Source organism: Carassius carassius, chromosome 21, assembly GCF_963082965.1.
Source record: "Carassius carassius chromosome 21, fCarCar2.1, whole genome shotgun sequence".
In the NCBI taxonomy this organism is placed as follows: domain Eukaryota; kingdom Metazoa; phylum Chordata; class Actinopteri; order Cypriniformes; family Cyprinidae; genus Carassius; species Carassius carassius.
In genome coordinates this window covers 8,142,202-8,213,532 of record NC_081775.1, presented here as the reverse complement: position 1 = coordinate 8,213,532, position 71,331 = coordinate 8,142,202, and the positions used below count along the sequence as shown (strand labels likewise).

General features: G+C 37.6%; 1 protein-coding gene, 2 long non-coding RNA genes and 1 pseudogene across 3 annotated transcripts; 3 read left to right on the top strand and 1 right to left on the bottom strand.

Annotated features, from left to right (window-relative positions):
* Nucleotides 1-12,957: 12,957 nt before the first annotated feature.
* Nucleotides 12,958-27,778, top strand: npy8br (neuropeptide Y receptor Y8b). Its single transcript, XM_059503166.1, has 2 exons — nt 12,958-13,169; nt 25,944-27,778. The coding sequence occupies exon 2, from the start codon at nt 26,130-26,132 to the stop codon at nt 27,267-27,269; it is 1,140 nt and encodes a 379-aa protein (XP_059359149.1). The 5' UTR covers nt 12,958-13,169; nt 25,944-26,129; the 3' UTR covers nt 27,270-27,778.
* Nucleotides 27,779-42,885: 15,107 nt separating this feature from the next.
* Nucleotides 42,886-61,860, top strand: LOC132097092 (uncharacterized). The gene is made up of 2 exons (XR_009422659.1): nt 42,886-42,947; nt 61,375-61,860. It is a non-coding gene; the product is annotated as an uncharacterized LOC132097092 (long non-coding RNA).
* LOC132097091 (uncharacterized) lies at nt 48,567-51,257 on the top strand. Its single transcript, XR_009422658.1, has 3 exons — nt 48,567-48,679; nt 48,878-49,006; nt 51,146-51,257. It is a non-coding gene; the product is annotated as an uncharacterized LOC132097091 (long non-coding RNA).
* A 920-nt stretch (nt 61,861-62,780) lies between the features above and the next one.
* LOC132098246 (olfactory receptor 2A12-like) lies at nt 62,781-68,372 on the bottom strand (annotated as a pseudogene).
* Between the last annotated feature and the right edge of the window lie 2,959 nt (nt 68,373-71,331).

Sequence of the window (71,331 nt, the reverse complement as noted above, 5' to 3'; positions counted from 1 at the left end):
ATTCCACTTCTAACCAGGTACAAAACCAACAGTGATGGAAATTACCTGAACTCTCCGCTTGCCCAGTCAAAATGACAATAGTTTGAGAAGACATGACTTGACAGTGTGCCATTTAAAAGTCAGAAAACTCACTAGTCGTGTGGTAAGTAATTGCAGATGATTGAATGTTAGGAAATGACAATATTCTCCATTCCCCACTGGTGTAATGAGTTTTCTGCACCAGCATCCACCCAACATCTGCTGCCCCAGGCAGACGCCCAATCAGACTCAATTACATACTCACATTATATTAGTCTCTTTCACTCATCTGAACACAACTGCAGGAATCACTCAACCTCTAACACCTGCGTATGATGCATTCATAGATGACTTGCCTGATTATTCACGGATGCTGTAAATAGGAGATGGTTGGACAGATGGAATAATGACAACAACAAAAAATGGATCTAACTGGATAAAGATTTTTTTTTAAAGAAAGGTACTTGCATGTTCAAAACTTGCTGGCAGGATGCCAAGTCAGTTAGCAGAGTCATGCTATGAGGTTGTGAAGGTGTTCTGTGCAGTTTAGAGCATTTCTATGTAACTGATAGAAGGTTTTGAGTAAATGCTGCATGATAGTAGCATGGTAGTCACTGCACTGCACTGCAATAATAATAATAAAAACATGTAATTTATTTAAAGTGCATTAAAGTTGCTGCTTTCAATTTTTAAGAACAATCAACTTAGCTGTATTAGTCATTTTAACATAAGTTACATTCTGATTCAAATACATGAGTTGAATCTTGTATAAAGTATTTTAAAAAGTTGCTTGATGAGACTTATTTTGACAACATGTCTAAAGAAAAAACATTAAATATGACATATGTCTTTATAACAAAACAATAAATTTACTTTTCCTTGGGAAAATAAATATTTAAGGTTTGAAGCAAGCCATAAATATAATTTGAGAAAAACTTAAAAAAATAAAAAGATTTGTCAAAATTTTCATTAAAATCCCACCCTTAAATCTCTATATATCCTGGTCCCTCTATCACAGCAGGTCTTAAGGATAAATTCATATGTTTCAGTCAAACATAACTAAAAACAACATTTTACAAAGTCTGAAGTATTTGGGACAGAGGAAATCCCTTTTATGAGGGTCAGATGAGAATATAAGAACAATGAAGGAACGAGTAGGAGCGAAAACAAGTGGGAAAAGTTGAGTTCTTCCCAGTTGGGCTTGTTAGGAGAAATAAAACAAAAAAACATTCTGTGGAAACTGACATCGTACATTCACATTAGCGCCTAATTTACAGTTCCCCAGAGGACAGAGTGAATGATGGGCGTCCCGGGCCTTCATACTGAGGTCTGTGCAGGTTATCAGCAAGAGGTTCCCTTTGATTTACACAGCTGCAGACACAAACACAAGTCTCTGTGCTGCACAGAACAGAATGTTGTTTATGTATGAGGAGTCTCCTTTGCATATCTAACGATAACTGTGAACCAGCGTGAGATTCTCTGCAAAAGCCAGTGTGTTTTTATTATCTCAGCCTTCACATTAAATATTTAAGCAGGACTGTTCTCAGCACACAGATTTGGGATTATCTGTACTCACAGGAATGTCTGCTGCTCAACCGTATTATTATGAAAGGATGGCATCTCTGGAAATGTGTTGTTCAGATTCTTTTTTTAAGGATATTTATTTGAAAAACTTGGGCATTGAACATAAAAGCTGCTAACCTTTGACAGTATTCAAAGCCTGACTGCATTGCATATTGACTGTGGTGATGATGTGTATTTGTTCCTTGTAAAATTGTGCGTTACTAGCCGACTTACTATAACAGTTCTTTTTTGAAAACATTCCAAATTGATTGCCTTAGCAGCCAATGCAAACACTGAGATTTTCACTGTTTGGTATCACCCTGCTTCTCTGTCTTTACTCATTTTGACTCTTTTGGGAGGACACACTTGTACACTTGTAAGCAGGTTCTTCTTTTGATTAAGTAAATATTTTGCACCCGTAAAAAGCATGTTCTACATAGTATAAATTTGTGTAGATTGAATTTATTTCTGACATATCTGCCATGTCATTATTTTGTGATCTACCTGCATCAGTTGCATTGCTTCGCTTCCATTCACAAATCGTTTACAATAGCCTCATAGGATAGTAAAGTCTCCATGGACGTGTACTTCAGAATCTTGTAAGAAGTAGGTCATCTGAGTACATTTTCCATTCTACTCTTTTCACATACTTTTTTTGCCTACTATATAGTAGGGAAGTATGCAATTGTGAATGGAGCCAGTGATTTTATGAGCGAGTTATTGAATTATTCACTTAATTCCTTTAATAAAGTTGGGTGCACAGTGTTTGTGTATTTTATAATAGTCCTTAAAAATTGTTGCTTGTCAGACTGTATGAACACGATCTCAGCTATAAGCCAAGTCAGACTGTAGGACAGTTGAAACTTGTTTAAAACAGACAAATGCAAGAAGACCTGTCCAGAGTTTTACATTATTAATTTGTGACACGTTCGATGACAGTGACCTGCATTTACATGCAGAATTGAAATAGTAACTAGCAAACAAAACAATGGCAAACAGGAAAATTTGATCAAAATGATGATTAATTGGCAGTCCATGAATATGTTAACTACTGATCAAAGACTATAGATTTTGGCTTAGGATCAGAGCAATCATTGAGGATTTGCGAAATTTGACTTAGACGGCTAAATTGTGGGCAAAACCACATAGTGTGCACCTATTTTAAGACTGATTAATTCAAGAACAAATCACCAGTATTACATGATTCTTTAGACATGACAAAATGTCCAATAAGGCACGTAATATCGTTGTATCGCAGAAACATTGCCACAAGCATGTATTTCTAATGAGCCTGAGTTGGTAGATTTTGCTTTGACATTGTTTATAAATATTTTAATTGTCAGAAAATTGGACTTCCAATCACATAGAAAAACAAATTTTATATGCGATCTTCTGATCAAGCTTGCATGATTTGATAATATTCATAGCACAAATGGTGTAGGCTGAATTAGACAGTGAAATTAAATAGTAGGCTAATAGTGATCTTGCAGCAAACCACTTTTTTTAACATAATGGTTGCTAAGGCTTTTGGCTTTAACTATGTCACAGGTGCACAATAAAATCAATGCCAGCAATGATATTTAACGCTACACAAAAGCTAAACGGAGTGTCATTGAGCTATAGTTAAGAGTCATAGCTAGTAATTATCTCACTGGTTCATCTCTTTTGTAAGCGAGCGACACTGGAATACAGTTTCACATTGTAATTTTGCTTTTCAGGAGACTAATTAGGATACAATGATTCAGTTTAAAATGGAAAGTTTTCATACTGTTGACCTTCACTAATGATCCACATATGTACATATTTATAAGCACTACAGTAATTGGATAGCAGAATTTTTTTTTTTTTGATTTTATAGACAAGTGGAAGACAGAAAAGATAACTGGACATGTAAAAATGCTACATTTCAGAGTGACACATTGCTGCTTATGAAGCATGTAAATCTTTGAGAATGGATTTCAAATGTCCAGTGTTCACTACTGGCTTTTCTTTATACAGGCCTTTAAAATTAGCTATGTTACTACACCTAGTTAGCTGTCTACTTAGACAGCATTTTAAGACATCATAACTGTGATTTTAATGTGATTGTAAACAGATAAAACAGATCTAATTCTTGTTGGTTCACCCAAAAAAGTATCTAAGTTCTGTTTCAACAGTGTGAACATTGCCGGAATCCTTGTTTGACCTTCCACCACTGTTAAAAACCTGGTCATAATATTTAACTCCTCTCTCTCCTTCCTTCCTCTCATTTCTTCACTTACTAAATCTGCCTTATTTCACCTCCATAATATTGCTAGTTTACATGCCTTCTTAAATATAGATGATGCAGAGACACTGGTTCATGCCTTCATTACTTCTCCATTTGCCTACTGTATTTCTCTTTTCTATGGTTTGCCAAACACAACAATGAATAAGCTCCAATATATTCAGAACTCTGCAGCTAGGGTTATCACTTTTTCAAAGAAAACTTCTCACATTATTCCCATTCTACACAGACTTCATTGGCTACCTGTTCATTAGCATCCTTTGTTGTACAGGTGTTTTGTATCTCTGCCCCCAACACTCTGGAATACTATTCCCAAACACATTTGTGATCTTTCATTATTATATTATTTCAAAACCCACATTAAAGGGTCAACTGATGCTTTTTTAAAGATCATTATTTTGTGTATTTGGTGTAACAGAATATGTTGACATGCTTCAATGCTCAAAAAACACATTATTTCTCAAATACTGTACATTATTGTAGGTCCTTTATGCTCCGCCTCTCTCGAACACGTCGTTTTCTACAAAGTACCTCCTTCCAACAAGTGCAGTCTGCTCTGATTGGCCAGCTGACCCAGTGCATTATGATTGGCAGGGCACCGCAAGCACTCGTCCGAAACGTAACGCCCTTTTCCATAATTGTGAGCTTAATCTTTCAAAATAAATGTAATGACAGTTAATAATGTCCTTAGTTTTACCATCAGTTCAATCCTGAAAGGGGAACAGAGTGGTGTGACAGACACAGTGATAAAGCTCATATGTGTCTGCAGTCCACAAGCCACGGACGGTTAAGACAACTGACTCCACTGTGATGTGACTGTCTCCCTGTCCCCCCCTCTCTCTCTCTCTCTCTCTATTGCACACACATACACATGCAATGCACAAAACTCCGCATTTGAACAGTCAATAGCAAATACTTAAACTAATACAGCAGCTGATTCAGAAGCGCCAGTTTGTCGTAGCAAAGTCAGAATGACCGCCTCTCCTAGGTTCACAAAACCTTCGTCCTTAAAATGTTTTGCTGTTCTGTTGTAAGTAATCTTAAAGATTCCTAAATGCATCTACTTTCAACAGGCCAAATAAAGTGCTTTTGCTTTCGTATAGATATAAACAACATCGCCCTGACATGGCTGCTTCAACACTAACTGTGGTCACTGAAACCATGCCTTCTTTCTTTGCGTGAGCATTTGGGTGGCATTAGGCAAATATTTCCACATAGTGACATAGACATGTGGGGGCAGGTTAGAATGAGCCGTTTTAGGGGACCTTGAGTTTGCAGAAAGGTGCTATATAAAATAAACATTATTATTATTATTAATATAAGTAATTTATTTATTTAACTGTAAATAACATGTGGTTAAGGGTTAAGTGCTAAGCTTAGCAACATGCTCATGTCAAACTATTGTAATTAACTGTGAATCTTCATGTGGAACTTCATGTTCTGTTGATGTATAACCAGATGTATTTGAGTTAGCATGTTGCTTTAAATTCGATGGTAGCTATGTGGGCATTAACACAATAAAGCTCAATAGGATTTGGGCCAAAGCTACTGTGTTAATTTATGGCAGTCAGTGCCACTAATGTCAAGCTGGCATATCATTCTTGTAAAGTGTGATGTATGTCTCATTAATGTGCTTTGAATCATGGGTTGATAGCTAGCTGCTGCTCCTTTCATATTATTACCCCAAACCTCCTTCAGTGGGGCACAGTGACAAATCTTAATAAACCCTTCAGTTCTGTGTGACATCTTGAAATGTCATGACCTGAAGGCTTTAAAAACCAGCCAGCTTGCTCTTGTCAAAATTAATTTGCTGACAGGGAACAGGTTGTTAGTTCAACAGTCTGAATGCTGAGATCAGAGGTCTTTAAGGTATAATGTTTTAAACTAAGCTTATCGGGCTGCTACAAGTACAATATCAGTGTAATTTGTTGGTACACCTAGAATGACATTCCCATCATGTACTAAAAATGCTTCAGGTTGCAATTCTTCTATTTTTTGTTGTCTGTCTGGAATATCAGCTTTCTTCAAAATCTTTGCACTGGGGTGTGTGAATAAATGTGTCATTACATGTACGTATGTGTGTGTGGAAGGTGTGAAAGTGTGAAAATGGTTTCCTTAGCTTTTTATTTGGGCTCTGTTGATCCCAGGGTCAACGGATTAGGACTTCTGTCTTTTTCTGCAATCTTTCTCTCACATACCTCTTCCTCTTGTAGTTCATGACCCAATGTGACATTCTAATTCCCACCGCAATGAGTTGTACTTGCAGTGACGGGATTGATTCAGTAGAATCAAGATACAGAGAATTGAGTCACATATCGTGAAGCCCCTCTTCCAGTTTTTAATTATTCTGTTATATTGGCTATTTGCGCAGAGTTCCAGTTAATATCCCTTTTAAATGGCCTAATTCCAAAAAGAGGTTTCGAGAGATCGTTGTCTGGGTAAATGTGAGGCAACTGAAGCAAGTCTTTGTTAAAGTAGTTTGCCTTATCCACCTCATTTTTGATGTAAGAGCAGGTGGTTACTATAGTTAAACCACGGTAAGCACAAATCAACCATGGTTTTGCTAGACTAACCATAGTTTAACCATGGTATTTGTATTACAACTGTGTCTAAACAAATGGTAATCAATACACTAAAAAACCATAGTTGGTAATTTCACTTCAACACAGAGAATATGGTTTGTCTGTGATTGGCTACATTGATCAGTGCTACCAAAACACATAGTAAATAGGAACTTTTGATGCTTCCCAGAGAGCAAACCCAATAGGAGCCTTTACCAAACTTTTCACCAATATCCTATTACATCACTGATCAAAGCTGTAGAAGTTGTGATATTGTGAGATGTGCACAAATGGCTGTATAAATATTAAGGGTGCATTAGTCCACACAACTCTTGTTATGAGCCTTAAGGCGCTTAAATTCACATTTTCAAAACAATCGACCCCCCTTTGTGGGTGCATCTGGTAACATTTATAATTATAAAAAAAAATATACCACACAGTATTAATTGCCCAAAGGGGAGTATTATGGTTTTAAGATGCATGTGTCTGTGTTTGTTCACAGGGCTACAGTGCAGGAGAAATTCTCTTTTGTTTCTAAATATAAATTGAGATGTAGATGTGAATTAGTGCCTTTGAAAGCATGTATGTGCATGTATGTGTATCTGTGACTGCGTTTACATGCAGCCAATAACCCGTTCAAAACCGGGATATTAGCAATAACCCGGTCGCGCACGGCCATGTAAACACCGGCAAAAACCCGGATATGCTCATATCCCGGTTTTTAAAAACCGGGATATTATACCTGGGGTACCCCTTTTCTAACCCGAATATTTGGTCTTGTAAACGCGTTTCGGCATATCCCCATCAAAATGTGTGTTCTGCGCATGTTCTATTCGCAAGGAATCTTGGTCTTTTGAGTAGAGACGGCGCATAAAAAAACCCCGCGTGCAGTATAGAGGCACAGTAGTGTCAAGTGCTGCTGGTGGATCAGTACCAGCGCCAAAGCGCAAACAAAGACTATCGCTATCTGCCCCAAACTATTCATTTTCCGCCTGCTGCTGCTGCTGTTGTTGTTGTCTTTGGATACAGGAAGAAGAATCGGAAATGACGCATATTGCGTCTTGTTGTCCGTACGTCCAGACGCTAACCGTGCGTCGCCGTTTACATCGGGATTGGTAACTCTCTCTGCTCACGCATGTAAACGGGTTATCCCGAATGTTTCAGAAACCCAAATAGTGACCTTAACCCGACCATAACCCAAATTTTAACAGCATGTAAACGTAGTCTGTGATACTTGAAGCCACTGAGGATGGAAATCAAGTCATGACCAAGGTGGTGCTGAACAGAAATAAGTTAATCTCGCTGCAAGTCCATCAGCCTCTGTGTGTCATTTAGACTGTTACCATATTGACCAACAGCTGTAGAGTCTTTAATTGACTTTCACTGACGTGGTCATTTCTTGATAAAGGGCCTTTTAGATTATAGATGATTAAATATGGAATGTCTCTGTGCTGGAACACTTTCTGATTTATCCGAGCATGTTTGTTCATACAGTACAAATTAATATTCACTCTACTTTTTGCGGCCACTTTAAAAACTTTATAATAAATAAGGTGGATATGTGTCATGATCTAGTCTATGAACTTCCATTCACTCACCACCAGAGGTCACCTGCTCATTACATGTACTCTTGCACCACACTAACTGTTGCACCTCACCCCGGACTACAATTCCCATCCTCCATTGCACTAATTACACACATAAAGCTGAAGGCACTGATTATACACACACAGCTGAATGCACTGATTGCACACAGCTGTAACCCATCACACATTAACTATATAACACTCACTTAGATCGTTTTCAAACTGCCAAGTATTGTTCTGCGTATATCCCTTTCCAAGCGATAGCTGCGATACAAAAGCCTTTCCTTGTTAGTTCTCTTAGTCTTGCCTTAGTTTCTTGTTTTCATAGTCTTGTCTTTGTTTCTGGTTTTCATAGTTTAATCTTTTTCTTGCATTGCCCTGTTATTCGTGTTTTTACATTTTGCTCTGGATACTGGATTCCCTTCTTGCTTAGCTCTCTGGATATTGTTCGCTCATCAAAGACCCACGTTTGCCCTAGGAATATTCTTGTGTCTTGCCCTGTATATACCTGTCTGCCAGTGCTTGACCCATGCCTGTTACAATTACATCTCTGTGTAATAAAAGCTTGCACATGGATTCTTAAGTCTCATCGGCTCCGACGTTACAATATGTATATAAATTAGGTATTTTTGACACATTATACAATTAGATAATTAGGATTTTTTTCTCTTGAAAAACACTGTATGTCTCAAAATTGCAACTATATCTCATAATTATTACTATATCTCACATTTTTTATAATGTGACTTTATTTCTCACACTCTCTGATGATGCATGCCAGACTTCTCCAATTGTTTAGTCTGCTTAAACTGACTAATTTGACTTGACTTTTTATTGCAACTTTATTTATAGTAATTACGATGTTAAATCTTAAAACGGTGTCTTCATATTTCACAACTGTAATTTTATTTCTCATAATTATTGTAATTCTTAAAAATGGAATTTTGTCTTTTTGTAATTGGGAGATTATGTCTCACAATATGACTTTATATACCAGGATTGCAACTCATTTCTCGTAATCATGACATTTTTTATTTGTGATTTTATGTTTCACGGCTGTGAAAATGTTTAGTATGGATACACAATAGCAATGTAATTCCCATAATTGACTAAACATATTTTACTATTAGATTTTTTTTTCTACTTTCTTAAATTTATTTTATTTTATTTATTATTAAATTTATTTTATTTTGAGATATCTACAGAATCTAAATATATTACTTGGCTCTTCATTGAATTTGTTATGTGAATAATTTTAAACATTCAAAAATGTAAATGTTATAATGTTATTTTTATTATAGAAAAAGTGCCTTTTGCATGTATTAGCATTACATGAACTATGATTTATTTAGTTATCAATGCCACAGTACTGCAGACATGTTGATTGAAGATATTTTGACAAACCATGATGACTCTCAGCACACACACACATATTGGGTTTACATGTTATGGAGCCATTCAGGCGTAATAGATTTTACCCCATATAAAACTTTCTACAGTTTTAGATTTTCAAAAAACTTCACAAACACACTCACACACACACACACACACACACACACACACACACACACACACACACACACACACACACACACACACACACACACACACACAATGAAAATACATTTTACTTGCTCCTTTCTCTGATGTTCTGATGACATCTGATCCAGCCTCAGCTCACCCTCCACAAAACTGTCTATCATGCCTCTCACCTTCAGGAAACCTCGCAGCGTCACACACTTGCACTCGTTCACACATCCACAAACACACACTCACACTGTGAAACACATTCTCACACTCTCTTCTTCTCATGTCGCTCTGTCTGATTATGTGCAGAATGAGCAGATTGAACTGAAGCTTGCAATTATGGCTCTACAGTTAAATATCTCATCCAATAATCCTGTCAGTACATTTGACAGTATACTTTTTTGGATTTAAGTCCTACTTAAGTGGGTCAAAAGCACTCTTTAATTTTCATTTAATTGTAAATAACATGCAACTAAGTGTATGTAAACACTATATTCAGTTCACACTTTTAAAGTATGCCATTTCCAATATAAGGACTCTTTTTAAAAGCATTCTTAGGTGTACTTATTTTTCAGAAGGGATATAAACAACCAAAATATTACAACATATTTAGGATTCTGGTAGGAACAAACGAATCATCAGATAAAATAAATAAATAAAATAAAAAGGACCCAGTTTATATGACCTTATATGCATTTAAATTAATATTTGATACAACATACTTATTTTATACATACATTTTTTAACATTGCACTTACATTTTTAAAAATACATGTATTTAATTAAATCTGTAATTCATTTCTGTAATTACCTATACTGTAGTTACACTTCTACTATTACTTTTAGACATGGTGAAAAATTACTAAATGAATAATACTTAAAATTGTGCCCCCTAAAAGCACAAGTGGCCCTGCCTGATACCTGGCATATCCCTAACAATAAGTACACTGTACTTCATATTTAAGGCCACCTAATATAAATTATTATATTAAGTGGGACCAAAACCCTAATATCAGTCAGTCATAATTGTGAATACTGTGCGACGTGTTTTGGCCCCTGTATGCACTGCATCGTCTGAGAGGTAGATTCTAGCTGCTCTTTGGTCTGACTCACAGAGAGAATGTGAGTTAGGTGTTGCACTGCGTTAACTTCCCGTTTTCGTGGGATGAATGTGGAGACCACGTGAACACTCCCCCACAGTGCAACTCAGACAACTCTGGATAAGCCTCATTTCGTACACTGCGGCCAATTTAGGAAGCAACAAATGTAGGCCGAGGAAGAGAGGCTGTGGAAGTTATTTTGTAGTGTTTATGAATGCTTTAAAGGACCTATTTTTGACAAATGTGACATGTGTCAAGGTTAATGTACATAATGAAATTAGTTAGATAATTGCTCATTTTCTGAACGACAAGCTGTCAGGGGAAAAGAATGCCATGTCCTTGACTGAGCAGTCAAATTTCTAATATTGTGGCAGAAAGAATTCATTCCACACTGATGTGGTTATTCATTACTTTCTAAAGATTAACTATCAGTTTCTCTAGAACCAAGAGATGGTAAATATTGTAAAAAATAATCACAAAAAATTCATAAATGCCATAGATACTTGCCTACAACACATTTTCATAGTAATTTTTCAAAGAAGATAAATGAAATAAAAATAACAAATAGTTTGGTAGTTTCTTTTCTGAAGTGTTCATTATTATGATGATCATGGTAAAAACTTACTGCCTTAAGATACAGTCATATTTACCTATTGTTTTGGCAAATTTTCGTGGGGCAAAATACAAAATAATTTTAATCCACTGTAAAACCAGTTTTTTTTTTTCAAAACTATAAATAAAACAGATTACTACACACATTTACAAAAAAATACTGTTTTAATCTTTCTACTTGTACATTTTTACATTTAGTTAAGTCTTGCTTGCCATTTCTTTGCAATTATTTGGGAAAGTTTCTAGCAATTATGAGTGAAAATTGTTTCCAAGTAAATCCTACCCCAATTTTTGCTCAAAGTACACTGTAATAAAAGATTTTTCAAAGCAAAGGTTATTGGAGTATATTTTACAAAAATGAAAAAAAAAAAAAAACATTCCTGTCCTTTAATGATGACTATACCTGATATCAGAACTGTGAGCACCCTGGGCTTACCTTGATTTCACCAAGCAGAATCTACTTCATTTTTGTCCAAAAACAATGTTATTGTCATAAAACCAGGTCAGGATGGGGATGGAGGCTTGCACAACATTCTTATCAGCCATCATTCACTTTTATTTGGATAGAAAATTGCACTTAGGACTTTTTTCATCTTTGACTCACATAAGATGTTAATCTATGAACATCTTGGCAAAATAAATCTTTGTCCTGTGGCTTAGAGGAACATTACCACCATGTAACAAAGTCAAGGTATGAATTCACACAGCAGCCTCACACAGATTCAAACCAACGTCACAGTCTCTCACATTTGTAGGCCTGAAATAAGAAGTATAAAGATTTGAAGAGAGCATTCTGAGTAGTGGTCTTTGAATGGAAAAACAACATCAGTTGGAAATGTCAATTACTAGATCACCAGGAAGCCCCAGGTAGGTCCAGATAAAACCTGCAGAACATTTGGACAAGAAGGCTCTGTAAGAGTAGCTAATATGGATTGTTTCAGAAAACACAGTGTGTGTTTAATGACACCGCTCTAATGGGAGTGTGCCACCGGCTATATAAGCGTTACATTTCCTTGATGTCTTAAGATTAATTGTGTCTTAATGTGGTTGTTTATGGGACATACTAGAATGGTGTCTGTTATACATTATATGCTTATTGTGAGATTGTATGTTTTTAATTTGTAAAACATCAAGCCTGAGTTGTGAAAAATGCATTACTTTGCCAATTACAGAGCCATCCATTATTCTTAGTATAAATGACTTGCTGCCATAAAATCATCTATTAAAGCCAACCATTAAAAGAAATACAAATAATTATGTTTGCACATAATGTGTGCAGTTCATTGAACCCATTATTGATATCTGTTACATAACTGTTAGTTTGATTATTCGTTTTAAACAACATGTATAATTTTCAAAGCATTTCAATCAAATCATTATTAACCACATCCCAAAGCACAGAGTTGGTTTTAAAGTGTTTCCTGAAACATTTGGAGAACAAGATGCAGTCTTTCAAGCAACATTAATTTGAGCTGTAAGGAGTTTTTATCATCTCTTATAATAGCTGAAAATGCATAATTAACATGAAAGCATGGATGCCACTTCATAACAAAAATTTTATATATATATTATATTATTATAATTTTTTTTCAAAATTCGTCCTAAAACAAGCAGTTTCAGTGTGGTTTCAGTTTCAGGTTTCAATTATGAAAAGACGATTTTAATGGAAATATAATTGGGTCAATTTTTCAATGATTATTATTATGTATAGTAGGTTATATCGGTCTCTGGAAGTGAAGTCGATGTCAACAGACAGACCGCGTCCATGTGCGAACGAGCCTCTCGAGCGCGGGAGATCTGGAGACACCTCCTTCTTGCGCCTCGTGTTTGGTTGATAAACCTCAGCTTCTCGAACCACCAGTTACTCCTGCACCGAGGAGAACAGTGCATCTGAGAGCCACGGTCACGGAGACGGGATTTGCGCCTGTCACACACGGTAAGGTGCGCCTGAGCAGAGTTTCACAAATGCGTGTTAATGGAGGGAACTTACCGAAACATTTAGCGTCTTCGTTTCATGGTAAAATGGTCTTTATTCTGGCATTATGAATTCTGCCTCGCTCATTCCTGGATGCAGAGGCTGAAAGGTGTTGCATACTTTTTTTCTAAGTCGTATATGACGTTAGAGACTCGGATGATGTTCCGATCGGATCATTTGTTCACCGTTCACTCCTGTCAGTGATCTGATGGTTAAAATATTCGCTGCCGTATTCTATTCTATTCTATTCTATTCTATTCTATTCTATTCTATTCTATTATTCTTTATTGGTTCATTCTGTTCTATTCTTTATTGATTAATTAAGTTATGTTATAAGGCTGTCCTGCTATTTTGATGACCTATTCTATTCTATTCTATTCTATTCTATTCTATTCTATTCTAATCTATTCTATTCTATTCTATTCTATTCTACTGTGTTGGTTTATTTTGTTATTTTATATATTGTTAAATTCTAGTATGTTATGCTGTTGTCCTGTTCTTTTGTTGTTCTCTTTTATTCTATTCTCCTAAATTTCCGTTCTAACTCTTATAGAGTGTGTATATGTGTTTTCCGAAACAGATGAAGGTACATTTAATAAACATTTATTTGTGCATGCTTGTTCTTCGTAGTTCAGATATGCGTATTAGTCATATAAACAAAGTATGCTGAATAAATGAATTTGATTTGCTTAATTACTGTATCACCTTATTCTCATTCAAAGCAGCAAAGAAAACCTGAATCTCTGTTGGCCAGGATTTGCTACAGTCTCATAGCCGTTATTCATGCTTTCACGTTTATTACGATGGAAAGATGTAAATATCATTTCATCTCAAGCTAATGGCTCTATCTTAACACAAGTGCGCTATTCTGAAAAAATAAAAAAAATAAAAACACCTCAACGAGTGAATACTCAGAGTCATTTCCACCATGTGAATATTATGAGTGCTAGATATTCATAACCGGTTGACTGTCCTCATTATAATTGGGCTGTATTTCCCTTTAGAGCTGTTTCTAACTTCATAAATCCCTAACAACCCAAGGTATCAAAGACAGACACAAACACTGATGCATCAGAAGCTTTGATTCTCATGCACTGTCTTCACACTCGCTGGAGAAATGGGCAAGTGCTGCTTTTTCACACTCAACTCGACTCATTATCACCCGCCGAAGACATGAAAAATAAAGATACCTGTTAGATAAGAGGCATGCAGTTATAAATAGTGCAAAAAAAAAAAGAACAAATGTAAGCTATATATGTCCTGTGATGTTTTGAATGCAGATTAGATCAACTTCGGCATGGTTTGACATTCAACATTTTCTATAATTTGCTCATTTCTACAGATTCTTAGTTTTTTTTTATTACTGCTTTTATTAACAATTCATCAGACTTGACGTGATAGATTTCAATTTGACTTGATGGTTGATTTTCAGTGCTTGAAGATTGGCAAGATAAGGATTGGTTGTGTGAAGAGGCAGTCGCATATGGTTTTGGCATCAAAATAAGGTCTATTAGCCTTCTTCCTACTACTCTCTGTTAAAACGTGTAGAAGTCTGAAAGTGAGATGGAGTGCAGGTGCAGCAGGAGCCACCTTTCATCTTTGACACATTCAGTTGATGGCTGCCTCTCTGATCTAAAACTAGTTTGTTTCTCGTGTTTTAGCGGTGAAGTAAGATCTGAGAAGAGGGAATACAGCATGAACTTTTCGGAAGAAGTTCCTTTGGGAGATCAAGTGCCTTTAAGAAAAAGAACTGAAGTAAGATTTTGAGATGTGTCTCTTATATAACCTTTATTGTCTTCTAATTTGATGCAGTGTATCAAATTAGAATTAGGTTTTAATGTATCAAACATGGAAATGAAATGAACTGCGACACAATAGGATGTTCTGAAAGTGCTGTAATTGTTTGTGTGATCACTCTGCTTACAGAAGGTTGTGACAGACCCAAATCATCACTATTGCATTGTTGCATTTTCCAAGTTGCCAAATATCGTAATGTAGTGATTACTTTCATTTCTAGCGCTATGGCATTTCTGCGCTGTGTCAGAGATGTTAGCACGTCTCTAATGAGATCAGTCACAAACATGATCCCTGCACGATCTAATCTATAGCGTCTTATTAACTCACTGTCATCCATTGTCTGCAACACATTTCTTCTGCCTCTTCGTCTTTCTGCCATTTTCTCCTCTGCTAAAGAAATTCTTAAGCCTCTTAAAAGTCCTCATCAGTGCTCCTAACAAGTTTGACCTTAAGACCTCTTTTAAGGGTTAAGATGCTTTCTGAATTACTGTTTTCTTTACTAGGATTTTTTCTTTAATTTTAAGAGTAAACGCCCACATTTCTACGAATTTTCGTAGAATTTTGTCACTAGGAGCTACATTTTGCATTAAGATTCTTTATGAATACGGGCCCAGATGTTTAAAGCAGTGTCAGATTTTTGAACCCCACCGTTTAGTCGAGCTCATGCTGTTCTTCTTCTCAATAAATTCTCAGCAGGCACAGATGTTTAAAACGTGCTGTATTTGAATGCAAATAATGATTTTTCCCCTTTAGATTATGAAACCGCTAATGAATGTCTGTCCACACATCACACCATGACACTGTTCATTAACTTTAATAAAACATGCATGTTTATGGGATGCTTTCTTTTGACTGTAGCACTGTTGGATGTGCCACATCTGACAGCTATCAAAGCAAAAGCTCATCTTGAAACCCCCCCACCATCACAGGGTGTGTTCGCCCGTGGCGAGCTCTGTTATAAATATAGGCATTCTTTGCGTTTTGCATGCTAATACAGAGGTTTCTGAAGCTCAAGTGTCACAGAGCGATTGCAAACCTGCATGCTGTGGCATGTTTTCCAATGCTGAAATAATACGCAATGTCACTTTTCTCTCCAAACACAGACTAGGTACTACAGTATACTATCACATTACAGGAAAAAAAAGCCATTGCTTGTTGTAAATTACAAGTACATTGAGTATCAGCATTACTTCATTTTGCTTTCATAGCCATGAACTCACAAAGCACCTTTTAAAAATTCATACCTGCACTTCTGGCAAAACAGAAGTCTGTGGTCAACAGGGACCTGCAGTTTCAGCTGGTCTCAGCTACTGCTCCAGCAAAGTCCAAATGAGCTCAGAGCCCTGTTGGAAATTCATCTTAAGGAAGCTTTTTGGAGCATTGCAGCTAGTTTCTAACAATCAGCTCTATAATACCTGGAGAGATCCACTGGCATTCCCATTTATTTCAGTGGCACGGTATGAGCGAAGATATCTGCCAACTTTTTCAGAAATGTTGAAGCTCATCAAGGCTTCATGCATTTGATCAAAAATACAGTAAAACATTAATATTGTAATAAACGGTTGCAATTTAAATGAACTCTTTTCTATTTCAATATATGTTATTATGTAATTTATTTGTGTGTTGGAAAGCTGAATTTTCAGTGTCACATGATCCTTCAGAAATCATTCTAATATGTTGCTTTGCTGCTCAAGAAACATTTATTATTATCATCAATATTTTCAACAGTTGTGTTGCTTAATATTTTTTTAGAAACTGTAATTGACTTGCACTGAGCTTCATGGTGCACTTCTGTTTTTAAACAGAACAGCTTGCTTTTTTCCAGTTATGTATACAAAAAAGTTGATTTATTTCACTAATTCCATTCAAAAAGTGAAACTTGTATATTATATTCATTCATTACACACAGACTGATATATTTCAAATATTTATTTCTTTTAATTTTGATGTTTATAACTGACAACTAAGGAAAATCCCAAACTCAGTATCTCAGAAAATTTGAATATTGGACTTGGCACCTGCACACAGTGCCAAAGCTACCAGTACCTGGTTTAAGGACTATGGTATCCCTGTTCTTAACTGGCCAGCAAACTGGGGTATTGTGACGAGGAAGATGCGATATGTCAGACCCAACAATGCAGAAGAGCTGAAGGCCACTATCAGAGCAACCTGGGCTCTCATCACACCTGAGCAGTGCCACAGACTGATCGACTGAATTGAGAGCTCTGTGGGGAAGATGTTGTTGAGATTTTAACCTTTGTGTGTAACCAGTGTGCTCTTTGTCTCAGATATTGAACGGAGCATCTCAGCTTAATTGCAACACACTCTCACCCAGGAGGAGATTCATTGGCAGAGTATAGTGTCCTAATTGAAAACAATCAGTGTCCTTTAGAGAGGACTGGTTAGAGATGCGGGACTGAGGGGGCAATAATGAACTTTATTACCGCTTATCTGCCGTATGTGAGGTACATCTGGGCTGAGACTCTGTGATTGATTTACTGTCACTTGTATGTTAACTTCAATAACCCTCTGGGATCTATATTAATTAAACTGCAGCTAGTTATTTCTATTTAGATGAATGTCTCCATAAAGAGGATGATGGTGTTTTTCTTAAAAGAAATCATGAAATTCGCATCATTTATTCACCCTTGTGTTTTTCCAAACCTATGTTACGTTATTTTCGTGTAGAACCCAAAAGATGAATTTTTGAAGAAACGTCACGGTGCTCATCTGACCGTTGCAATGCTAAAACATGGCTGAGGTCCATTATATTTACTAATTAACAATGATGGATGAAAGACCGTTCATCCTCCGCTGTCTTGTTTTTAAGTACAAAGATACCATTTTCACTTTTGAATAACTATCAGAATTTGTGTTATGTTGCTTCGTGTTTTTCTGGGGAAAAAGTTTCTCAATGCCAAGGAAATGTAGTGCATTGTTCTACCTAGTCAATAAAGTTTTTAATAAACAAGCTATCCTAAGATATTAGACTAAGCTGTTAGCTTGTTAAACCTCATTGAAAAAAAGAAAAGAGGTTTCATTGTATGGAATGTAGTCTACAACTGGAGTCACTTGAAACCTTAAAAGTATGCAAAGACAGACACTTTCATGACTATGTTTCTTAAAACACTTAAGTATAATTTTTAAAAGTTTGCTTTGTAATAATATCTAATTAAATGTGTTAAAGTGCATTGAAATCATATGAAATCATATTTGACATACTGAGGTGACTAACATACTAAAGCACATGTGAAATTCTTGATTATAATTCGAACTGAAGAGTGTTACTCAATTTTACGCATTTAAAGATTATACATTTTAAATGTACTGAATTAAAACTTGATCATTTCAAATGGGTAATTACAGTTATGTTTAAAAACATGACGTCGCAAAAGAAATGACATATATGTATGTATATATATATATATATATATATATATATATATATATATATATACATACTTACATACACACACGCACACAAACACACACACTTGTGTTTTAGTTGATCATAAATGCTTGTCCGTACATACAGCAATACATTTGACCCAAAGTAAAATTTGATTTTAATTAGGGAGAAAAAAAATCTGTCTAAAGTTCAGCTAATTGAATTTTACAAAAAAAGTAAACTACAATACACTTTAATTGTAAATAACATGTAATCAAGTATCTGAACAAATACATGCAGTTTGCACTAAAGCATCTTATTTTAAAGTATATTATTTCCATTATAAGAACTCTTTTTAAATGCTGAAGTGTACTTATGTTTTGTTACAAGGGATCCGAAGGCTGAAAACACAAAGAAAGGGAATTTTTTTTTTTTTTTTTTTTTTATACCTTTATTTAACCAGGAGGTCCCATTGAGATTCAGAATCTCTTTTACAAGAGAGACCTGGCCAAGGTAGCAGCCAAAGCACACAAAATGCATACATAAACACCAAATTACATTTTCACGTACAAAGAAGAAGTACAAAATGTTAAAAATAAAAATATAAAAACACAATGAGACTCTCAAGAAAAACAAGAACATGTCTCCATCACAACACTCTTTACAGTAGTTTTAAATTCATTTATGGACATAAGGGTTTCTAACTTTAGCTCTTTTTGTAGATTATTCCACCCCCAAGGTGCTAAATAAGAAAAAGCAGTTTTTCCCAATTCGGTTTTAACTCGTGGCACCTTAAAAAGCAACCACTTTGAGGAGCGTAGCTGATAGGTACCAGAGCAAACAGAGAGGAGGTTACAGAGGTACAGTGGAAATTTGCCAAGTATAGCTTTATAAATAAAGATATACCAGTGCTGTTGTCTACGAATTTTAAGTGATGTCCAACCAACTAAATCATAAAGAATGCAGTGATGGGTAAGGGACTTTGTATTTGTTATAAATCGAAGTGATGCATGGTAAACTGAATCAACATGACGCAGGATGGAAAATGCAGCATGCATGTACAATATATCTCCATAATCAATTACAGGCAGAAAAGTAGCTTCCACAAGTTTCTTCTTAGCACTAAAAGTAAAGCAAGATTTATTTCTGTAATAGAAGCCGAGCTTAACTTTAAGTTTCTTAACTAAAGCAGTAATATGTTCATTGAAGGAAAGCTTATCATCTATCCATATCCCCAAGTACTTGTATGAAGACACTCTCTCAATTGAGTTCCCATCTAATGAAAAAAGGCTACAATTGTCGAGTAGCTGTGCTCTAGCTTTAGAGAAGACCATAAACTTTGTTTTCTGTGTATTTAAAACCAGTTTTAAACTCAATAATGTGTATTGCAGTGTCTGAAATGCAGTCTGAAGTTCCTGCACTGCTACTGAAATGGTGGAAGCCTGGGTGTAAACCACTGTATCATCAGCATATAAATGTAATTTGGCTTGAATATCTCTATCCAAATCATTTATAAAAATTGAAAACAAAATGGGTCCTAAGATTGATCCTTGAGGGACACCTTTAGTTATTTCAAGAAAATCAGATTTACATCCTTCAGCATAAACACATTGAGTACGATCTACCAAATAATTCTGGAACCATGCAACAGCCTTCTCACTTAAACCAACTGAACGTAGTTTGGTCAATAACAATCCATGATCAACTGAATCAAATGCCTTAGACAGATCAACAAATAATGCAGCAGAATGTTGCTTCTTATCTAAGGCCCCGATAATATCATTTATCACTAATGTAGCAGCAGTGATAGTGCTATGGCCACTTCTGAACCCTGACTGAAAATTATTTAAAATATTTTTGTCAGTAAAATACTGTTTTAACTGTACATTAACAAATGATTCCAAGATCTTTGACAAAACAGAAAGTTTTGATATTGGACGGTAATTATTCAATTCTGATGGGTCTCCACCTTTATGTAAAGGGAGAACATAGGCTGCTTTCCAGCTTTTAGGAATGGAGTTAGAAAGAAGACTCAAATTAAAAATATGCGCTATGGGCTCAGCAATAATATCAGCTGCCACTTTTAACAGAAAGGGATCCAGATTATCTGTACCTGCTGACTTTTTGTGATCAATATCTCTGAGGGCTTTTTGAACTTCTGAAACTGAAATCGGTTTAAAATTAAACAATTCCCGATTTTCATTTTCAGATGCTGACACGGCAGGACATGGGACAGATTTATTTGCGGTTTGATTAAATATGAATCCAGCCTGAATAAAGTGTTTATTAAACTGATTGAGTATGACTGCTTTGTCTTTTACTTCATCTGACCCAATAAGAATCTGTTCTGGAAGGTTTGAGGTCACACGTGCACCCGACAAAGATTTAATTGATTTCCAAAACTTTAAAGGATTGTTTAAGTTTTCTGTGGTTGACTGCAAATAAAACTCAGATTTGGACTTTCTAATCATCAAAGTACACTTGTTTCTTACAGTTCTAAATGCAGTCCAATCAGCAGAAGAGTCGGAAAATCTGGCTTGTGCCCACATTTTATTTCTTAAACATATTAGCTCTGATAGGCTGTCTGAAAACCAATGATTGTCCTTACCACTGATCCTAAACTTTTTGATTGGTACATATTTATTTACAATGGAAATAAAATTTGAATGAAAAAAAATCCCATGCCATTTCAGCATCCGAAAACAAAGACACCCTGTTGAGTTCACTATGATACAGATCATGCAGAAAAGCCTGTTGTTCAAAACTTTTCAAATGTCTTTTTAGGAGTATGCGTGGTTTTACCTTTGGGATTTTTGTATTTCTTACACAAGCGACTGCACAATGGTCACTGACGTCATTGCAAAATACGGCAGTAGAGGTGTATTTATGAACTGAGTTTGTTACGATTAGATCTAGGAGAGTAGATTTTATTTCTGCTTTGGGATTTATTCTTGTCGGTTCATTAATAAGTTGCACTAAATTTAAGTCATTACATAAGTCTTTAAAACAATCAGAGTTCCCAGACAGCCAGTCCCAATTCATATCACCCATAAGAATAAATTCAGAGTCATTAATTTCATGTAATATTTCAGATATAGATTGGAAAGCATCCTTTGAAGCAGATGGAGGTCTATAGCACCCAACTACTATAATATCAGCGTCTTTTGAAATATTCACTTTCACAGTCAGAATTTCAAATTGTTTAGCTTTAGTTAATGACAGGGTTACCGAGCTTATAAACTTGGATTTCACATATATGGCAACCCCACCTCCTTTGCCAACCCGATCAGTTCTATAAACTTTTTAAACCTTCAATAGAAATAAGTTCATCAGATACAGATTTTTTAAGCCAGGTTTCAGAGATAACAATGATATCAGCATTGGTTGTATTAGCCCATATCTTAATCATATCCATTTTAGGGACTAGACTTCTAACGTTTAAATGTATAAAACCAAGGCCATGTCTGCTTTTGAAATCAGAAGGAGTGGCTAAGCATTGCAAAGTATTAAGAAGACCAAGAACAGGACCAGGATTGGGCTGAACATTACCAGATAACATCAATAAAAGCATAATCAAACAACGTAGTTTTTGTTTAGCTGGGTAATATTTATCATTACCACTGACCTCTATGAACTGAGAAAAAGAGAAATCTGAGACAGTAAAATGATCATTTAACAACATTAAGTTCTGGAGATACAGGGTGTTATTAATTTGTGAACAATTTGTTTTGTTACACAGTTTGATTTTCTGGCGGTACATCTCATAATGGCTTGTAGATGAAATTGAGAAATGACCATAATTTAACTGTATCAGTATACTACTTCTCATTTTGGGCATATTAAATTCATCTAGTATAGGGCTGGACTGTAAAAGTATGAATAGTATAAACAAATGCATGATGTCAAGTTACCAGGTTTAGTTGAATACAGCCTTAACAGGGGTGAACAGTAGCTTGGAGTCAAAAAGTCAGGGCTATGGAATGGAGGCTAACAGGGAGGCTTCCAGGTAGCAGCAGGGTATCCAGAAGGTGGCTAGCAAGTGAAGCTAGCAGCAGTGCATCCAGGTGGTAGCTAGCAATGGCAGCTAGCAGCAAGGCATCCAGGTAGAAGATAGCAAGGGCAGCTAGCAGCAGGGCATCCAGGTAGTAGCTAGCAAGCAACAGGCTAGCAACATAACATCCAGGTGATGGCAAGCAGGCAAAACCACCAGCAGCAGGCTATGAAGCAAGGCTACCAGCAGCAGGCTATGAAGCAAGGCTACCAACAGCAGGCCAGTAGCAGGGTAGCAACAGGGCCTCCAACAGGCGGCTAGCAAGCAGGACTACTGACAGCAGGCTAGCAGCAGTAATTCCAGCAGCAAGCTAGCAATATATCATGCAGGTAGTGACTAGCTGCAGGGCTAGCTGCAGCAGGTTAAAAAGCAGGACTACCTGTAGCTGGCTGCTAGCAGGGCATCCAGGTGGTAGCTAGCAAGCAGGGCTATCAGGTGGTCAATGTCCAGGTTTTAAGTTCAAAATTCAGCCTTATCCACCATTAAAATGATCCCAGTATGGAAGAGAATGTCCTGTTTCTCGAGAGTATACTCATTTGAGTTTAAAAGACATAAAACATCATAGAAAAAAAGTAAAATCTTGAGATCTCAAACACGGAGATCCACACATAGGTGTGGCTCGGCTGCCATCTTGGATTTTTGTTTCACTTTACCATTTTTAGGTTCTGTTTTATTTCGTTACATATAATGTAAAACAAAATAATTAGATAGTTAATATTGTGATTAAGAATAAGCACACTGTAAAATGACTTTGTAGCCTGACAGCAGGCTAGCAGCAGTAATTCCAGCAGCAAGCTAGCAATATATCATGCAGGTAGTGACTAGCTGCAGGGCTAGCTGCAGCAGGTTAAAAAGCAGGACTACCTGTAGCTGGCTGCTAGCAGGGCATCCAGGTGGTAGCTAGCAAGCAGGGCTATCAGGTGGTCAATGTCCAGGTTTTAAGTTCAAAATTCAGCCTTATCCACCATTAAAATGATCCCAGTATGGAAGAGAATGTCCTGTTTCTCGAGAGTATACTCATTTGAGTTTAAAAGACATAAAACATCATAGAAAAAAAGTAAAATCTTGAGATCTCAAACACGGAGATCCACACATAGGTGTGGCTCGGCTGCCATCTTGGATTGAAATGTTTCACTTTACCATTTTTAGGTTCTGTTTTATTTCGTTACATATAATGTAAAACAAAATAATTAGATAGTTAATATTGTGATTAAGAATAAGCACACTGTAAAATGACTTTGTATCATTTCTATTCAGAAAGAGGAATATTGCACTCTTACTCGTGGATAAAAAAAAGACACTGCACATAATCTAAGGAATTATTCATTAATAGCAATCACAGCCATTATTGTCATTGTGATTATGTAATCTCTCAGGCTTTATGCAATAATTTGATTTGGCGTCTACTGTTAAATGTCATTTGGCTGTTTGAATGCCTTTTTCCTCTCCTGTCTAAGTCTTGGGAGGCTCATTCGCTTCAATCAGGCATGTTTTTAACACACTTTCTCCAGTAAGGTGTCTGATTTGTAATTTCAAGTTGTAAAGACTGTTAACAAGTGCGACCCTTTTTTAAGCAGCCCATGCAGTGTATAGTAGATTCGGAGGAGGATTGGGAGACATTTGCGATAATTATATAACTATATTACTATAATTTGCTCATTATTGTCTTAGCCAAAAGAGAGACGGGTGGAGGCCAAAGCGAAAGGATTTATTCTTATATGTAGCTAAATGTATTTGAGCTGTAATCTCACATGGGTTTGAGGAAATTAAATGGGTTTAAAGCAGCAGGATTCTGCTCATAATTAGATTCTCTCCCATTGTTAAACCTTACTGGGCTATTCATCACCTGCCAGTGTGCTTACATGCAGGCTCAGTAGCTATTACTGCAAAGCCAGAGTGCTTTAAGAAATCAGGAAGTGTCAGTGGATGCAGAAAATCACAGACAGATGGAGAGAAGGAGGGCGAGTAAGTGCTGCTTTAATTATCAGGTTCTCTGCTCAAATTGTTTTACAGACAACTATAAGCTTCCCAGTGTTGGATATATATATATATATATATATATATATATATATATATATATATATATATATATATATATATATATATATATATATATATATATATGCCTTTTATATGTGTCTGTGCCTTTGGTGCTCTGGGGCTCAAACCAGAAACCTTCAAGGTACCAGCAGCCCTGAGTTTTAGCCACTTAGACTGCAGTTCCATAACAGTTTCATAACAGCATTGTATAACATCATGTTAGTCTGTTCCAGTTCTGTGTCAATTACTGGGTTAAGATATTTTGTACAATACCAGTTATTATTATCATCATTTAATTATTTCTATGTTCTGTATACATATTATCCATCTTCTTTGGGAAATTAATATTTTTGACTAAAATGAACATTTTAAACAAAACACGAGAAAAACAAATACATACATACAAATAAGAATTTATATTTTTAAAATTGGCCCAAAGTATGTATTTTTTCAGTGGATAGATGGACGAATGGATCAATGATTTACTAAGATTTACTGAGATATTAATGATATATAATGACTATAGGTCTTCTAGATTGACTATATTTATGGATGCTATGCTCATTTTTGTGCTGTTGCCTTAATAGTGGGGTGGAAAAATTAAAATTAAAAGACATCATGCCATCTTATTTCATGCTGTAACATGTCGACAGTTAACACAATTACACTTCCACTTTAACATTTCCCTTGAGAGCTGTAGCTTTTGTCTTATCATAAATTATTTCTAAAAACACATAACACCAACCAAACTCTAAAGCAACAGCGGCAGCTATAAGTGGGCAGGTTACGTCATTTGTCAAGTCAAGCATTAGCACAAGCACTTTCGTTCGAGTATGATCATGTTGTTATTTGCACTGTGTTGTCTGAATGGAATTCCTCTGTTAGAGATACACTGTCTGCTATTACAATGTTGATGTTTTTCTTATAAATATACACTCATCAGGCTACATCACTGCTGGGGCATTAAACATTCATGACGCAAGCTGCAATTAGAGTTAAAATGTATGGTGCATTTGTTGCCTGTGATGTATTTGCCTTTTTTGGGGGTGTTAGAAAGTCCAAAAAAGAGGTTTACCAGAGAATGTTTCATAATTCACTGCTTTGGTGTTGGATGTGGTGAATATAAACAGGTAAATGAAAAGAAGGTGTTCAAGTAATGAAATAACGAAAGTCAAAAGAGCAGACCAAAAGAAATATCAAAGAACAGAACAAAGCGCTTCAGTCTGTCACTGTCCTGTTTTTCTAATAAGGGTATTTTTGTGAACAAAGAGATAAGCTTTGCTTTACTTTTAATGTAGATCACTTGAAGAGGTCTATATTTTGTTCTGGTTTCTAACAAAAAGCTTCCTATTTTTTATATGACTGTATAAGTGTCAGGAAGATAATATTGTTGTAAGTTTTTGCAGCTTTGTTTTTTTCCTCTAATCTTGAGTGCTATTTTTTATTGTTTTGTCCTCAGGTCTCTCAGATCAAAAGTTCTGCGCTATGCAAAAAAATAAGATGAGACAACTTGTGCACTAAAAGAAAACTGGTGTTGGGAAGGAGCAGCCTTGCGCTGGACAATTCCTCTTCATTTCCTCGCCTCCCAAGAGACTAAGCCAGACAGAGCGATCATCGTTCATTTCAAGAGATACTACAGCAACTGATGGCAATGGAGCGGTCTCATCTGAACAACAGCTCTGGCTCTTGGTTATTGGAGGATCCTGCCTGTCCAACCTCCCTCAGCAGCACCACTTTCCTCATCGTAGCATACAGCACGATGTTAGCAGTGGGCCTGGTGGGCAACACTTGCCTGGTTTTGGTCATTACACGACAAAAGGAGATGCGCAATGTGACCAACATCTTCATTGTCAATCTCTCATGCTCTGATATCCTTGTTTGCTTGGTGTGTTTACCGGTCACCATTATCTACACGCTTATGGATCGATGGATTTTGGGTGAGGCTTTGTGTAAGGTGACGCCGTTCGTTCAGTGTATGTCTGTAACAGTTTCAATTTTCTCCATGGTTCTCATTGCCTTGGAAAGGCACCAGCTCATCATCCATCCCACCGGTTGGAAACCAGTCGTCAGACACTCCTACCTGGCTGTCGCAGTTATCTGGATCATAGCATGTTTTATCTCCCTTCCATTCCTTTCGTTCAACATCCTCACAAACTCACCCTTCCACAACCTCAGCCTTCCCTTCAACCCCTTTAGTGAACACTTCATATGCATTGAACAATGGCCATCTGAGGGGAATCGACTCACTTATACCACAACGCTGCTGCTGTGCCAATACTGCTTACCATTGGCGCTCATTCTCCTCTGTTATTTTCGCATATTTTTGCGTCTGAGTCGCCGTAAAGACATGGTCGAAAGGGCTCGAGGTGGGCGGCAGAAGAAGACCAAAGGCTCAAAGCGAGTCAACGCCATGCTAGCCTCGATTGTAGCCGCGTTCGCCCTCTGTTGGCTGCCCCTGAATGTTTTCAACACGATTTTTGACTGGAACCACGAAGCAATTCCCGTCTGTCAGCATGACGCCATTTTCTCGGCTTGTCACCTCACCGCCATGGCATCGACCTGTGTGAACCCAGTGATCTATGGGTTCCTAAACAATAACTTCCAGAAGGAGCTGAAATCGTTGCTTTCCAGGTGCCGCTGCTGGGGGCCACCCGAGAGTTATGAGAGTTTTCCTTTGTCCACTGTCAGTACAGGCATTACGAAGGGGTCTATCCTGAGCAATGGCTCTGCTAGCACCTATCAACCACACAAGAAACACAGTTTGGAACAGAAAGAGACCATTTAAATGTGCCGGATGTACTATAAGGCTATGTATCTACAGTACCTACACTTCAAGCGTCCAGATGTGGCTTGAGAGCACGGCCAGACAGTCTGTGCAAGATTAGTGACTGAATTTAAGGTTTGAACAGAGAAAATCTGTGACATTCCAAGTTCTCATTGCTAAAAGATGTCCACTTGTCTTCTTTAAACACAAAAATGGACTGAAATATAATAAGGAAAGGCTTACTATAGCTGGGCTCTGCAGAGGAGAACCATGTCATGATAAATATCATTGCAAATTGCGTTAGGTTTTATCCACTGCTAAAATGACTTTGGCCAATTAAACATGCTGGTTTTGTGGCCATTATATGGTGAGTTCTCAATGGCACAGAAAGCCATTTTTGCCAATTAGAGCAAAGTTCTCTCTGAGAGACTTTATAATGAAATACTGAGTGAAGGAGGCCTTTTCTTGTCATAGTCTTTTTCCATATATGTGACTTGGTAAAAAAAAAAGGGAAAAAAAAGAAAGAAAAAAGAAAAAAAAAAGAGGAAAATGATTTGACTTCTTTGGTTTTTTTCTCTATTAAATGAATCGTTTGCCTAAAAATAAACATTCTGTCATCATCACTCATGTTGTTCCAATCCTGTGACTTTCTTTCTGCTGTGAAACACAAAAGCACCAAAAATTATCATAAAACTAGTACATATGACTATGCCTTGACATGGAATGAGCTGCAGTGAGCTTTTAATTACTTGGTATGAATCAGTAAAATGATACAGATCAGTTTGATTTGCAAATGGATCAATCATACAGCTATTTTGATCTGATTCACTGTAACTCATTCATTGTAAACATCTGGCTCAAAGTAATGATTCAATCTCTAATGAACATAGTATGGATTCAAAAAACATGAAATGTAGCACATGACTCATATGGAATACTTTTATGTTATTTTGTCATTCTTTTTGAAGTTTGAAAGCTTTGGTTGCTATTTGTTGTAATTAAAGACCAATCTTTTGTGTTTTACAAAGGAAAGAGAGTTATACCAATTTGGAACATTGTGAACATGAGTATATTATTGTTAACTATTTCTTTAAAGGAAGGTACAGAACTAGCAATATGTGTATAACGTGTACATTTAAAATCAGATGTAATGATTATATGTAATAGTTATTATACGGCATCATGACTATATAAGCACATTCTGTCATTGATTATTAGTAGAATGTATCCTATTTCAAACTGATATGTACAATAATTTACACATTTCGTTGCTCTGTGTGAGAGGTGTAATTTGTTTTACTGATCTAAATGTTAGTCAATATAAACACACTGTGTCCTTCACAGAATGGCTTTATTTGCCAGAGATAAGTGAATTATAGATTCAGTTCTTCATTTGCACTTTCACTGGACTGTGGATCTATACTAAACTATGTACATGTTGTAAGAAGCATTTGTAAATATTTTTTCAACCAGTAATTAGAATAATAACACTTTGACACACTCTGTCAAATGTCAAGTAACATGTATGAAATGATCAATCAACTTTATTTGAAATTTCTAGTATTCTCACGTCACTGATTTAGTAGAGCTATTTAATCAAGATTATGTTGCCACTTAGTTTAGTATACCCTTATGAAAAAGAAGTGTACTTAATTTAATTGATTGTGAGCTTGGAGTGTTCTTAAAATATTCAAAGTATACAAAAAACTGTTCTTGCAGATAATATATTACTGAGGAAGTATAAAGTCACTTAAGTGTATTTAAAAAAAGGAGTTCACTTTCATGACTATATTTCTTAACACACTTAAGTACACTTTATTAAAAATTTATTTTAAACAAAATTTTATTTCTTTTGCTATGCTTTAAATAAGAACATTTATTTTAAAGCACAAAAAGTACTTGTCCATAATTTAAAATGTATTAGTTTTTATATTAAGTTTGTATATTGTTTGTATATTGTATAAGTTTGTATATTGTAAATGTTCTACTGTAAATTGCAAGTTCATCATTACAAGTATTTAAATATAAATATATTACATACAAGTTTCAGTAGGGATGACATTAAAGTATGTTTTAGTTTAACATAAATGACGCAATTATGAAATAACATATAAGGATATATTTTTTAAGTACTTTCATCAATAATTGCATTTAATATAAATGTATTATAAAAAGTATAAGTATTTTAATACTTATAAAAAGTATTTTATAATAAAAAGTAATAAAAAGTATTTTATTTACATTTTCATTTAATTGCAAAGACCATTCAATTAACTTCAGTACACATTCAGGTCACACTTAAGTATAATGTTTTAAAATATTATTCCAATGCTCTCATAAGTGTATGCTAAAGAGTACTTCTTTTTAACAAGGGTATACTCATTATACACATACATATCTTTCCATCCTTACATATTTTTCTTGTGGCAGGATTGTTAAAACAATGTACAGGTTTATGTGTCACTGTACAGCCAACCATCACATGCTGCTATTGCCCTGTCCCAACTGACAACCTCTGCATGCAAGACAACAAATGCATGACAAACATAACATCCTCTGGCACAAACTTATAAAAGGAAGGCTATGAAGTCACAGATCCACGTAAGTGCATAATTTAAGACAGGGCCTGAGTTCTCACTGATGATATATAGCTTGATATTAATTAATTATTATCGCTTGATACATACCGCTTAGTTATTTTACAGTTAAAGTTCACCCAAAAATGAAAATTAGGCCATAAATTACTGACATTGAAGTCATCCTAGGTGTATATGACTTTCTTCTTTCATACCAATGCAGTCTGAGTAATATTAAGAATTGTCATTGATCTTTCAAGCTTTTGATGCAACTCAGCATGTGTTGTACTGCATCAGTCCAAGAGAATTTTAATAAAAAGCTAATCAATTAAAAAAAAAGTTTCTCACATGGCTCCGGAGGGTGAACAAATGCCTTCTGTAGCAAATTGATGTGTTTTTGTAAGAAAAATATCCATATTAAAAATGTAATAATCACTAAAATCTAGCTTGTGCTCACAGTTGTAAAACAGAATCAGCTCCAGGGGAATGACGTATGAGGTCAGCATTGTGCATGCGCCGGTGAGTCTCATGAAAACCAACGTTTGTTACCATCAGTAAAAGAAAGCAAAGTTTCCTTACTTTAGCAAAGAAAAAACAGTCTCTTCTTGGCTTATATCGAAATCCTCCAACATTCTTCTTTACAAATCCATGTTTTGTACTTCTAATTAGTGACCGTTGTTGTGCTCTGATCGCTCCGCTGCATTTTGCATGCATCATTTCTGAATGGTGCATGCACAAAGAGCTGACCACATGCGTAATTGCTTTATTTACAACAGTGAGAGCATGCTATATTAAAGTGATTATTACATTTTAAATATGGATATTTTTCTTACAAAAACACATCGATTTACTACAGAAGGCCTTTATTCCCATGGACCCATGTGAGACCCTTTTTTTTTTGTAATGGATTGGCTTTTTATTAAACTTCTCAAAGACTGATACAGTATAACACCGGCCGAGTGGCATCAAACAGCTTGAAAGATCAAAGACAATTTTTCAAATAACTCCAACTTGGTTCATATGAAAGAAGAAAGCCATATACACCTAAACTGACTTCAGGGTGAGTAATTTATTGGGTAAACTAACCCTTTAAGTCCTCAGAGACACACTGCTCTTCTGATGTATCAAGCAAAGCACTCATCAAACTATAGCACTGATAGCACACTGACTATATAATGTCTGTTCACTTCTGACACATACTGTATAGCTGCAAGTTTATTCTTATTGATTGAATTGATTTTGTTTTGCTGAAATGGTCCATGGTGGTTTTAGGTCCTGACTGAGGGGGAAATTTATGTTTTAACTATACTAGCTTGAGTTTCCCAAAAGTAGGGTTGATTCAAGAGTGAAAGGCATTAATGTGTGGCCATAAAAACATTATAGTCATTCACCTGGAAAAGTTAAACAGTCAGACACCATTTACAAAGATATTTATGGTGTGATACGGTGTCTTTCAGAAGCATCAGTAGTTTTCCTCTCTCTATTTTTCACATATTGGAGAGTCAGTTATTGACCGGACAGCCTGCAATGAGGAAAAGCTATATTCCAGCAATACACCTTTAGAAAATTGCTTTGAGGTTTTTATGTGGATCAATACTTTTTTCTCATTTTCTTTTTATTTTGCTGGCCACAATGAGTGGAGTGTGCCTGAGGTCAGTCAGCTGTTTAACATAAAGCTGATATCTGGACTGCTCGCAATAAAGCATTTACAACAGACCTGCCATAAATACAAAGTCACATATGGCAAATTTCCATTCATGAGGCTGAAATATACAGTATAAAATCACTAAAGTATCTGAAAATCTCCTGGACACATTGCAGCTCCAACCACTGTATGAACTATACACAATTGTACTGTTGATTTTATGTTATTCAGTATGTAAAACTTTATAATTTGCTGTTCGGGACAATTCAATGTGCCATACAGAAATTGGTGTCATGATTTATTTATATATTTCAGAACTATTTAACATATTCAACTTGCTTTATTGTCTTATAGTTTCTACATTAACCAGAATCAACAAAAGACTAAATTATTTAACTCATTTGACTCATTTCATAAGAAGTAACACAAATTATAAATCGCCTATATCCATTTTCTAGTCAATTAAATTAAATTAAAATGCTGCTTTAAATGCTTTGTTTTGTGAAGAATTAAGATGACCATCTAGTAAAGGATCAGCAGAAATACCCTCAACAGTGTAGTCATTTGTACATTATTCATCATGTCATTGGATATTTGGTAATGATGTACATATAAAGTGGACCAAAGTTTGTAATGAACTTATGTTGATGTTTTTCCTCAAACCATGAATGTACTTTCATGTATATTAAAATTTTAAACCTCCATCCTGTTTCATCTTTTGTGTTTCTTAGTGCTTAGTTACTAATTTTGAGACTTTGCTGAGAGTTTTAAGATATAGATGATGCCTAAGATAATTACACTGTAAAAAAAAAAATCCAATTAACAAAATGTTGGAAGGGCAAAAATATTTCATTTGAGCTCATTTTATTGCTGCGTAGTTGAGAAGACATATTATATTAAGTCTACACAAATATATTTAAAAAACATGGAATAAATGGTTATTTTCAAATCCTGTCAACATTTAGAATATTATGGAGCCCGGGGAGTCACCTCTAGGAGGATAAATTAAATAAATAAATCTGTGGTAAGCATAACCATACACAAATTCATAGACTGTTCCCTCAGTTTAACAAATCGTGCCCACGGATTAATAAACTATACCCACAAATTTCTAATCCATGTGCTCAAATTTGGTAAATCGTACCTTTTTGAATCCGTCAACAAATTCATAATCCGTGCGCACGCTTTCGCAATCTGTTCCCGCTTACGGATTCATTTTAGAAGAACAGCAAGCTCCCAGGTAGCCTACGTGTTAACGAATCATAGTGTATATTGCTTTATTGTATGTTATAAAATTATATGGAATAGCCCTATGTCAGATTGTCTTAAAGGATAACTCCACCCCAAAATGAAAATTGTGTCATTAATCACTTAGCTCCATGTCATTCCAAACCCGTAAAAGCGTCATTCGTCTTCGAAACACAATTTAATATATTTTGGACGAAACCGGGAGGCTTTTGACTGTCCCATTGATTGCCAAGTAAAATAGGCTACACTGCCAAGGTCCAGAAGAGTATGAAAGACATCGTCAGAATAGTCCATCTTCCATCAGTGGTTCAACCATAATGTTATGAAGTGATGAGAATAGTTTTTGTATGCGAAGAAAACACAAACAACAACTTTATTCAATAATTTGTCTCCTCTGTGTCTCTCCACATCACTGTAGAAAAGTGTAGAAAAACGCTAACTGTGTACGCTATTCTGAGTCTGCCGCACGACAAGGATGTGTTTTCAATGTGAATTTACACTTTAATTTGAACAACAACAGTTCATCCGGGCAGCAAGGCTTACACAGAAGAGCACACGCTGCTTCTGTCAGCGGATATTCTCCAAAATACAAACTACACTATTAGCGATGTAGAAGAGGAAAGGAGGCATTTGGACCAAAGCACTGCAAGGTAAGGGAGGAGGAGACTCAAAATGTTTCTAAACATAAAATGTATTTTTGCCCTGTTTGCGTTGTTTTACTACTTTCAAAGTTAAAGTATAAAACATTGTTATTTACAATACACAGCATAGTTTTTAATCGGGGGATTTCCGCCTATATAAAAGGTCTGCTGTAAAATCAGCATGCAGCACTCAAACAAACATTTTTGCCCATGTGAATTAATAAGGATTTTACATGGATATTAGAGCACGAGTGAATTATAAAGCCATGTTTAGGCTACATAATGAATAGTTTAGCAACCAAATGTTACAAATATGGCAAAAATGGAAACGTTTCAGTTTTGCTTGAATGCTGTGTACAGTAAATGCCAGTATAGCCTAATTTGTGTTTTATTTAATAGTTTAATATATGATTTTATAATTACTTATTTTTCATTCTTGTTCTGTCCTGAATACCATTAAATTCAAAATATTTTTTGTTAAATAAGGGCAATTAAATAGGCTATTATGTTTATATTTACCAGTATATAGGGGACATTCTACCAGAAACGTACATTTTCTATCCCAAAAGAAACAAACAAAAAGTAGTATTAACCTTCAACTTTAACACTGATTTTAACAAAGGAGATAGTGAATAATTGTAAATTATTGAAATCCCACCTCTGCACATAATAATTTTTGAATAATAAGCATTTTAATATGCAGTTACTCTTTAAAATGTCAGGCTCCGTCACAGACATGGCTGATATTGTAAGTGTGTTAAAGAATATGCTCTCTTCTGTACAAATATCATCATTTTAATGAGGATCTGTCCCTTATTGAAGGAAACATATAATTCATTAAAAAAAACACAGCTATCAGGCTGATTTTGCTTGTTTTGTGGGCTCTTAGATAAAGAATGACCATCAGGTTCACATAATGTTGTTGAATAAGGGGCTTTTTGGGTAAAGTTTGTTACCAACGCATTATTGTAAATATATAATCCAGTCTTTACTATCACTATATACCCATTTCAATAATTGTTATAATCAAAATAGCCATTTTTGGACTAAAATATACTTTGTGACAGGACTGACCATGGTGTGACAGGGTTGACAATGTTGTGACAGGACTGACATTTTTTCCATCAAGCATTACGATTTACATTAAAATGACCAGATTTTCTCTGTAAAACTAAAAAAACTAAATGTTTATAATTTGTAGTAATATACTAAAAATCTGTATTTAAATAGTGGATAAGTCTTTATTAATAAAAATTAACCAAACACAATTAACAATGGGAAAAGATAGTCTCGATTTTAAAAAGTGAACAGTGTTTTAATTCTCTAATAGGCCTATTATCAGCCTCTTTAAACCTGTGTATGCTACAAGTAAAATTCATTAATATATCCTATATGTTATCATATATCTTTACCCAGATTCCTTATTGAATCAGTAACTTAAGAGCTGTATAATAGAAGAATCTCTCTGGATTATCCGACAAGTACTTCATATGCAGGTTCCTGAGTGTATCTAAGAGAAATCTCTTTTGCATTCTTATCTTCACTTTTGTGACGGTCTGCTTTTTACCAGTGGTCATGCGGCTGACATCATCTCTCAAGTAGAATGTTTTTACATTGTTTTTTAAATCCTCCGACATGCGGACACACTTCTTTCTTGAGAAGGCATATGGATCCCCCCCGATCGTTTTCCAGCGACGCCGAGTAAAACCTAAAGTTTCTTGGGCATATTTTTTCAGTTTGTATTTTTTTAGAATTGACCCTGACAAAAGGCTTGTGATAACCCTCATGTTTGCAGTTCCTTGTGCCTCTTCAACGCGTTTTTGTAGGTCTTCAACCAATGCTTCTTGGAAACGTTCATGTTGATCTTGTTTGGTTCCATTCCTAGTGTATTGTCTCTTTGTATTCGGGGACCCTGATCTTTTGAGCAATCTCTCGAACCTTTTTTTATATTTTTCCTTTTTTCTTCTCTCATCACAAAGCAACTTTTTCAGTACTTTTAGTTCAACATGAAGCTTTCTCCTCGTCTTCTTGGAATGTTTTTGTCCAGCTAACTTTTGCCTGCCAAAAACATAGATTACATTAGAAAACAATTCAATATAAATTAATAATTAGTGTGTATGAGAGGGACAGAGTTTTCAGTGAGAGAGTGTGAATGTGTGACTGAAGGGGAAGAACCGAAGGATGAACCGACGTTCTGAATTGACCACCTTCTTACTAACTTAAATGTACGTTTAATGGGTATAATGCTGTATTACTTCAATAGTGAGTTATTCATAATGTTATGTGTGAGTCATCAGAAAGTTGGTCCTTGCTAACCATGATGGCCCTGAGTTTGGCTCTGTCCCTGGTTCTGGCTCTCCTTGTGGCTGCAAATCAGTGGCCTTTTGGTTCAGCCTGCATCGTCTCTGTTGTTCCCGCCATGACTTGCGCTTATGCCTTTGTTCTCTCTCACTCATTTCCTTAATACTTTTCTTCCTGCTATTTTTCAGTTTCCATCTGTCCCTCTCTTTCTGAAGATGCCTCTCCTTCCTATCTGGATCAGCATTTCGACGGGCCCGACACTGTCTTTGCCTCTCCGCTGCACTAACTGGTGCCATTGAAATCTGTTTGAATTTCATTGATTACTCATTATTATGCAAATATACAGTTATAAACATTTGTTCGTTTTTTTATAAACAAAACAACTTAAAATGCAGCTCATCTTTGTCGCAGACAAAAGAGAGATTTGTATGTATCATTTATGAGCGTTTGCAGCATCAAAATTAAATTGAATTTGAATTGAAATTAGGCGTTTATTCAAAATAAATAAATAAATAAATAAATAAACAAATGTTAGCAGTAGTCAACATATTCATCTGCAATGAAACAAGAAGATTACCTGTGGTATTCACTACAAACAAGCAATGTATCAGGCCCCGTCACAGAATGTCAGGCCCTGTCACAGTGAAATGTGACAGGGCCTGACGTGACAGGGCCTGACCGTCAGCCATTTTAATAGCTATGACTCAGCAATTTAGCATGTTAGCATAAAAACTGACAACATTTCAGAGAGTATTTACACAAAAGATTTAATTTGTTCCAAATCTAAACCTATTGACATACATTTTCTGGGACATTATTGCGTGACAGGAACTGACGTAGTAGCTCGACCTCAGGTAAAAACATGCAGAAAGGCTTAAAATTACAAAATTCAAGGACAGAACTTACCTCTGGTTGGTGTCAGTGTGTGATGAGAGGCAAATGAGGTCACTTCCTGTGATTTGGGACCTTAAAGAGATATCACACACTTTTCTTGGAATCTTTTATGCAAGTGTGACAGGGCATGACAGAAACCCGGGGACACTTTTAAAAAATCGATTTATTTATTATTAATTCATTTTACTGAAGATTTTAATCGAATAATACAAATTATAACATCTTAAATGTGCTATGGTATTGTTTTTTCTATGAATTTCAAATGTATAATTATTATTTATATGATGTATAGAATTGAGATTTGACCTGGGACAGTACATTTTAGGGGTTCTTAATTTTAAAAAGGGTTTTTTAAACAAAAATAAAAAACAATTTAATCAAATACATAACATAATCTGTTGTAAAACTCTCTAAATTAATTCACTGTATGACAGTTTTGGGAAATATGTGGATTACACCAGTTTTATAAAACAATAGTAGTGCCAGGACAGCAAATGTACGTTTCTGGTAGAATGTCCCATAGATATAAATTAATGTAGCCTAACATGTTTTTTTGGAGTAAGATCAGTTTCTCCTAGAAGATTATTTCCTATTTTTGTCTGGGTTTCGTTTCTCCGTGTCGTAAACTCTAGGTGCAAGCAACCAGGGTGTTTTTAGGGGCGTTATATTCAAATGATGATTATTTTCAGCTGCCACATTAATCAACATACAAGCATTCGTACGATGAGATTTGCAGCGTACGAATGTTTCATGAATCACATGTGAATTCTGTCATAAGTTGATTTGTGCAAACAGATCTGTGCTCTTTTCTATGTTAGATTGATTAATGATGCCTAGTGTCTGGTTCCACTCTTTGCCCAATTCTTCTGAGTGTGTCCACTGTATAAATTAAATATAGATTAATCTTTGTTTGCTCTCATCTCTTTTGTGCTGGAATTTTTTAAAATCGATTGTGAACAACTTACAAATGCTAAATGTTCACGTTCACTCTATTATTGTTAAATTTTGCAGTTAAACCACGGATCGCATGCCTGCTGAACCGCGGGGCCATTAGTCCATACAGATCATGGATCAACTACGATCCACTCAACCCCTATGCTAAAATGTCAGTTCCTACACATGATAGCAAATAATATAGATAAACAATGAACACATGGCAAAACGTCTCCGGTTACTTTCGTAACCTCGGTTCCCTGTGAGGCAGGAACGAGACATTACGTAAGCTAAGACGTATATGGGAACTCCTCCCTTCTCCACTTTCGCTGAAATCTTATTGGCTAACGCCAGCTGGGGACAGCTGGCCAATTGACGCGAAGCATGCAAATACTGACAGGTTCGCGGGCAGTATAAATTAATGGCCGCGAAAATGACGTCAGAAGCACGACTGAATGCTAGCACAGCTGATCAAACAGCGACCACGGCGGCTAACGTAATGTCTCGTTCCCGCCTCTCAGGGAACCGAGGTTACGATAGTAACCTGAGACGTTCCCTTCTCGAGGCGGTAACTCAACATTACGTCAGCTAAGACGTATATGGGAACTGTATAAAATCCCACCGTGAGAGCAGTAAAGATAAGCCCTGAACGGAGTCAATCACCCCCACACATAAGCAAGACAGTTCTAGCCAATGGCTGTGTAGCTAAGAGTGCTTCGCATCTGTTAGTTGGAGTTAATGTGCTTAGAAGAAATCTCTAGCATTAATTCTGATCATGGCTTGTCTTGAAAAACGAAGACAGTTTGATGTTCATAGTAGGAGAAGTCACACTGCAGGACTGTGCGCCTAATCTTCTGACACTGGCAGAAAAATTAGATCTCAACAACCATTAATCGACTGTTGGTGAACATGTCAAACCAGCGATCAAAGACTACAGATTTTAGCCTAGGATTAGGAATTTTTTAGGATTTTAAAATTTTGTCTCAGATGACCAAACTTTGTCAAAAATCGCACATTGTGAAACAGGCTTTAAGCAGCAAACTTTGCAAAACACAACATTTATGTCACTGCCAAACATTTTGGCCATGACTGTAAAATAAATTTTTTGTATGTTGTATGATATTTTTGTGTTTCTGTGAAGTGAAAAGATGACATGAAGAGATTGCGCAGTCTTTCTATTTTATAAGCCGTTGATGCTTAATACAGCAAAACATGTAATGTAAGTCACAGTAGGCTAATGCGCGTATTTGATATTAACATGGGCGTGTTGCGTGTGCAAACATTTGCAAAAGACAACAGAAGTTTTTTTTTAAATTTAACCTTTATTTAACCCCCATTGAGAATCCCATTGAGATTAAAAACCTCTTTTGCAAGGGTGACCTGGCCAAGACCGGCAGCAGCATATCCCTTACGAAAATTAACCATGGTTTTACTACAAATAAAACCAAAAAACCATGGTTCCTATAGTTAAACCATGGTAACCACAAATTAACCATGGTTTTGCTATATTAACCATGGTTTAACCATGGTATGTGTAGTAAATCTGTGGTTATACAAATGGTAGTCAATACGCCAAAAAACCATGGTTTACTACAGTTTTACTATAATAAAACCATGGTTATTTTTCGTAAGGGATAAAACGTAATACAAAAACATAGGTACAAACAAATAACAAAGAAAACTAAAACTAACACTTCAAATAATTTGTAATCATTTTACAATCTAAAAAACATTAACATATTAAGGCATCTGCCTCTACGTCTTTCATTTTAGATTTAAATGCGTTTAGCGAGACTAAATCAGTTAGTTTCAAGTCCTTTTGCAACGTATTCCATGCCGAGGGTGCAGAATACAGAAATGACTTCTTTCCCAATTCTTTGTCACTTCTTTCCTGAGTCTTTGGCACAGAGAGCATAAAAAAGCCCTGAGAACGCAAAAAGTGTTGCCAAATTAGATGTGTGTCGCCATCATTAAATGTGACTAACAACCAGCCACGGTTAAATCTCAATTTATTTATCAAATGGGTCGGGTTCCAGTTGGTGGTTTTAACCTCATGAATGGAACTTCAGAAGGGAAGTTTATTGTTTTGAACCAAAATGAACAACTAAATCCTTTCACAAGGCCATTATCAAAGCAGGGTACATCTCAGTCAGTTCCTTAGTGAATAACTCATGCACACAAGTCCCTGCAATGGTAAAGAAACCATGGCTTAGTAAACATGGGACAATATGAGCATACTCGCACCCTAAAGAGAGCAGCCCGAAAAATGGAGAACAGCTGGAGGAAAACAAAACTAGAGGTATTTCGTATTGCTTGGCGGGAAAGTTACCTATCCTACAGAAAAGCATTAAAAACTGCTAGATCCGATTACTTTTCTTCTCTTTTAGAAGAAAACAAAGATAACCCCAGGTTTTTATTCAATACAGTGGCTAAATTAACGAAAAATAAAGCCTCAACAAGTGTTGACATTTCCCAACACCACAGCATGAATGACTTTATGAACTACTTTACTTCTAAAATCGATACTATTAGAGATAAAATTGCAACCATTCAGCCGTCAGCTACAGTATTGCATCAGACAGTGCACTATAGACCCCCTGAGGAACAGTTCCACTCATTCTCTACTATAGGAGAGGAAGAATTGTATAAACTTGTTAAATCAGCTAAACCAACAACATGTATGTTAGACCCTATACCATCTAAGCTACTAAAAGAGGTGCTTCCTGAAGTCATAGATCCTCTTCTGACTATTATTAATTCCTCATTGTCATTAGGATATGTCCCCAAAACCTTCAAACTGGCTGTTATTAAGCCTCTCATCAAAAAAACACAACTTGACCCCAAAGAACTAGTTAATTATAGACCAATCTCGAATCTCCCTTTTCTGTCCAAGATACTAAAAAAGGTGGTATCCTCACAATTATATTCCTTCTTAGAGAAAAATGGTATATGTGAGGATTTCCAGTCAGGATTTAGACCGTTTCATAGTACTGAGACTGCTCTCCTTAGAGTTACAAATGATCTGCTCTTATCATCTGATCGTGGGTGTATTTCTCTATTAGTTTTATTGGATCTTAGTGCTGCGTTTGACACAATTGACCACAACATTCTTTTGCATAGACTTGAACACTTTGTTGGCATTAATGGAAGTTCATTAGCATGGTTTAAATCGTACTTATATGACCGCCATCAGTTCATAGCAGTGAATGAAGCTGTATCATATCGATCACAAGTGCAGTATGGAGTACCTCAAGGGCTTAGTACTAGGGCCGCTACTCTTCACGCTTTATATGTTACCCTTGGGAGATATCATCAGGAAACATGGTGATAGCTTTCACTGTTATGCTGATGATACTCAGATCTATATTTCTTCACGGCCCGGTGAAACACACCAATTTGAAAAATTAATGGAATGCATAGTCGATATAAAAAACTGGATGACGAGTAATTTCTTACTGCTAAATTCTGAAAAATGCTCTCAATGTCAAATGCAGAAATGTTAATCCATGCATTTATGACCTCAAGGTTACATAATTGTAACGCTTTATTGGGTGGTCGTTCTGCATGCTTAGTAAACAAACTATAGCTAGTCCAAAATGCAACAGCAAGAGTTCTTACTAGAACCAGGAAGTATGACCATATTAGCCCGGTCCTGTCAACACTGCACTGGCTCCCTATCAAACATCGTATAGATTTTAAAATATTGCTTATTACTTATAAAGCCCTGAATGATTTAGCACCTCAGTATTTGAATGAGCTCCTTTTACATTATAATCCTCTACGTCCGCTACGTTCTCAAAACTCAGGCAATTTGATAATACCTAGAATATCAAAATCAACTGTGGGCGGCAGATCCTTTTCCTATTTGGCGCCTAAACTCTGGAATAACCTACCTAACATTGTTCGGGAGGCAGACACACTCTTGCAGTTTAAATCTAGATTAAAGACCCATCTCTTTAACCTGGCTTACACATAACATACTAATATGCTTTTAATATCCAAATCCGTTAAAGGATTTTTAGGCTGCATTAATTAGGTAAACCGGAACCGGGAACACTTCACATAACACCCTATGTACTTGCTACATCATTAGAAGAATGGCATCTACGCTAATATTTGTCTGTTTCTCTCTTATTCCGAGGTCACCATAGCCACCAGATCCAGTCTGTATCCAGATCAGAGGGTCACTGCAGTCACCCGGATCCAGTACGTATCCAGACCAGATGGTGGATCAGCACCTAGAAAGGACCTCTACTGCCCTGAAAGACAGCGGCGACCAGGACAACTAGAGCCCCAGATACAGATCCCCTGTAAAGACCTTGTCTCAGAGGACCACCAGGACAAGACCACAGGAAACAGATGATTCTTCTGCACAATCTGACTTTGCTGCAGCCTGGAATTGAACTACTGGTTTCGTCTGGTCTGAGGAGAACTGGCCCCCCAACTGAGCCTGGTTTCTCCCAAGGTTTTTTTCTCCATTCTGTCACCGATGGAGTTTCGGTTCCCTGCCGCTGTCGCCTCTGGCTTGCTGAGTTGGGGTCACTTCATCTACAGCGATATCATTGACTTGATTGCAAATAAATGCACAGACACTTTTTAACTGAACAGAGATGACATCACTGAATTCAATGATGAACTGCCTTTAACTATCATTTTGCATTATTGACACACTGTTTTCCTAATGAATGTTGTTCAGTTGCTTTGACGCAATGTATTTTGTTTAAAGCGCTATATAAATAAAGGTGACTTGACTTGACTTGACAATTGATCAATCAATTTGTAAAATGTTACTACTAGTATTTATCAACAACAGGCAGGACCGTTATATTTTGTGTGTGGCAAAAAAAATTGTTTCAACACAAAATTATTAAACTGAAATTACATTTTAAATGATTTAAAAGGATTTTAAAAACGTTACAGTTCTTTCTTTATCAGGGTGTGGCCAAAGGTTTCATTGGTGCTTTCTCCTCATTACAAGTTTTCAGATGCTGGACAGTCAGTTCTTCCAAGGCACCAAGCACTGGCACGTGAACAGTCTGCTCCATTGCAACTCACAATGTGTGTACTTTCAACACTAAGACCTAAGGTAATATGTGTTAATGTTTACAGTTTTTTTACTACAATTAAAATGTTCTTTATTGTTCTCAGTGGCGGGCAATGGAATCCCCTTGGTTAAAAAAAAATGACAAAAAGAATCCCCTTGGTTAAACCACCAAGCCCCCTTACCATCCCCTTTATAATAATATGTGTATTATGCAACACACTTGAAGAAGGCAACAAGCGTGATTGATTTTTGGGTTCTTTTGTTTATTCAGCCAGCAGTTTTACAGATTTTGCCACAGTGCCATGCAACACAACATCGCGTGAACTACCACTAACTCTACTCTTTTTTTCTATTTCAGGTCTGCTCTAGGGATTTCCATCTGGTTACCACCACCCACTGGACACCATTCTCCTAGCTGTGAGTATGCAAAATTTATATCCATTTACTGGTACTGAATAATTTAACATAAATAAAACAATTAGTAACTATTGAACAGACATTACAAAGAAAAATTATAATTTATACAAAAATTAATCAATCAATATACATATTATAGATTTCGCCACAATTATGTAAAACTTACCATGCAAATTAAATGTTACAATTCTCTAAATTACTTATAATAATTCAAAAACTAAATAGTGGCGATTGGCCACTCAGAACTTGGTACTGTAACAAGTTGCTCACAAGCGTAATTAAGTTTTCATAATGTTCCGCGCAAAATGGTTCAAGTGCAACTTTTGAAGTTCTTTAAAATGAAGACAACAGAAAATGTAAGCTTTTTTCCCTGATTGTAATTTAAAGGCATTCCCGACATTATGTTATTGTGCTGTATGTGTGACAGATTGGTAGACGATATGTCAAGACTGACATATAGAGCAGTTTTGAACGAATCGTTTGATTTGAATGATTCAATAAATCATTTATTAAAAATGGATTTGCTGCCACCTAAAATGTTAAATACCTCTTGCAGACACATAATAGGTCTAATCAGGATGTAACATGTCGTGCCACAGCAGTCTAACTTCACTTCTAATAAGTGTGAATGGAACCTTGGGTATTTCCTGCTATGATTCAGACAAATAATCTGACAGCTTCATGGAAAAATGAAAGAAAGTGACTTGACAGGACAGACAGAAGAATGAGCTGTATTAATGAGCCTCTGTCACTTTAATTTTCTTTCTCCATCCACCAGTCCATTCCTACAATAAGATCTCTTTTCCCTCCCACTGTTTTTCTTTCCTTCTACCACCGTTCTTATGTTCCAATCTCCCTTTTTGCCTTTGGATTCAGTTCTTACCTGTCTTAAATGAGCAAACCTGCACTGCGAACTTCATGACTTATTTATAGGATGTCAAACGACACTCAAAAGTTTTGCACCCATTTACGGTGTATTGGCATTATTATACAGCACCAGAACAGACACTCTGGGGTTACCACAGGATAAAGAACACAGATGAGCACATTGTGTATGTAGTACTCCTGTAAGTAACAAGACAATGAAGAGAAGAACGCATTTGTGATGGCTTCTCGTCTTTGCATTTACTACGAATGAGCATCACTGGCGTGCGGGCTACTAATGAGATGCGTGCGATGACGTCATCACGCTGGTAGGCTATGCCAAGCGAAAATAATCAATTTATAAATGCATAAAACACTCTTTCTTTTTAAACATAAAGTACAATAAAACATTTAAACCATATTTAAAACAATTTGAAAATTAGCATCACACTAAAGAAATGTACAAACAAAAACTGCCTGTACTCACTATTACACTCTCCCCTACAGGATAAGATGTTGTCCCGACATCTACCAATGCCCTTCTTAATCGAGCTCAATCAATAATGCTTTCTGTTAAACAAATTTCTTTCATTTCTCTTTTCCCTTTTTTTTTTATTTTACACACTCATACCACGGTGATATTTCACATCATTTTTTTTCACATTCTTCAATGGAATCATAACAATTACAATGGCACCAAGACTGAAAGTCCTCTTTTTTTTGTCCATATAAATCAATTGGTGAATGTCATATATTGACAAGAATCTCAAAGTTCAGCAACAATAGTCCATTTGGTGGGATTGTTGTTAGGAACGGACAACAAAAAAAGAATATCTCACTTACGCTAAACAAAAACAGTTATGGGATCACCAATCTAAAGCTTAGAAAAGCTTAACGTGGCTGTGTTCAGAGCCCTAAAACAGTCCATGTTCCCTAAATTTCAGAGCAGTATCTGTTTTGCCGTTCACTTGAGTTCACTATTGATTGTCCATTGTTCATATTATGTTTCCCAGCTCTTCAGTGTGCATATTAGAGAGGCAGTTCATAGCTTATCAAATGTTCCAGTATGTGTGACCACATATCAACAGTCCATATCATTTGCACCCCAAAGGTAATTGGTAGTATAAACAAAACAGTAGGTCACTTAAAGATATGGTAGATCAAAGTTAGTAGCAAAAAGGTGGGGCTTGGTGATAATAAAAGGGTATTGTTGACCAATTGTTTGGGACTCTGAAATCCTGATAATAGTCACCACTCATGCCCTGCACATTGCGACATACTGGTGTCCCAAAGGTGTCGTAAGTGAACTTTTTTGGGGGCCGTCGCATTCTCGTTGTTAACTTGGAACTGTTTTGCTCCCCTGAGTCCATGTTTCTCTGTTCTTTTATTGCAGGTGCTCCTCTCTCGACTAACTCTATTTCTTCAGACTCAATAGTTGATCTGATCTCTTGAGCCTCCTGTCTGTCTCTCGTGTCGCTGACTTGTCTCTCTTCTCTAGGCTCAGTTTCCAATTCATTTTGGGTTAACTGTGGATGTTGTTAACGAGCTAGTTCATGGTTACCTACTGATGATTCACGAAAGTCTGACTCCCTTGATAACACATCTCTATTTGTCCCATGTTGTCCATCAGTCCTTTTGTCTTTTTTTTTTTTTTTGGCATTCCACTCTTAAGCTGTACTCATCTTCCTCGCTTTCACTCTGGCACATACTCTCTGTTCCTTCCAAGCTGACCCCTCTTTTTCCTCTGTTGGTTAGGTGTGGCTTGCTTTTCCTCTGCAATGGCTGGCGGTAAATAATCACATGGTAGAAGTAGATTTCTGTCTAAGAATCTTGACCTTCCTTTCCCCTGCTCAGGTTTGACCTCGTAAACAGGGACATCCTCCATGGCTTGACAGATTACAACGTGAACTTCGTCCTCCCAGTAGTTCCTTAGCTTTCCAGGACCCCCCCCCGTGGAGTGAGATTTTTCACCAGGACTCAGCTTCCAGGATACAGGTCAGCACATCTTACTTTGTGGTCGTAGTTCCGCTTGTTCCTTTCAGCAGACTTTTCTGCATGGTCCCGTGCGATCTCATAAGCCTCTTGCATTCCCTTTGTCCAGCGTTCTACATACTCTTGCTGATTAGTGGTGCCGCGGTCCTGGTCAAGTCCGAACAAAGCATCAACGGGGAGTCTTGGGGACCGACCAAACAACAGGTAAAATGGCGAGAAACCAGTAACCTCACATTTAGTTCAGTTGTATGCGAAGACTAGTTTGTTAAGTGCCTCCTTCCAATTGGATTTCCCTTTCTCCGTCAGAGTCTTGAGCATCTGTAGTATTGTTCGATTTAACCTTTCCACCTGCCCATTTCCTTGGGGATGGTAAGGGGTTATTCTTAATGCTGTTATACCACTGTACTTCCTTAGTTGGTCAAACAACTGGTTCTCAAATTCTCAACCTTGGTCATGGTGTATCCTCGAAGGGAATCCGAACTTGAGGGCAAAATCATTGAACAGTCGCTCAGCCACCGTTTTGCCTGATTTTGATGTGGTAGCATAGGCTTGAACAAATCGAGTAAAGTGATCGATGACGACGAGAATGTACTCATATCCTCCTTTGCACTTATCCAGATGGAAAAAATCAATCGAGACCAGCTAAAACAGGTAAGTTGTCTTGATGCCCTTTAGCGGTGCTCATATCTCCCTAGATGTTTTTTTTTGCTTAATGCACGGACACGCCCTTAGGACATAATGCTCAACTTCCTTTTGCATCTGTGGCCAGAAAAAACGGTCCCTAATAAGGCTTGTTGTCCTATCCTGTTCGACGATCACCTTGATGTCCTTGTCATCACTCTGTGCCTGTCAAATCTCCTCTTTTGACAATGACGTTGGTGATACTTCATCTGTGTCTCTCCCTGCCATTACATCCTTGCATTTGACAGTCATATTGGGACCCAGCTCATCCTGGATTTCAACAGCTTGTATCATTGCTCTGATGCAATTTGATGGAAGCTCCTCTGTGTACTCTTCCATCACAGTCTCTACATCCAACGGTATCCTAGACAACGTGTCTGCATCCACATTCTCTCTTCCTGGCCGATAGCGAATTGTGAAGTGAAAATCCGCTAACTCACCGACCCATCGGCACCCGGTTGCATTGAGTTTTGCAGATGAGAGTACATACTGTAGGTCAAGGGATTATTATCGCTGTACACAGTGAAAGATGGGACATAATACAAATAGTCCCTGAATTTTTCAGTTACAGCCCACTTTAGGGCGAGAAATTCCAACTTCCCACTGTGAAGGTAGTAGTTCTTCTCGGCCGCTGTCAATGTCCTGGAACCGTAAGGAATCACCCTCAACTTTCCACCTTGCCGTTGGTATAGAACAGCCCCCAGGCCTTGATTTGATGCATCCTTATGCAGGATTAATGGTTCAGAGAACTCTGGAAACCCTAACACAGGTGGTCTGACCAAACACTCAATCAATTTCTCCAAGACTTCTTGGTGGTCCATTGTCCATTCAATTTGCTGGTTTGATGGCACCACAGAACCTTTCTTGCTCCTTTCTGGCCTTTTCTTTGCCTTTGCTGGACTTTCCCCATCATTGACTTTGCCCTTCAAAAGGTTATACAGCGGACTGGCAGTTCTTGAAAAATCCTTTACATACCGACGGTAGTAGCTGAGCAAGCCCAAGATCTTACGTAGCTCACCTAAAGTGCTTGGTCGCTTGTCCTTCAAAGCTGTTACAGCAGCCGTGTCGGCTGGGTCCATGCGACTACCCTCTGCAGACACAATTCTGCCCAGGTATCTCACTTCGTTCTTGAACATGTCACATTTCCGTGGCTTTAATTTAATCCCATGGGTACATAATTGTCTCAGTACTCTCCTCACTGCCTCCACTTGGTCATCGAATGACTTTGTGAAGACCAAGACATCGTCCAGATATGGTCTCTCATTCCCTCCAAACATTTCTCCATGAACCGCTGGAATGCTGTTGGAGCATTCATAAGGCCAAAAGGAATGCGAATCCATTCATATATCCCCCAGGGAGTTGTGAATGCTGTTAGTGGCCTGCGCTCTGTGGTCATGAAGCCTTGGTGATATACTTTCCCTTGGTTGAGCAGAGAGAACCAAGAATTGCCTCCCAGGCCATCTAAGACATCCTGCACTCGAGGAATCGGCTGGCGGTCTGGTACTGTCTTCCGACTCAGGTCCCTGTAATGACTTGGTTAGACTTCTCTACCCACCCTTGAGCTATTAAGTCCTGTAGGTAGTCTTTCATTTCCTGGTACAAGGGCCTTGGAACTGAATTGTATGTCCGAGCTACTGGTGTACTATCATTCAAGGAGAGACTCATTTGAAGTCCCTTTGCACAACCAATGTCGTCGTCGGATTTTGAGAAAACCTGGCACTCCTCCCTTAACATCTGCTTTACTTGTTGTTGTTGCCGTGCAGTTAGACGGCTCAAGTCAACTGGTGGGTCCCACAGGCTGTCTTCCTCTGTTTCCTTTGGTGTCTCCTCGACCATAATCTGAGTCACAGATCCTGATCCCCTTGGAGATATCATCATCGCAGGTAAAACTGGTTGCACTATGCCCAGCTCCACTCTACCTCCTAGGATAATATCGTGATCAGTCTCGTTCTGCACGCTCAGAGTGACTGAAGGGCGGCCACCTTTTTTCACCTCCAGCAGAGTGTCAAACAATTCTAGGCCCTCAGGGTGTTGAGGGTTGATGCATGGCTAAAACAGCAACACACTGTCTTGTCTCTGGCATTTTCATCTTGCACTGTATTTGCATGATTGTGTGCCTTGGTATGTTCACAGATCCCTTGTCCGTACACACTGTATACTCGCCAAGATCATCAGCTGTCACCAGATTGATGAAGGTATGCACTTGCCTCTTTTCAGGTTGGGAAAGGCGCTTTCAACAGTTTGATACAACTGCCTGTTAGTCTCTTTGTCCGAATTGTCCATATCTTTTTGTTTCATCACTTGCTCGAATACATTAAATCCAATTATAGGTTTAGGGAGTTGCTGAACTTTTAGAACAAGCATAGGAATGACTAATTCTTTCACTCTTTCAGCAGGCGAGGCCAACCTGAACGTCACCTCAACCCATCCTCCGTACGGCATGTCAGTACCATGGGCCGCCACAAGATGTAGGCATTCGGGTGTTTCTGTGGCTTCAGAAATATCCCTCAGTCTAACTTCCGGTATGTAGCTATCTTTCCACTGCTCATCAATAAAACACACCTGGGAACCTGTGTCCCGTAAGGCTTCTGTCTCATGTCCTTGCAAATAGCAGGCCACCAGGCATTGCCTGCCAACAAGGGAGGTTACTGGGGAGTGCTGATTAACTCAGCATTTGGCTGTTATTATGCTGTCTATCTCATGAGGCACAGGGTATTGCGGTTTGGTTTTGAATTGTTGTGTTGTGTGTCGTGGGGACGTGCTTGTCTCTTGGGTCACTCCCTGTCCCTTTGGAGCAACCCTTCCCCGTTTAACTGGATCTCCCATGAGTTTCTCGTACCCCGTACTCTGCACCCAGCTGCATAATGTTCGCTGCTGCTGCAATAATAGCAATGGGTGCACAGCTCCGTGGTTCCCCTCTGTTGGCAGTGAAAACATTGTCTAGCTTGCTGGCGTTTGGGCTGTTGAAACTGGCGTTGGAATTGCAACATCCGTTCAGTTGGGTATTGTCGTGAGACTGGGTATAGTGACTAACTGGCTGGGGTGGGGGGGCATTTGAAAGTGATGGCGCTGGGGCTGCTGTTGTTGTGTGAAGAGTGTCAAAGCATGGGGTGGCTGTGGTGTTGTATACTGTTGCTGTGAAATAGCACCAAACCGCGGATGTTGTGATTGAAATTGATAATGTTGTTGCTCAGGTGTGACTGAATCCGAACTCTGGGCTTGATGACCTGGCCCCGGGCTCCACTCTGGCGACAACTGGCTGATCTGTGTCATGTTCTGCGGATGGTGGCGTGCCGCGGTCACTGCAAATTCTTCATTGTTAACTGCAAAGCACTGCTGTGATGCAACTAGCGGTTGTTGAATTTGCTCTTTGATCAGCATAATGTCATCGCTTAGTTTTTTTAGCTGAGACATTAAATCAAGTTTTGACTGTTTAGGCTGGCATTTCTGTTCAGGGACGGGCTCCTCCAGCTGGGGGGCATGAACAACAGCTTGACGTTCTGTTTTCCGCTTGTTCTGCCTCTCAGACTCATGAGAGCATGCAACATTTAATTTTTCCAGCAATACTTCGTCGGAAATCGCAGCGTCAGAAAGATACGGCTGTAAGTCGCTCTGAACATGGTTCTTTTGCAAGCCCGTTAAAACTGAATGCAGAAACATGTTATGCGCTAAAACAGGGTCATACTTCAGCCCAGATTCATCTTCTTGTGAGGTAAACAGAATTTTTTGTCTCAGGTCAAGAGCACGTATTTTGGGGGGTCTCTTTGCTGCACTGGCCCTTGGTGGTCAATTGTTTGTATAATTCAGTTGCATTTTTTTCTTGATAATGAGAACGGAGAATGCGTCTCAGAGTAGGAAGAGTTAAGCCAGCTTTCCCTTCAAGATAGCTACGCAGCTGAAGCCCAGGTGTAATGGATCTGATTACTGCATCTATGATTTCCTGTTCAGGATACCCCTTGTCCAGCCCACTCTCAATTTGACGAGCAAGACTAGAGAATGATAATCGGTCCTTTTGGCCTGGTTCACCGATCAAGCCTGAGATTTTAAACTCTTTATGCCAAATGACTGGCGCGCTGTGTCTCTGGGGCAGTTGTGAATGGTCTGTACGCCTCCCATCTGATGTTGCCTGCGCCCCTGATGTGCTGTTTGCCACAGCAGTATTAATGTGCATGGCCTGAAATGACTCAGTTACAGTACTAGTTTCCCTCACTGGTCTCTTTGCCGTGTTTATGTCTCTCCCAACGTGTCCTGGCTCCACCCATTTTTCTGTATTGTCAGCAGTGGCCGCTGTGAGTTCACTTATTTTCTCTTGAATACACAATAACTCCGCCATACCACTATCCTCTAGTTCTTCCAGCTCACTCCTCAATAAATGACTGCTGATACTTTAAGAGTGAGAGGTGGGTCACATCTTTCACTGATGTGATGTGTAAAAAGGAGCAGAATTCTATTAATTTCTCTCTTGATAGTGTGCATAACTTTTCTCCTATTTCCTCCTTAAGACTCTGAAGCGCATCCATTCTTGTTTTGTTTTCTCCGCAGTATTTAGCAGTGTTGAAAGTGCTGGTTATCTCACTGACCTGGGTGCCGTCGCTTCTGAACTCACTGTCTCAAGCGCACGCACCACTAAATCAGCCTTGTCTCTCCACTTCACTCCGCAGCCTCACTGCTGTACGTCTGGGTAAGAGATGAATGTGACTGGGTCGTTCTCGCTGATGAAGGAGTCAGTCCACCCAACAATCATCCCAGCGGTGCCTCCAAAAATTGTAGTACTCCTGTAAGTAACAACACAATGAAGAGAAGAACGCATTTGTGATGGCTTCTCCTCTTTGCATTTACTACAAATGAGCATCACTGGCGTGCGGGCTACTAATGAGATGCGTGTGATGACGTCATCACGCTGGTAGGCTATGCCAAGCGAAAATAATCAATTTATAAATGCACAAAACACTCTTTCTTTTTAAACATAAAGTACAATAAAACATTTAAACCATATTTAAAACATTAGCATCACACTAAAGAAATGTACAAACACAAACTGCCTGTACTCACTATTACATGTACACATTTTTATCACTGACATTAAATATGTTTTAGTGCAAGACATGAACATGACTTCATTAGTATCCTGGATAACCTCACGTAAGCACAGTCTGTATCATTTGAGATATTTAATCATCATTCTGTTTTGAACTCCTTTGCTGGGAGGAAGGAAACAGTAATGGAAGCTTCATGTATTCAACCATCACCAATCCTTACAACTGCTTCCCTTTCTGACCCACCTGAGTAATTAGATCACATCTGTCATTTAGTGTACTTCTGTTAGAGAAATATTACACTGCAACAATAAATAGAATACTAAATGGATCCCCTGAAATGCACTCAAATGTACAGGTCCTTCTCAAAAAATTAGCATATTGTGATAAAGTTCATTATTTTCCATAATGTAATGATAAAAATTAAACTTTCATAAATTTTAGATTCATTGCACACCAACTGAAATATTTCAGGTCTTTTATTGTTTTAATACTGATGATTTTGGCATACAGCTCATGAAAACCCAAAATTCCTATCTCAAAAAATTAGCATATCATGAAAAGGTTCTCTAAACAAGCTATTAACCTAATCATCTGAATCAACTAATTAACTCTAAACACCTGCAAAAGATTCCTGAGGCTTTTAAAAACTCCCAGCCTGGTTCATTGCTCAAAACCGCAATCATGGGTAAGACTGCTGACCAGAAGGCCATCATTGACACCCTCAAGCAAGAGGGTAAGACACAGAAAGAAATTTCTGAACGAATAGGCTGTTCCCAGAGTGCTGTATCAAGGCACCTCAGTGGGAAGTCTGTGGGAAGGAAAAAGTGTGGCAAAAAACGCTGCACAACGAGAAGAGGTGACCGGACCCTGAGGAAGATTGTGGAGAAGGACTGATTCCAGACCTTGGGGGACCTGCGGAAGCAGTGGACTGAGTCTGGAGTAGAAACATCCAGAGCCACCGTGCACAGGCGTGTGCAGGAAATGGGCTACAGGTGCCGCATTCCCCAGGTCAAGCCACATTTGAACCAGAAACAGCGGCAGAAGCGCCTGACCTGGGCTACAGAGAAGCAGCACTGGACTTTTGGACAAATTTTGCATGTCATTCAGAAATCAAGGTGCCAGAGTCTGGAGGAAGACTGAGGAGAAGGAAATGCCAAAATACCTGAAGTCCAGTGTCAAGTACCCACAGTCAGTGATGGTCTGGGGTGCCATGTCAGCTGCTGGTGTTGGTCCACTGTGTTTTATCAAGGGCAGGGTCAATGCAGCTATCTATCAGGAGATTTTGTAGCACTTCATGCTTCCATCTGCTGAAAAGCTTTATGGAGATGAAGATTTCGTTTTTCAGCATGACCTGGTACCTGCTCACAGTGCCAAAACCACTGGTAAATGGTTTACTGACCATGGTATTACTGTGCTCAATTGGCCTGCCAACTCTCCTGACCTGAACCCCATAGAGAATCTGTGGGATATTGTAAAGAGAAAGTTGAGAGACGCAAGACCCAACACTCTGGATGAGCTTAAGGCCGCTATCAAAGCATCCTGGGCCTCCATAACACCTGAGCAGTGCCACAGGCTGATTGCCTCCATGCCACGCCGCATTGAAGCAGTCATTTCTGCAAAAGGATTCCCGACCAAGTATTGAGTGCATAACTGAACATAATTATTTGAAGGTTGACTTTTTTTGTATTAAAAACTCTTTTCTTTTATTGGTCGGATGAAATATGCTAATTTTTTGAGACAGGCATTTTGGGTTTTCATGAGCTGTATGCCAAAATCATCAGTATTAAAACAATAAAAGACCTGAAATATTTCAGTTGGTGTGCAATGAATCTAAAATATATGAAAGTTTAATTTTTATCATTACATTATGGAAAATAATGAACTTTATCACAATATGCAAATTTTTTGAGAAGGACCTGTATTTAATTGGAGCTGAGATCCAGCACCTGCTCTAACCTAAAGCAATTACAACGAATAGCATGAATGTTGCATAAATACATAAATAAATTCATATGATTATGGAAGCTGAGAACTGATGTGTTCAGAGAGAAGTAAAATATTTTCTAATCTCTGAAATGTTCTGCAGAAGTACTAAATTTATAATGCGAGCTTGCACCATGTCCACTAGGGCTGTGAATCTTTGGCAAGGCAGCGATTCGATTCGATTACGATTCATAGGTTTTCGATTCGATTCAAGAACGATTTTTGCAAATTTAGAACGACTCGATTCGATTCACAATTAAATTCGATTCGATTTGATTATAACGATTCGATTCTGCATTCTTTAAGTGCATTCACGGGATTATTTAAATGCTTCTACTAAATTCTTTAAATGCTTAGTCAGGTGGCAAATTACAGTAGCATTTATGGTTAGAGAGCCATAGGTTAGAAAAAAATGCGACATGGCATACGTAAAAATGTATGTAAGCCAAGTTTTTAAAAAAGAGCTTAAAGAGTATTATGTATAAGCTAACATTTTGTCACACCAGGGGCGTAGCCATAATTTCAGAAGTGACAGAAATGTCAAATACAATCATTTCATGTATGTAGCCTATATAATAATAATAATTATTATTATTATTATTATGATTATTATTATTATTTTTTTTTTTTTTTACAAGGAATTATCTTCTTTTCTAATTACTTTTAATTAGCTGTAATAAATCAAATACACTGCTGGACAATAATCAATCATTTGTAATCGATATTTTTTTCCTAATGGCAATTTTATGATTGTTTTATATACTAGGCTACATTTAATTAGCAATTATTTAAATTTTCTGCACAGAATAAGGTAGAAAATATACTTTATAGTTTCTGTACTGTAATAAATGTCAATTAGCACTGCATCATTCATAAATTGTTTGTGGGTTTTTTTTAGTTTCATCAGTTCATTCTGCTTTTATTCAGTTTAGCTGCAGATATATCCTGGCACGTCTATGAGAGCGAGATCGCTTTTCTTTCAGTGTGAAAACGTCTTCATCTCTATTTAACTTTTCCTCTCCATCAGCGAATGATTCTGAGAGAAAACGCTCCAGATGTCTGTTTGCTAATGAAACAAACGCTACTTTCATGCATCTGATTATCAGATAAATCTCGCGCTCTTATAAAGGTTGTTGTTAATGCTGTGGTTAATTTTAAAAGTTTCCTTCGTATATTCGGTTCATCCGCATTGTTTAAAAACTGGCCTGTAGAAGGAAGGAAGTCATGACAGATGCCTCCAATTTGGGTTGAGGAAGTCTGTACAAGTGCAAACTGGCTTTCAGCTCCTGGTAAAACCTGGAGCAGGCTTACACATCAACTGCCTTGGGTTGATGGCAGACAGGTCAGGGAAGTTGGATGCTCAGTCCTCCTGATTCGGCTGCTATCGGCTGTCAGCTATCGTTTGTTCTTCAACTGCTCTTTTGTTTATCAAGGTGTCCTCCTTAATCAGCAGTTGCTTCCAGGTCCTACCCTTGGTGCCTTATTGCTAGGAGCACTTCTACTGTTTCAGCAGTACATGTTCAGTATCAGCAGTAACATACGTTGTATGTTTCTCCAGGAGAGACTCCTACCAGAATAGCTTTGGGTACTATTGCAATGATAAGGTGACGTGGGGTGAAAGTTTGTTTTACTGAATAAAGTTTGCTGATGCAGTGATGCATCCTATGATGCATATGTGGTGTAGATAAATGAGAATAACCAAGGTATGGTGAAGTTGTAACATATATGTGGTGTTTTTTTGTCATGTGCCATAAAGCTGACAGATGAGAAATCTCTCTGCTGGTCACAGGAACTAGGAATGGCTGGAATGGAGTGCAGGTGATATAGTGCCATTGCTATAAACCATATACAAGAACACACACACACACACACACACACACACTAGGTTGACCAGACTTCCTGGTTTCCTGTTGCTGAAAAATAACCTGTATGTGTAGAAAACAGTCACAGGTCATATTAATATTTTATATGCAGTTATGAGAGAGGGAGAAAAGTTATATTAGGCGAGTTCGACTTGAAGCAGCGCTGCACAGAATGATCACTGTATGACATCAAAGTACCGTGAGAGTGATTCGAATGCATTGGATCCGTGTGCTCTCTTATCGCTCTCGCGGTACTTTAATGTCATACAGTGATCCTTCTGTGCAGCGCTGCTTCAAGTCAAACGTGCCTAACAACTTCAACTGGCAGGCTGTAAAATTGTGTCATATATCACCTTGTCTGTACGATTTTCAGATAAACTCAGTCATGACGTGTGCGCGGACATACGATCTTCCAACCATCCAAATTTGCACTGTGTACGCCCGCCTTAAGCTGCACTTTTAAAGCAAGTGGCACACCCCTATTAGCCTGTTAATTTTCCAGTTAGCCCCAAACTCTTCCCAACCTTCATGAGGAGTTAAAGTGCCCCTATTATGGATTAAGGTTCATATTTTGGTTTTGGGAGTCCCCAACAACAGGTTGACATGCATGCAAGGTCAAAAAACACTTTCATTTCATTGTCCTTTTTTCCACAACGACTCCCAAACAATTTTTCCAAAACCCTCCCACCAACATATTGCTCTATTCTTTATCAGAACTTCAAGTAATAACAACAACAAACATTCACTATTAATTGACACCTTTTTAGACAATTGCAAGCGAACAGATATTGCTGTTAGCCGGTTAGAAGGAGACCTACTGCACGGAGCGAACACAACTAAATACTTATTTGCATGCTACAGTACATGGTACATGACTGACAGCAAGAGTTTTTTAAAAGAATTACTCCACTTTTAGAATAAAAATTTCCTGATAATTTACTCGCATGTAATCAAGATGTTCATGTCTCTCTTTCTTCAGTTGCTCCCTCCTTGCATGTTTACTTTGTAAACAATGGGTTGGTGCTTCTGCAGCGATGTAGGATAATTTTGCAGTTGGAGGAGAAAATGAGTTCCGAGTTTTTCAACATTCCCTAACTGTACCCTAACGGATTTCCCCTCACAGTGCAGAGCACAATGTCTTCTTCAAAGCCATCTGCTATGGTGTTTGATGGAGGGGATGTTCAAGATTTACCGGGTCTGGACGTGCAACAAGTGGGCCGGCATAAATATGCTAATGTTTCAGTTTGACGTCACCTTGAAACAGCTTAAAGGCTTGTTTGAGATGAGCGAAATCTGCGCAGAACCGATCACCGGTGATCACCACGACATGCATGCCGGTTACAAAAGTGTCTGAGTTACGTCCGCCTTGCTCTGATGTCATGCTTACGTGCAGTGTTTGGAATAACGGCGTTTAAAAGAACGGCGTTAGGTAATGACGTTATTTTTTCAGTAACGGGGTAATCTAACTAATTACTTTTCCCGTCGTTACAACGCTGTTAACATTACTGAACGTTAAATACGGTGCGTTACTATATGCATTGATTTAATATGCAATTCGAACGCACCCCTGGCTCACACAGCGAGTGAACAGGTGGGTTAATAACGAGATAAGCGATTATGATTGGCTAAGGCAGAGTCATGTGTTTCATGGTAGCCAATCAGAGCCAGTGTTTTTACACACACGCGCCAGCGGCGCCAAACACACACAGTCACACACACGCAACAGCTACACAGAGATTCGCAGCAGCAGGAGAAATGGCGAGTCAGGAGCAATCCGATGAAAAGTTGGCATTTTCAAGCTGGAGATATAAGCACTACTTCAAATTCATTGTAGTCAAAGGCAAGAACGTGCATGTAATGTGTACATGTAATGTGTGACACACGCATCTACAAAGCTAGTGGCCAAAAACACTTTTCTTACAAAGAGTGCAGGATAAAACTCTTGCTGTCTGTTGACGTGCAATAAATATCGAAAACAAATTCTTTGACATGTAGCAACTTTTTTTTTTTTTTCTACAGTAACGCAAATAGTTACTTTCCCTGGTAACGAGTTACTTTTATTATAGAGTAATTAAGTTACTAACTCTTAAGTTACTTTTTGGAACAAGTAGTGAGTAACTATAACTAATTACTTTTTTAAAGTAACGTTCCCAACAGTGCTTACGTGTGCCAAAAAACTCTTGTGACGGCGAGGCGGCTGTGTCGGATTGAGCAGTCGAGCGCAGTTGCTCTCCACCGACTGCGCTGATCAAAAGCATGATGGTAAACGACTGACTGATGACACAGCTTCATGCTCATTAGCTGAGAATGTCAACTGATAAATTTTCTCTTTATTCTAAGAATTAGTTAGCCATTTATTTATTTATATTTACATGCGAACTAAACAAAAACAAAACACGCTTAGTGAAGTTAAGAATTAGGACATGCGTTCATTTTATTAATTTTTTTTTTAAAGGAGCAATGCAAAGGTTCTGAAATTTCTAACCGTTACTGATACCAGTGGCCGTTAGAGGAACTGCAGCCAGTCTCATGCTCGTTCTCAGTGCGCACGCTCTTTTTTTTTTTAACTTACGAGGAGTGTCCGTGGGTGTCTGAATTGTGCTGGAGGCTGGTCGCTTCTTTCCATCCGCAGAGTCCATTTGAAAACACTACAGTCCTCCACACACAATTGAGCCTACAGGCTGATAGAGGCATCCGTGGTGGACAGTCGAGATGTCGTTCTTTTTTTTACATCATGGTTGGCTTATACATGTACAAATGAAAACTCTATCTTAAAGATTTTTTTTTAAGTAAAAACCTCCACATAGCTCCTTTAATTATAATTCTTCCTTGTTGTAACTTTCACTTTATTCTATTGTATGTTTGTGTGAATTAATAAATCAATCCATTAAAAATATACATGCACACATACGTATCTAAATGGACTGTTTAGCCATTATGCCTCATTTGCACTGTATTTATCAGTGGGACAATATTCATACAATACTACAACCTAGAAATAATTTGCAGGTCTCAGCAGCACGAATTATGTGCCCAGCTACATCTGATTCAAATATTATGTTAATTAAAAGTGAGTGGTGGTTTCAAACATTACAGTGCTGCTCTCGCACTCAGGGGCGAAAATCTCATCTAAATGTTGGGGGGGACAATAAACATAACATTTCTCATGAGCAAGTTTTGAAGGGGACACCAATAAAACAGGCTAAATTGTACTTAAGAATATGGGTACAGAGAGGAAAGCCTTACTATTGCATGGAGACCGTTCCATTATCCTTCTTCTCAAAGTTTCTTTCTGGTTCAATGAAAAAGCTGACTAAATTGACGAAAACATTCTTCAAAACTATTTTTTTTTTTTGCAATGTTTTTGAAGTTGTTTACACAATCAAGCCACCAAAATACAATGGAATGTGAACTTAACTTCAACTTTTATTTATTTAAATAGCACATTTAATAGCAATGCTGTTGCTTCACAGTTATAATTAAAACATGCATATATAAAAACATTTTCCATGCCTAGCAAAATGAAGGCATACACACTCTTAGACATACACCCTCACACAACTGTATAGTGAGATCTGTATAGACGTGAAAGACGGGAAAAAACAAACAAAAATAATAATAATTTATTACATCAATGACTGATTTGTTCAAAAAGTGGATTCACTCAGTTAGGAAACACCTCCTCAGTGTGTTTCTCAAAGACACAATTAGTGCTGTTACTGCTGTAGCGTAGTTTTCAACATCTTTCGTTGGTGAAATAGAGCTAAAACAGTCAATATGGTGCCTAAAATGCACTTAATATTAACTTCTTGTTTATTAAATTTTTATAAAAATCTAAATCACATGTGTTATACTAATATCTGGAGAACAACTGCACTCTTAGTATGATGTTATATTAGATTAACTATATTAAATGAAATAAACTGACCAGTGGCGGCTCGTGAATTTTAAAATAGAGGAGGCAAACTAATTGTATTGGTCTGGGGATCCCTGCCAATTGTTATAATTATTATTATTATTTGCTTAACCACTTTAAAATGGTTTTTTGGCAGCTTTTAGTCAGAAACCATAAAGAAAATATATTCAATATCGTTGCTCATTATAAATACTTGGTAAATTATCAGCCCAGCCACTCCGGGAGACGTTCAAACCATAGACTGTATAAAAACAGGTTCAAACTAATAGCACGTAATTTATGTCTCTATGATGGTTGGTTGATATTCCAGAAGGGAGGCTAGCCTCCTCTAAGATGTTACTTTTCTCAGCACTCCTCAGCGCTGAAAGTGAACACTCGATGCTGATTGGTTCCCCTGGCCTCCCCCTCCCCTTCTCTTTCACTTAGCGGTTTTAATTACATCAGCAGATTCGGCACATTCGCGATAGAAAAGCGGAGCTTTCGTGTGATGGTATTACAACTGTGAAATTACAAACAAAAATATATACATTCTGAGACATGAACTGAAATGAATAATGTATTTTAATATTAAATCTTCCTCATTTTCACCTCAAAATTTGGGGGAACTGTGCCTCCCCTGCCTCACCCGACGAGCCGCCACTGAAACCAACTAAATCATAGTTAACGCGGGAAAATCTAAATGCGCACCCGCACTAATCTAATCTAACGTACAAGACTTGTATATGCGTACACTATTGGTGTGTGTAAGATGTTATTAAACAAGCTAGGTAAACGTCTGTATAAAACGCCTGTTATAATCGCTAACAGCGCAGACTACATCGGTGACAAAAGTAAATTGGTACACAATAATATTTTTTGGACAAGACTTATTAATGACTCAGCATCATCTATATTAAAGAGAAAATAATCACGTCATCCGATGTTTAATGTGAATAAAGTAAACTTGACTTATGGAGTTCCACAACAATTGTTTTCTCGCACCTGACTTTGTGTGTGTGTGTGTGTGTCGGTGGTGGTGAGGTAAAAGGGGAGCAGGCAGTGGACCAAAGCACTGTGAGGCAAAGCAGGGGGAACTCGAGATGTTTAAAACTTCTTTTGTTGTTGCTCAGTTTGCATTTGTATTGTTTTATTACTTACACAATTAGTTTAACTATATATCATTATATTATTTACAATACACATATTTCAATTATATTTTAGGGGGGGACAACCCTCAGATGCGGGGTTCCGGACCCCCCCGACCCCCCCGCGATTTCCGCCTATGCTCACACTGACTCTTATTCTGTCTGAAAGAATGAAAAGACCGCGCTGAAGCTGGAGCGATTCAACCAATCAGATGAAAGCAGCGTTTCAGTTCCGACCACAAGTGCGAATGAAATATTGAAGCCATAAACCGAAATGATCAAAACGTAGACGGACCAACTGTCTTGTCCATGTTCTCTCACTTGAATCCTCTTCTTGAGCATTGAGTCTCTTGACATTCTGCAAGCCCCGCATTGTTCACGCAGTGATTGACGTGGCGCGAGGGGGGCGGAGACGTGATCAGCTCAGAATGCATTTTCAGTGTGCACATTGAACTTTGCTACATTCATTGCGGGACATTGAATGAAAATGCAATCGTAAGTGTCTTGACTGTGAGTGTTAATGCAATTAAGAAAAATAGCATTTGAATGATAATTTTGCCACAGTTTTTGCTTGAACATGTTAAATATATCATATCTAATCATTTCTGTAATACATTTTCATTTTAATTTATAAAACGTTAAAATTAGTATTGATTTTACATATTAAAACTAGTGTGTGAAATGGCAAATGAAAATTATGTAATTTAATTTTAATTTTCATTTTGCACCAAACGTTGCACAAATGTATTGGAAAATGTAAATACAGAAATGCATTGCCATTTTACATATTGCATTGTCATTTTGCATATTACATTCCAAATTGAATATTGCTACCCATATGCTTCCATAGGCGGCAGTATAATATTGTAAGTAAAATAGTAGAGAGATAAAGAGTTCTGTTATTGCTGTTAGACATGAGTTGTCAGGTGGTTTTCATGTAATAAAATCTCCATTGTATGGTGTCAGCTCTTGCCATGGTCCTTTTCATCTGCAACACCGCACAGACCCAGAGCTTTAGACACTTTGACCAGCTCTTTGTCTGCTTTGGAGGTCAGCAGAAGGGAAGGCTGTCTACAAACAGAGTGGTTGGCCCTCTGGTTAATGGATGCCTTCACCTTGGCGTACCAGACAAAAGGCGAGCCATGCCTCCACTCAGAGTGTTGTGTCCACCTTGGAGATTGTATCCTTCTGTGTGTTGGGTATGAACAGGTCATTTGCGCGAGGACTGGCTCAGTGAACCTAGTTCTGGCTTTGACACTTTAACTTTGACTGAAAGTGAACGTCTTGGTTGTGTTGTGTTATGTTTTTTTTTTGTGTTTTTTTTTTTTAAGTGAACATTGTAATAATGAAAAATTACAAGTTTTACTCAATTTAAATCATGATTTAATAATTATTTGTAAAATAGTAAACTTAGTTTGATGTGTTGACTAACATTAAAGCACATGTAAAGTACTTGACTAATTTAAACTAGTGTGCTATTTGGTATTACATTTCAATTGAATATGTTATGTAGAATAATGTATTTTAGTGGTTAAAAAAGCAATAACATATTCAGTTGAACTAAATTCATTATATATACATTTATATAATACGAAGTGTAAAAAAAAAAATAATAATAATACATTTGGTTTGCACCAAGTAAATTAAACATTAAAATGTACTGCAAAAGTAAAACTTTCATGAATCATGATAGATTTCAGTATGTTCTTGATAGAAATATTTCACATTATGCATTTTGTTAAGAAAGTGATGTTTTATTGTGCAGCACTGTCTCAGAGGCCTGTGCATCAAGCAGATTTTGTGGCTGAAGTCAGGGGCTGCTCTTTGCTAGCGTTCTGGTAGGTGGTCATTTACTCCTTGAACTTATGAACCCCAGTCTGACACTTCCTTCAGTCCAGATGCTTAGCCAAAGCAAGTGAATTTAAATGAATTTGAACAAATAGGCTACTCAGCCAGTGAGCAGTTTCATCCGTGCCGAAGTACAGTAAATAAATATTTTACAAGCTTTGCACTTTGGAGACCAAGTGTCTATTGATTTTCACCAGAGACAGATAAAGGAGAAAAGAAGTAAAACTTAGAATAAGGCTGCTGGGAAATGGACTAACATGGAGATGTACATTATTTAAAGTATGTTTGAAAGCAACCAGCAAGCAAAATTAGTAAATAATGGTATATAGAACTTGTATAATTAGTGAAATTATTACTGAAAAACCATGCATTTTAAAAAATACCACAAAAGGAAGCATCACAGAAAGCCTCCAAGTTAACATTATAAATAATCTTAGCACTTCACAGACTTATGTTCTACATTAATAATGTATATTCAGAGGATGAACTGACAGTCTCTGGATTAACAAAGAACGAATCCGGCTTTAAATCTCTTTAGTTTTCAATGAGTAGAGGATGGGATTCATGCAGGGTTGAAGGAGGGATGACAAAGACAAGCACACTGTTCTTGCATTTGGGTTTATAACAATTCCAAAAAGTCAAAGATTGAAGATAATAAAAATTGGAAACAAGAAAATGGCCACTAATATGAGGTGATCAGTGCACGTGGCCAGAGCCTTATAACTGCTCTGAGTATTTTTCATTCTGAATACAGCAATCAGTATACCCATGTAAGTCAAGAAAATCAAAATCAAAGGTACAGCACTGAAGAATGTAGATGAAGTAGTGGCCAAATTCCACTGGGTTGTAATATCGCTCGCTACAGGAGAGTCTTAAAATGGGAGAAAAATCACAAAAATAGCTGTTGACCTTAAGAGAGCCACAAAATGACAGGGTTGAGATGAATAAAGGACTGTACAGTGATCTAACAGAATTAAAGAACCAAACTTCACAGATTATATAGGCCATTCTGATGTTTGTGTTTATAGACTTCTGTTTCAAAGGGAAACAGCTTGAAATGAACCTGTCATAAGAGAGAATACATAAAGAAAGTGATTCAAGTGATACAAAATTATAGTAAATGAACATTTGCACAAGGAACAGTTTAAATGGCACAAAATTGTCTAGAACAATGTAAATCTTTATCATGCCAGGCACAAGAGAGGTGCTGAGAATAAGATCAACCAAAGCCAGACTACCAACGGCCATGAACTTTGGGGCATGCAGTCCATGGTCATAGAAAATGATGGTGATCAGAAAGACATTGCAAATGATTGTGATCACATAAATCACAGTGAGGAACATGACATAGACATTACTGTAAGGCATTGAACTCAGGGCAACAATGTAAAACCCTGCAGGCTGAATGATGGGATCGCTGGTGTTCTGCATGCCTGTCCTTTTTTTACGTCCCAGCTTCCTTGCAGCGTGCTTCACTTTCAGTGAATAAACCAGAAACCTGTGAGAAACCGTCACAAACAGTATGTGATTTAACATTTGTGTTATTTGAGTACATATATCCTTATGAAATTCAACCAGCAATGTAGCAATATACACTAAATATGCTACATTGATTATTCTTAACTCCATACATGCAATGATGATGGGGTTTGCAGCATGGGCGCAGATAGGATTTTTAACTGGGGGGGACCAAGCTGTCCAGCAGTCAAATGTTTTCAGTCTAGAAAAACCAGCTCAACCATGGATAATAGTACAGGTGCATCTCAAAAAATTAGAATATCATAGAAAAGGTCTTAATTTTTTTGTAATTTAATTTAAAAAAGCAAACTTTCTTATTTTATTTTATATTACATTCATTGCACACAAACTATTATTTCAAGAGTTTTTTTGTTTTAATTCTGATGGTTACAACTTACAGCTTAGGAAAATAAAAAAATCAGTATCTCAGAAAATGTGAATATTCCATTTTGAGCTTGATAAGTTTGATTAATTTGAAGTATAAATACAGGGTACCTCCTGGGATAGTTTAGAATGTGCAACAGTAGTCTAGAAGACGATCATTGACACCCTCCACAAGGAGGGTAAGCCACAGAGGGTCATTGCTGAAAGGGCTGGGTGTTCACAGAGTGCTGTATCAAAATATATTCATAGAACGTTGACTGGAAGGAAAAAGTGTGGTATGAAAAGGTGCACAAGCAACAGGGATGACCAGAGCCTTGTGAAGATTGGCTGAATCTGCTTTTTCTGACAGAGTCAGCACATCAAGAGTCACCTCACTCAGACGTCTTCAGGAAATGGGCTACAGCTGTCACTAGAACCAAGCCACTACTGAACCAGAAAAATAACGTTGGAAGCATTTCACCTGGGGTAAGGGGAAAAATAACTGTACTGTTGCTCAGTGATGCACAGTCCTCTTTTCAGATGAAAGTAAATTTTGCATTTCATTTGGAAATCAAGGTCTGGAGTCCTGAGAAAGACTGGAGAGGCACAGAATCCAAAGTCCAGTGTGAAGTTTCTGAAGTCAGTGATGATTTGAGTGCCGTGACGTCTGCTGGTGTTCGTCCACGTCCAAAGTCAATGCAGCCATCTACCAGGAGATTTTGGAGCACTTTATGCTTCCATCTGCTGACAAGCTTTATGGAGATGTTGATTTCATTTTGCAGCAGGACTTTAGCACCTGCCCACAGTGCCAAAACCACTTGCAAGTGGTTTGCTGACCACAATAATACTGTGCTTGATTGGCCAGCCAACTCACCTGACCTGAACCTCACAGAGAATCTATGGGGTATTGTGAAGAGGAAGACAAGTAACATCTGAAAAACAATACAGAGTGGAGAATCTGAAGGGCGCTATCAAAGCAACCTGGACTTTAATAATGTCTCAGCAGTGCCACAGGCTTATCGCCTTCATGCCACGCCATTTTTGAGATACTGAATTTTTTTATTTTTCTAAACTGCAGAATTAAAAACAAAAAAACTCTTGAAATATTTCAGTTTGTGTGCAATGAATCTAGAATATAAGAAAGTTTGCTTTTTCTTGAATTAAATTTAAATTTGAATTGAATTTTTTGAGATGCACCTGTATGATCACTATGGTTACTGCTACAGGCACAAATGAGGCAGCTACCAGCTCCTCGTAGGACCCCGGGGTCAGGAGTCATAGCAATACACACACAGAGAACGTAAACGTCAGTGGCAGCACCATCTTCGTGTGTTTGACAACAGAACAGCAGGAAGGTGGGTACAAAGTAATGGTTAGATTACTATTGTGCTTCAGCCTGCGTCTGCCCTGACCTGATTCTTTAGAACCAAAACAAACACACCCATACCCCAACAGGACCTGCTATGGTGGCCGAGAGAGCTAAACATGCTGCAAATGACAAAAATACCTGCAAATTATGAAACATCTTCATCAATTTGACAACACGTGCTGCAAATACTCACAATACAAACAAATAAAGAAATGTGCTGCAAAAACAGACCACATCGGAAATATTTAAGGGAACCGTAAAGTAGGGGTGCTCCGATAACGATCAGCCAATCGTTAATGCGCATCTCGTCAGTAAAGCCGGTTCTCTAATCAGCGGGAAATTCCATCAGGTGCGTGATTTCACATAAAGCAGCTGTTACTACACAGAGCTGTTGTTAACTGACTAGCTGCGCAAAGAAACGCTGAAAATGAACGTGGATTTGCGCATCTTCTCAGTTAACAATGGCTCTGGCTTAACATGGCTGGGACATAATTTATCAATTGTTTATGCAATGTTTTTTTTGTTGTTGTTGCTGCTTTTTTGTGGATATTATTAGCCTAAATAAGCTGAATAAATACACAATTACTGTAACTACGAAAGGTTATGTAAGCTGGTTTAGGCTACTTTCTTGTACAACTTACCTTACAAAAACTAACCATAGCCTGTGGTTTTACTTGAAAATTAATTAATTTATAAATACATTTATTATATAAAAAAAGCAAACAAAATGGTTACTGTAATCATGCACAAATGAACCATGGATTTACTACTCTTACCATAGTTTAACCATGGTATTTGTACAACTGTGGTTATACAAATGGTAATCAATACGCAAAAAAAACAATACGTTTTGTTGGGGTAATTTTGTTTGTGTTGAGTATTTGCAGCTCGTTTCTGTATTTGTTTGTGTTGTGAGCATTTGAAGCTTGTTTTTGTATTTCTTTGTGTTGCGAGTATTTGCAGCACGTGTGCTGTCAAACTGATGAAGATGTTTTCTTAATTTGCTGTTGCTTTTTCTATTTGAATGTGTTTTGTGAAGTTGAGCTCTCTCGGCCACCGTGCCTCGCCCCTATTTTGAAATCTTCACCCCACACGTACATACGCAACCATGGCAACGACGATGAAGATGACACACAAGCATATTCAAACAAAAGCCAGCATAAGTTGTGTGAAACAAAGCAAAATTAACGTTACTCACCTATCAAAAAGAAACAAAACCTCGGCGTCCGATTCGAGCCCTTCCCACTCCTTGAGTTTCTCTCCATAGACATCATGTTTCTCTCCACTGTTGGAAACCTGCTCCAATATTTTCTCTGATATTTTCCTCTTTTTTTTTCTCTCTGCCATTTCTCTCAATCTACAGTCGGTCTGTTAAAAATGCTTATTTGGATAAAAGAGTCTGCTAAATGACTAAATGTAAATGTAATGTAATATGTGTCCTGTGCACTCAAATTGAGTGCTCTCTTCTTGCTATCAGGACAAGACACGCCCCCTTACCGCTGATTGGCTACAAGTGTGTTTTGGGAAAAGCGTGTTTCAAAAATCGCTTAGTACACGTTTAAGGAATGGCGGGCAGGTTCGCCACTACTTATACTAATGTACATAGCGGAAACTCTGATTAAACCTCTATTTACCAATAGAGCCTTTCATTGAGACAGTAAGGGGGACGGCTCGGGTTACTATGAATCTGGGGGGGTAATGTCCCCCCCGTCCCTAGTGCCATCTGCCCGCCTGACAGAGGGTAAACATAAAAGTATTCTCCCTTTTACAAGCGACAGTTGTTAATCATAATTTTATTTGAGCTTCACAAACCCATTAGCTATTTCAGAACCATGTTAAGAGTCACAGTTGCTTAGAAACAATTTACACAAGTCAAGCATGAAAAGAGAAGCTTAGAACTAACCACTGTTTACACTTTCCACTTTATGCAGTACAGTACTTTTTACTCTAACCACAGAAAGACACTAAATAGTGAAGGTTTGTCACATATGGACATATACAGCGAACAAATGAACATGTAAATTACAGTATGGCTGAGTCCCTGTAAACAATATACGCAAGAGAGAGAGTGTGTGTGTGTGTGTGTGTGTGCCCACACCTGTTAGGATGGTTTATGAGAACACAAATTTGTGTAATGATATGGGTATGACAAAGGTGTTACAAGTTCAAGGTGATTTATGAAGACACTTCCTGTGTTGTCCCTCTACTTCTAAAGGCTGTAAAAACTGTTGTGCCTCCTTCACTAATGACCACTGGTGACTTGAATTATAACAAAAGTGAAATTTAAAACAAAACTGATTTACTGGAATTTCAGATAGTTTTACAGGGATGATGAAATCACTTTAGCAGCACACACACATACTCAGTTCACTTCTTCTCATGCTCTCAATCCAGGAAAACATTATGGGCAATGCATTCTTAAAAGGAACAGCCCAATAAATTACTATATAATAGGTTTACGGGTAGGGTTGGTACCCAGTATATACCCAGTATATGTTGTGTCCCATGGGGAATTACAAAGGCGGACTTCCACTTGTCCCCCTTCCATATCCAGATGATGTTTTATGTGCTTTGCAGGTCCAGATTTCTGAAGATGGTGGCTACATGAAGAATTTCCAAGGAGGCTGGGACAATGGGAATTGGATAATGGTATTACACAATGATATTTTTGAGTGGTCAGTAGTCAATGTAAGGCCATGATTGAACAGTGGATGTGATGGGAGAGTCTGGTGTATCCAGGAGTGCCCAGACATTTTTTCAGCCATGCTGATGCTCGGTGGATAAGCACTCTTACTTACCTGCCCAAGCAGAAGGTATGGCTCTCAACGAAGACATCAGGCTTCTCCAGCTCTGGTGCCAAGTACATTGTTCTATTTCCCATTAAAGAACAAGTCAACCCAGTCACCTGTAAGTTGAAAAAGAGTCCCCTGTTGCCTGCTCCTCCACTGAAAACCCTAATAAGTTGACTGAACTAAATTGATTAAGTAAACTCGTTGCCTCAATTTAATTGGGTAATGGAGTCTCCCAAAACGTACATATTTAAGTTTATTTAACTTGACGGTTTTGTAGACTGTACTTAAATCACTCAGAGGTTTAAATGTTGATATTTGATTCATTTGAAGTCACCATTGTGGTGGAAAGTGTTTGGTTTAGTTGGGATCTTGGTCCAGTTACTTCTTGTGTTAGCTTGTATCTTGCTGCTGCATCGGTGAATTTTAAAACGCTGTTTTTGTGGTGAAGAAAGACAAAATTAAATGAGCTCAGGTGTTATCAGATGTTTTTTATTGATGAGAAAGTCATCACATAATAAGTATTTGAGATCAGAAAATAAGTTTTGTTTGATATTTTTAACAGGCACCAAGAGCAAAATACTTATTTTGAAGATGGACAAAATGAATGTTTGAAATAATTTGAGTAAAAGGATCAAGTACTCACACACACACAGACTTCTAGATTTAGCATATGCATCACAACAACGGTGACAAACAAAAGAGCTCCAAAGCACAAACTCATCCTTATTTTCCAGCCTGAAAAAAACTATCTGGCTCGGCTCGGTGTTCATCTTCAGTTCTCTCTTCACAGCAGTTCAGTCAGTGTACTGTTTGAGTACATTAATTACTCCGGGATATTGGTTTGTTTGAACTCAGAGGGAGTGTCAGTCACATTAAAAAAGTTAACAGCTTAAGTCATTTGTGGATTAATGTGTATTAGAGATGCGAACCGTTTAAAACGATTCAGTTCGATTTGGTGAACTGAATGATTCGTTCGCGAACCGGATATCCAGACTGCTTTGATTTGAACTCTCTCTCACAACAGACACGGAAGAGAAGACAATGCTGAATAAAGTCGTCGTTTTTGCTTTTTTTGGACCAAAATGTATTTTCGATGCTTCAAAAAATTCTAACTGACCCTCTGATGTCACATGGACTACTTTGATGATGTTTTTCTTACCTTTCTGGACATGGACAGTATACCGTACACACAGCTTCAATGGAGGGACTGAGAGCTCTCGGACTAAATCTAAAATATCTTAAACTGTGTTCCAAAGATAAACGGAGGTCTTACGGGTTTGAAACAACATGAGGGTAAGTTATTAATTACATAAATTTGCTATCTGGGTGAACTAACCCTTTAAGTTATTTTAAGTTGGGTGGACTTTAGTCCCCGTTTGTTAAGTTTACTCCAAAAAGCCCTTGCGATAAGTTGCCTCATTTTTTTAAGTTGACACAACTTTTATTTTTTTACAGTGCAGTACAGGGTTTAGTGTATTTTCATAAATATTGTGACATTTTGTCAAAAGGTCAAAGATTAAATATGCTGTTATTTGTTTTACTTCAGTGTGCAAAAAGTGAACATTTTCAGTTAAATTTACATGTTGAGTTAACTTAAATATATAAGTACACTTGAAATTAATACCAAGTTAAGTGAACATAATTGTTTAAGTACATTAAATAAGCACCAAGTTTGTTGAACTGAGTGATTTAAGTACAGTCTACAAAACCAAGTTAAATAAACTTAAATTTGTAAGATTTGGGAGACTCCATTACTCAATTAAATTGAGGCAACGAGTTTACTCAATCAATTTAGTTCAGTCAACTTATTAGGGTTTTCATTGTACAGTCTACAAAACCGTCAAGTTAAATAAACTTAAATATGTACGTTTTGGGAGACTCCATTACTCAATTAAATTGAGGCAACGAGTTTACTCAATTAATTTAGTTCAGTCAATTTATTAGGGTTTTCAGTGTATGGGTCTAACGAGTTAAGCAGTAACGTTAGCTGCCATGTTCTTTCTCTCAAAGGAAAACGATTGGGCCACTTCATCAAATACTTAAGTTGTCGTTTCAATAATCATACCATTTCAAAATCACGTACCACAAGGATTTAAATTAACATATTTCACTAGTAGAAATCAGGCTAAACAACTTTATATCTACATAATTTTACTCACCGAACATAGTACACTAAAAAAAAATTCCTCTTGAAATGTAGTTCAGCAAACCAAACAGACCAAAAGGACGAATTTTGTAATCCACCAATCAGTGCTTTTGTTCTCTTGTTGCTAGGCAGAATTCCTCCCATGGCCAATCACATTAAAGGAAGAACAGAGTGACGTTGAGTTTTTCCAAAGGATTACTCATGATTTTGAGCTCACAACACTTGAAATCTTAAGTTTATGCATTTTGAAGGTAAATTAGTTAAATTAACTCATGTTTTTAAGTGACAGGGCCAAAATGCAAAATTTTAAGTAATGTTTAGTCAACATTACTTGATTTTTTAAGTCAAGACAACATGAGGGTTTACAGTGTCCCCATTCTGGCGGATGGCAGCAGGCTCCGGCGCCAGGCGATCGACGGCGACTCCTCCGCTCCCGCACGGAGGGCAGCCGTCCCTCAACATCTCGGGCGGCTGGTAGCAAGCTTGTCCGTGCCCCTGGCAACTCACTCCAGCCCACCGCCTCGAGCATCCATGGCGACAGACTACTTCGCCCTGCTCGATGGCTCAGCGGATCACCACAGCAGCGAGGGATCTTTGGCAGCACGTCCCTCCTTCCTCCCGGGTTTCGGCACCAATGTAACGCTTTAAAAACTTCATAATCACGGGAAGAAGGAGGCAGGAACCGGCGAACATTTAACTTAAACTTTAATAATAAAACAAACACAAAACAGTGCGACAGCCCCTCGCGGAAGACTGCAGTGCAGAAACAAAACCAAACACAAAATAAATTCCAGGCCTGGTACTCTCTCCTCCTTCACTGTCGTAACTCCTCTTTTGTATCCTTCCGGAGCTCCTCCGTGGGACTCGAGACCGGTGAGTGGAGCAGG

Excerpts from the sequence above, each read along its gene's own strand:
- npy8br (XM_059503166.1), top strand. The coding sequence starts at position 26,130 with ATGGCAATGGAGCGGTCTCATCTGAACAACAGCTCTGGCTCTTGGTTA.